At 39.8% G+C, this 71,056-nt stretch overlaps 5 protein-coding genes across 8 annotated transcripts; 2 read left to right on the top strand and 3 right to left on the bottom strand.

Annotated features, from left to right (window-relative positions):
- Positions 1-957: 957 nt before the first annotated feature.
- On the top strand, positions 958-7,883 carry LOC119739096 (monocarboxylate transporter 12-like). The gene is made up of 4 exons (XM_038213929.1): positions 958-1,464; positions 2,046-2,186; positions 3,148-4,179; positions 5,061-7,883. Exons 1-4 carry the CDS (start codon positions 1,188-1,190, stop codon positions 5,792-5,794), a joined length of 2,184 nt encoding a protein of 727 aa, XP_038069857.1. The 5' UTR covers positions 958-1,187; the 3' UTR covers positions 5,795-7,883.
- Positions 7,884-28,819: 20,936 nt separating this feature from the next.
- Positions 28,820-42,449, bottom strand: LOC119739395 (cell wall protein DAN4-like). 3 transcript variants are annotated; one of them, XM_038214335.1, is made up of 13 exons: positions 42,070-42,449; positions 40,495-40,725; positions 39,575-39,696; positions 38,470-38,708; positions 37,683-37,787; positions 34,684-36,788; positions 33,954-34,545; positions 33,337-33,465; positions 32,304-32,402; positions 31,435-31,533; positions 29,647-29,772; positions 29,176-29,268; positions 28,820-29,053 (listed from the first exon to the last, which is right to left on the bottom strand). In XM_038214335.1, the coding sequence occupies exons 1-13, from the start codon at positions 42,313-42,315 to the stop codon at positions 28,917-28,919; spliced, it is 4,323 nt and encodes a 1,440-aa protein (XP_038070263.1). In that variant the 5' UTR covers positions 42,316-42,449; the 3' UTR covers positions 28,820-28,916. The 3 variants fall into 3 exon arrangements, with proteins under 3 accessions (XP_038070263.1, XP_038070262.1, XP_038070261.1); XM_038214334.1 differs by having other exon boundaries at positions 28,821-29,053; positions 33,954-34,305; positions 34,408-36,788; XM_038214333.1 differs by having other exon boundaries at positions 28,821-29,053; positions 33,954-36,788.
- Positions 42,450-43,731: 1,282 nt separating this feature from the next.
- LOC119739095 lies at positions 43,732-53,568 on the bottom strand. Its single transcript, XM_038213928.1, has 7 exons — positions 53,157-53,568; positions 52,779-52,922; positions 51,231-52,244; positions 49,788-50,281; positions 47,641-47,884; positions 45,720-46,739; positions 43,732-45,041 (listed from the first exon to the last, which is right to left on the bottom strand). Exons 1-7 carry the CDS (start codon positions 53,371-53,373, stop codon positions 44,530-44,532), a joined length of 3,645 nt encoding a protein of 1,214 aa, XP_038069856.1. The 5' UTR covers positions 53,374-53,568; the 3' UTR covers positions 43,732-44,529.
- A 1,718-nt stretch (positions 53,569-55,286) lies between these two features.
- Positions 55,287-59,671, bottom strand: LOC119739094 (monocarboxylate transporter 5-like). The gene is made up of 4 exons (XM_038213927.1): positions 59,434-59,671; positions 58,232-58,375; positions 56,328-57,386; positions 55,287-55,795 (listed from the first exon to the last, which is right to left on the bottom strand). The coding sequence occupies exons 1-4, from the start codon at positions 59,669-59,671 to the stop codon at positions 55,287-55,289; spliced, it is 1,950 nt and encodes a 649-aa protein (XP_038069855.1).
- Positions 59,672-62,050: 2,379 nt separating this feature from the next.
- LOC119739468 (multiple epidermal growth factor-like domains protein 6) lies at positions 62,051-70,435 on the top strand. Of its 2 annotated transcripts, none has more exons than XM_038214436.1 (11): positions 62,051-62,467; positions 63,296-63,538; positions 64,300-64,421; positions 64,929-65,167; positions 65,650-65,754; positions 66,414-66,497; positions 67,044-67,142; positions 67,648-67,746; positions 68,135-68,260; positions 68,821-68,913; positions 69,767-70,435. In XM_038214436.1, the coding sequence occupies exons 1-11, from the start codon at positions 62,201-62,203 to the stop codon at positions 69,877-69,879; spliced, it is 1,590 nt and encodes a 529-aa protein (XP_038070364.1). In that variant the 5' UTR covers positions 62,051-62,200; the 3' UTR covers positions 69,880-70,435. The 2 variants fall into 2 exon arrangements, with proteins under 2 accessions (XP_038070364.1, XP_038070363.1); XM_038214435.1 differs by having other exon boundaries at positions 62,053-62,467; positions 69,764-70,435.
- Positions 70,436-71,056: the final 621 nt, after the last annotated feature.

Below are 71,056 nucleotides of genomic sequence, written 5' to 3'. Positions count from 1 at the left end.
AAAAGCTATGGAAAAATAATACAGAACTACACTTATACGCAAAGTACGGGCATACATCTACCAGTGCTATCTCAGAAGATGCGAGGGTGTTGCAGCTTATTTGAGGTCTGTAGTTGACCTTTACATCTAGTTGTAGGGAGCTACATGATGCAGTACATGATGCAGTATTAAGTCAACTACATCTTGCAAAAAATGTCTTTATTATTTTGTTTAGTGATATCAACTCATGATAAACTCATTGCAGTTACATGTGCCAAAACTAGAGGCAATACGCACTTTCGCAAACTTAATTTTAGCCATGAATGCTTTTGCAATTTTTTTCTTCAGATTTTTTCCCCGACCAACTGATCCTACTTCAGAGGCAAATAAATTTGAGAAACACAGGAATAAAAAGGGACGCCCTTATCTGAGAATGCCAACAAATTTCAATTTCACTATTAAGGGTGTCATCCCGTGTCGAGATTTGGATGTACCACGATTTCTGGTGCCATCACACAAAAACACTATCACTTTATTATTAGCATGGTTTTAGAATTGTCGAATGATTTTTGCAATCAGACATCATATTTTTATTATCAGTTTAAATTTTACATTAAGCTTTTGAAGCTTAACGTACATTTACGTACAGGCCAAGATGGCGTCGGTCGGTCACCCCCAACTGTACTTTCTTTGCCGGTGAGGGGATACTTGTGAACAGGGTGAGTCAAAAGAAAGTGACCCAAATTTATGATTTTTTCTTCTAAAAAAAGCAATCCATGGAATGCAGTTATTGAGCTGAGTGAGAATAACAGATTACACACAAGCAATAAAAATGAGATTATAAAAAAAGATAATAATACAGTAACCCCATATGGGCCCACTGTCGGCTGTGTATCACGTGGTTTGTATAGGGTCCAATGTTCAAGGAAACTATTACACAACTATGATCGTTACTCGGCTCCTTTTTACGGATAAAAATAAAAACAGTATTCCTGAACAGTGATAATGAATGGACAAAACAACTGTAGGCCTACTATATTGTGCATATTTTTGTGTTGGTTCATACGAAATAGGCCTATACGAAGTACTTTCATTGATGTCTTCGATATTCCCACCCGTATTCCAAATAAGCATGTGTCTTACTCTGATCTAGTAAGGCTACTGTTTGTTTAGATGAACATTACTGTTTAACCTGATCTGTATCCAAAATGGATGCTCAACCAGGCGATCAAACGCCCCAGCAACCCCAAGCAGAGGGACAACTTTCCGAGGAATCTAAGCAGACAACCCAGGCCGAAGGTCCACGGACTGACGCTGGCTGGGCTTGGGTGGTTCTATGCGGCGCCTTCGTGGTGTATTTCACCTCCATTGGTTTCGTGATGTCTCTTAGTGTGTATCTGCCGGTTTGGATGGATTATTGGGAGGCTGACGCGGCGACCACAAGCTTGGTTATATCCATCACTACACTATCGAGGGGAATTCTGAGTAAGTAGTGTCATCATCGAAAGGACTGAAGCTTCACAGTTGTTTATACCATTGTTTGCCTTTCATGCCTGTAGTTGGGTAGTCTAAGTATCACCCGTTCTTCACGGAGACTATCTCTGGTCGAACTTACTTACTTGGTACTTGGTGGGCTCTTCTCCTAAAGACTTCCACAAGGGAGTATAACTAGGAGGCCAGAACACTGGGGCAAACCCCTTCTCTTAGCGATAAGTGTTACTGGGTTCTTTTACGTGCGTTAGGCCTTATACAACACACGGGACCTCCGGTTTAACGTCCCATCCGAAGGACGAAGCAATAATGCTTAAGTGCCTTGCTTAGGCACAAGTGTCCGGGCCCGGGCTCGAACCCACGCCACTGTTGCTTCTGAAACGCCAGAGCATGAGTCCGGTGCTCTTAACCCGCTAGGCCATGACACTCCTTGTTGAACGTCTGACACAGGAATGCAAATTTATTCATAAATTTAATATACAGTAAATATTGATTGCTCTTTAGTTGAAAATTGAAAGTAACGTTAACGTTAAAAAAGTGCTTTTTTCCCCAATCCTCAACGAATTATCGCATAGGTCCCTTGTCAAGTGCACTTTGCACCAAGTTTGGACCCCGTGCAATGACACTAGTGGGCGGAGTTATCACAGCAGGAGGGATTGCCTTGATGTCAATGTCCCCATCCATCACTGTCCTGATTCTTTTCAGTTCAATACCTGGTAAGAGCTTTGTTTTGTATTTTCGTTTGTGCACATGATATACAATCGTCCATAGCCATGAACATTAATTAATTGCTGCATGTCAACTGTTGTAATGGGATATTTTGTTAGTCAATGGGGGCGCTGTAACGTCGCTTGGTACAAGAACGAGAGAAAAAAAATCCCGTTAATAAAGCAGCTTCGTACCTTTACTTAAATCTGCTAATTAACGATTTAAAACATATATTTTTTAAAAATTATTGTAGGAACATGTAACCTTACGTCAATAACCTTTGATACACGTCCGTTCCTATCCCAAGATGGCGTCTTTAAAGCGCCCTCTATTGTTCAAGAATGAGACGCATAGCCGTTCGCTCGTATCCCCCGCCCTGCGAACATAATGCGCGCAAATGCTATCCGAAAACTTTCTCATGGAAATGCATACATTCCATATAGGATGACACCTCCCTGGCACATAAGAAATACCAAAACTGCCTTGTCGAAAACTTCATTTGTTTTCATTGTAATAAAAACAAAATGTAGCATGTCTTATGCAGAGCAACCGATTCTCCGTTTTCCATAATGTTTGTCCATAATCAAGAAAAATGTCAAGAACACGAACACCAATGGCGTTTTCACAAAAGAAGATCATCGTGATTTCCTAAACAAAAACAAGAAAAGAAAGTAGCTTCTATTTCGTTCAAAGTACCTAGCGATAGCATGAATATCTGCCACAAAAACTAAATAGAAAGGGAACGTTGACAATTCTCAATTAGAAAGTTTTACATTTGTATCTTACGCTATCTGGTTACAACTCACTGAGTTCTTTTCATTGCAGACGGTTTTTAACCAATACATTGATGTGGAACAAGCCGGTCTGTTTGTCAAAGGCGTTAATAGGTATAACTGGATACACTGCCTGTACACATTCTTCTTTCTTGTTCTGGGAATAATCGTCTTCCTTTCGTTCTATACACTGTAGGCTTGGGAGTCAGCTTGGTGTATGTCTCCACAATGCAAGTGTTGGGTTTGTACTTCCACAAAAGGTACACTCTTGCTGTTGGAATAGCTATGGCGGGAATCAGCATAGGCCAACTGGCTTTTCCTCCATTGGTAACACTCTTTATTGATACGTATGGCTGGAAGGGATCCATCCTTATAACATCAGCAATCACTTTACACCTAGCCGCCGCGGGGGCACTCATGAGGCCAGTTACTCGCAAGAAGAGGCACAAGACAGGGACAGAGGAAGAGGCAGAAAAACCAAATGAGTCAGTCAGCAATGGTAACTCCTCAGGTGGAATCGATGAGGAGCAAAGTGATGACAAAGACGTTGCCGTCATTATAGCCGACACGGATGAACTCATCAACGACGACAATGCTTCCCCGACTGAAGACTTCACAGGGACTCTTGTAGCAGCGATTGAAGAGGATGGACTTGCTCAAGTAATGGATCCCGATTCAGTTATCTCTGAGAGTAAACCAACCACGTTCATTGGATATAAAAATGTGCGTTGGTCTCAGGTGAAGAACTACTTGCTTGAAGAATATGGTCTCAGACGTCTGATACACAACCGAAGGTTTATGCTGATGTTGGTTGCCTATTTCTTTCACGGTTTTGGAAATCTGAGTATCACTTATATCGTAGCTCGGGCGACCTCTGTAGGCATTGATCTTCAAAGATCAGCTCTTCTGCTGTCTCTGTTTGGTGTTGGAGGCTTGATAGGCCGCATCGGTCCCGGTTGGTTCATTGATAAGAAATACATCAGTGCCAATATGACCTACGTGTTGAGCTTAGCTGTGTACGGTGTTTCGACTGCTCTCATGCCAGCGTTTGTTGTCTTCGGGCCTCTGGCGGTCTTAGCCGTTGTGACGGGAGTAGCAGCGGGGTCATCAGGTTCTCTGTCAATGGTCGTCATTCGTTCCCTCGTAAAGCTTGGTGATGCTTCTGCAGCCCTAGGAATCATGCTGGTTTTCACTTCATGCGGGAAACTCACTGGAACCCTAGTTGGAGGTAAAATTCTGGTTCATACACTCTAAAAAGTCCTTGGTCAGATTGTCTCGGATTCCGGGTTCGATTTGGTCTAATACTTTTGTGGGTAAGAACTTACACATTTTGGGTCCTTTTTGAACTTTTTGGAAACCTTTGCAAAAGTGTCTTTGAACTAGGAACGTATCATTCGTTTTACCCTGAAAAGTAGAAGGCCAAATAGAACCCAGATTCGGGACAAAACTGATCAGGGTTTTTTCAGATAGTCCAGTGAGTACTTATACATCACAATTAATTGTGTCAGGAAAAAGCATTAACAGTTTTTAAAGCTCTGGTAGGTGCCTCTACATGTCACTTCATACGAAGACCCGATACTTTACGTGACTAACTTGAGATAAACATTCCTTAACGTAAGTTAGACGAGAGTTAAGCTCGAAAAGGTTGTCTTACTCTGACACAAATGAAGGTTTGTTTGCTTATAGTGACAAAGTGCAGTCTTAACAGGTCCATCACATGCACAAGACATCCGCTCTCAAGTCAAACGGCGGTCTATTTAAATCAATTTATGCCACGGTTCCTCCCCAAATGGGTTAGTAACTCGTTTTGATTGACATATGATTTTACTTGTAATTAACCTGTGATAGACTTCATTGTAACACTACTATATAGAGAGATCCTAAACTCATTTTAAAAATAAGTCGCAAATATCAGATTTGTAGGAAACAATTTTGATGAGCAATAGGCAAGCATAGTTTTAAGTTTGCCGAACAGGGAGTTGTAGCTGATCAATAACTGAAATTCCGATCGATGTTCAGTATGAAGGTTAATGTGGGAGGTATCTGTATCTATACCTGATTAACCCCTGTAGACTCTATAAGTATGCATTTCTATTGTTTTATTATTAGGTTTGATCTACGACAACACGAAAAGCTACAACGTTGCATTCTTCACAGGCGCGGCCATTTTACTGATGGCTTCCCTACTGGCAACCGTCGTGTACTTTCTCCAGAGGGTCCACACAAAACGACATCTACCTGTGGCCAGGTTTTGGGCGAAGCTACCGAGAAAAATGAAACTCAAGAATCTGTCTAATAAGTCGGCATCCTACGATGTCAGTTCGAAACAGGGCGGTTCACAAAATGGCGAATTAGGGGTGGTCAATCCTTTATACACTCTCACTGCGTCCGGGGTCCTGGAAAACAACGCTATTACAACAGACAGTGAAGGTGCGAAGGTACAAGCTGTGAACCCTTTATTTGAGTCTGTGGAAACTCCAAGTTCAGAGGAAACTACGACTGGGGTGTCGGCAACGGAGTGTGAACCATCTCCCGAGTCGTTACCGATGGGAGAATCATGCCCGGAGAGCCAGCCAAATGGGATGGATTGCCTCGCTGTCAACTCGGTAGCCATCTTCCCCAGCTCGACAACACCGATAGATGCCTCTGACTGTATCAATCAAGACATCAGGGACTCGGACACGTCGCCTGATGATTCCGAATCCGAACTGACTTGTTGCAGTGGGAGTAAGGACCCTGAAAGAGGATTCGAAAATCCCGCCTTTGGCGTCGAAACTACCGATGCGGTGTCACGTGACGACGACGAACTGACGACGGACACCAGTAAATATTGCAGACTTTGACACCGACCGCTAAATCGAAAATGCAGGTCCAGAAGGAGCCATATAAGAATCGTATTGTTCATGTGTAAGTGTTTTTTCCCATTAGCCGGGGCGTCACGACTATAACCATAGCTGATGACCCAATTGCACAGTATTACCATGCACAGTATTGTTTTAAACAGTTTATAGAAATCAAGTCGGGTTTGGAATATCCCACTGTGGTTCAGTTTCCTGCCTTTCTATGCATTATACCCTAATGCCCGTCGCACACGAGAGCTACATGCTGAGCAAAAAAGTCTTTGGAGGCCGTTTGCTCATCACGTAGCTCACAAAATATCACCGTACGTTGCGGTATTTTTTTGCCGAGTCTTCTGCCTCGCAAGGCCGTGAGGCAAGTATCTCCCCTGTTTGATTTTGTTCCCTTCTCGAGGCGAAAAACTCGCCGTGTGCGGTCAACCTGAGCTACGTGCTGAGCTAAACAAACAACTAGCCAATGAAAGCAAATAATCTGTTCACGTGATCTCAAGATGGGGACAAACGCCAGCAGGCTTTTAGAAGAAATTGCAAAACAATATCATGACATCACATGACTAGAGTATGTGCTTTCATTGGCTAATTAATCTTTTTAGCCCAGCACGTAGCTCAGGTTAAAAAATCAAACAGGATAGATATTTGCCTCACGGAAAACGCAGCAAAAATTGACCACACACGGTAATATTTTGTGAGCTACGTGCAGAGCAAACGGCTTCGAATGACTTTTTGCTCAGCACGTGGCTCTCAAGTGTAGCGGGCTCAATGGTACACATTTTTGCAGAGATACAGTAAAGTTTAACTAAAGCATTCTTAGCTGTTGAAAACAATGGTGCTTAGAGTCCGTGACGACAGGGATACGACTAAGGTATTCATGGCAAGCTGATGACCCATTTTTCATGATGCAACCGCAGTGAGAATGGTGAGTGCATATTATTTTAAACATACACGTACTACCTCACTACTTTCGGATTCCCTTTTTTCATACCCCCTGAACTTCGTAGTTCTCCCTTAAGGATTTCCATATCATCCCTTTAGCTTCAGCGTTATGTATTTTTATATGATTGAAAGCTCGAAAGGATGTATATATCAAAACGGAACTTAAGAATGAACATTTGAGACGCTATGGCTTCTAAATCCGTTAACAGTGACATGTCACCACAGTTTTGCCACAGTTTTAATTAGCACATAGGGCCTACAGCTAAAAACACAAACCGAGGTAAAATTCATAATTCAATTTATACCACATTCGTGCACAATTTTAATTCGAAACAAATAAATGAAATTGCTGATGTGTCATCTCGACTTTCTGTAGACCCCTTGTACAGTGCGCCCTCCCCGAGTGCATTTTTTGTTTTGTTATTTAAATTAAGTGACAAAGATAGTAAACAAAAGGCCTGCCCTCAGATGTGACGTCAGATGGAAGGGGTCTTTTCCTTTAAATGAAGGGTAGTCCGCTGCTGTTTTGACTAGCATTTGGCTAGAGGGCTCCCGCTAATTTCGAACCCTGATGGAAATATATTCCGGTGGATTGTTAATCTCATTTTGAAGGGTCAAATTTTTTTTAATCGCATGATTCGGCTGTACTGTTTGTGATGTTGAATATGATATCTGTTCACAAAGAACACATTTGAACATCGTCGGTAATGACCCGCAAATAGTAAAAAGAAAAAAAAACACATTGCACTATGAAGGGTGTCGTCCCGTATCGAGATCTTGGATGTACCAGATTCCTGGTGCAATCACACACACAAAACACCATACCTTCATTAGCATGGTTTGAAAATTGTCGAATAATTTTTTTCTAATCAGACATCATATTATAATTGTCGGTTTAACTTTAACATGTGTTAAGTGAAGGGCACAATTCCACTACTAAATTTAAATTTACTTTAAGCTTAAGCTACAGCCTTGTCTTTCTCACATGAAATAAGCACCACACATTATTATTATTATTACGGTGGATTGTTAATCTCACTTTGAAGGGTACCAAATGTCAGGGTTTTTTTAATCGCTCTATTCGGCTGTACTTTTTGTGATGTTGATGAAGATAGTTTTTTATAAAGACCATCAAAAATAACCAAGACATTTTCCCAATTTTTATTGGTCGAGAGCCCGTCACGTATACCTGGTCTTAAACGGTTGATAAAGACCGGCTGGCCGATCTTAAACACTTTTCCAGTGTCACATGAAATTTGGACTACCGTTTAATTGGTTGATCGCTCACAATGCACACGCATGCGCAACAATGCCAGTGAGTCAGCATTTCAACATAAGAAATTGTTTACGACATGGACACTACCATAATAAAGCTACAGGGGTGTTTCGAAAAACTTGAAGTAAAATTGTTGAAACAAATCGTTGGAAATTTGTAATTTTTGACTTGTTTTGACTTTTGGACTAATTTTTTTTTTGCCAAAAAGATATTTATAAATTGGAATGGATATATGCGTGGCCGGTATTAAACACTCTGTTTAATTACCCGAGCCGAAGTCTTACAGAGTGTTTAAAACCGGTCAAGCACACATCTATTCACACTTAGTACCTGCAAATTGTATAAAGAACACTTCTGATAATATTCGTTTATGACCCGCTGATAAAAAAATAAACAATTAGAATTGGTCACGGAACCCCAATATAGGCCCACCGTCGGTTATGTATCATGTGGCTTGTAATCGCAGGGTCCAATGTTTGAAGGTCGCGTATTTCACAACTATGAACGTTACTCAGCTAGTTTTTTACGGATAAAAATAAAAACAGTATTCTTGAACGGTGCTATTGAAGTAAAACACATACCCTGGACAAAACACCTGTAGGCCTACTATGTTGTGTTTATATTTTGTGTTGGTTTATACAATAATTATGAAGTCTTACACGGATGTCTCTGATATTCCTACCTGCAATCCAAACATTGATGTCTTACTCTGACTACTAAAACTGTTATTTGGATGAACGTTACTTTAAACATTGTTTAACCTGATCTGTACCCAAAATGGATGCTCAACAAGGCGATCAAACGCCCCAGCAACCCCAGGCAGAGGGACAAAGTACCGAGGAATCTAAGCAGACTGCCCAGGCCAAAGGTCCACGGACTGACGCTGGCTGGGCTTGGGTAGTTCTATTTGGTGCCTTCATGGTGTATTTCACCGCGATTGGTTTCACCGCGTCGCTTAGTGTGTATCTGCCCGTTTGGATGGATTATTGGGAGGCTGACGCGGCGACCACGAGCTTGGTCCTGTCCATCGGTGTACTATGGAGGGGACTTACGAGTAAGTGTTATTCCATACACCCCCCCCCCCCTTTCCCGCATGATAGTTCCATAGCAAAGGGAGGCCGTCGCCGAAAGGTTTATCACCACTCTCCACAAAAATCGAGATCTAGGCTATGCTACCAGATTCCTGGTGCAATCTACAAGTGTGAAACAGTTAATATGAAGCCTCAATTTGGGTAGAAATGGTGAGATGAAGCCAATGGATGTTAGACCAGGGCTAGTGTTGCCCGAACAGTGGGTTGAGCAAGGTTACACATGAGAATATAGCGGCATACCCTCCCCCCCCCCCCATCCCCTGTACGAGACTGTTGCCCCTTCCCCCACTCAGAATTTGGGGAATTTCCAAGGCAAAATCGAGCTTGTTTATTGTTAAAAATCCATTGAGTGTCCCGTCCTGCAAATTGGACCCATTGACGTCACAGTTTGCGGGTAACCCCCATGCACCCCCACCCTCGATCCACCACCTCTCCCCATCCCACCGAAAAAAAGTTTCCATCACACTTCATATTAACCAATCCGAAGACGCTATTGATGCTTTCACGTATGCCTCCTCAAACAGTGAAAGCAGTGCACAATTTCTCCATTGAAGGGGGCCTGGCGATCACATGCCCGGATTCGTGCATACTTGTCACTTCCTCAGAAGTCGTACTATGAAATTTTTGAAAAATGGGCTTTATACAATTTATTTTGGGTTAATTTAGTGTGTATGCGGTTTAATTTACGTTCATAATTACCTGAGACATGACAGTTCACCCCTTCCTATTGGTCAAGAGCCCGTCACGTGGGTGTTTTAAACTATACCGATATAAACACTGCTGCGTTCTGCGCCACATCGTGCCACATTGCTCCACATTGCTCCAAATGATGAGTTTTTAGGACGTATGCGCGAGAGGAACATACCATACCTGATGGGTGTTTCACAAGACCTGAAGTAAAATTGTTGTACAAAATCGTAACCATTACTAACACATTGTCGTAAAAGTTGGCATTTGAAAATTTCTATGCAAAACCCCCTACACCGGGGGTTTGTGTAGAAAAAATCAGACGGTTATTTATTACTCCCCGTCACGTTCAGTTAACTTCGGCAGCGACCGCAAGCCCCATTTGAAAGAAAAAGTTAAGACCGGATCAAGGTACCAACTTTTGCGACAACGTGCTGGTAATGTTTGCTAAAAAAAAAAAGGTAAACCCCACAATTTTAGATTTTTCATAAAAAGCTGATTTTGCCCGATTTTCCTAAAAAAAACAAGGTTAAGCCCTTACAATCTGAAATTTTCCAGAAACATATGATTATGCCCTATTTTGCAAAAAAGCAAGGTTAACCCCTTACATCTAATTTTTTTCAGAAAATTCTCATTTTGCCCGATTTTGCAAAAACAACAAGGTTAACCCCTTACATCTAATTTTTTTTCAGAAAATTCTCATTTTGCCCGATTTTGCAAAACAACAAGGTTAACCCCTTACTCATTAACATTTAATTTTGCCAAATTTTGCTAAAAAGCAAGGTTAACACCTTATATCTGAAATTTTTCAGAAACATCTGATTTTGCCCATTTTGCTAAAAAAGCAAGGTTAACCCCTTACAATTTTAGATTTTGGATACAAATCTGGTTTTGCCCAATTTCGCTATAAAAGCAAGGTTAACCCCTTACATCTGGAATTTTTCAGAAAAATCTGATTTTGCCCAATTTTGCTAAAAAAGCAAGGTAAACCCCTAATAATTTTAGATTTTTGATTAAAATCTGATTTTGCCCAATTTTGCTAAAAAAGCAAGGTTAACCCCTTACATCTGGAATTTTTCAGAAACATCTGATTTTGCCCAATTTTGCTAAAAAAGCAAGGTTAACCCCTTACATCTGGAATTTTTCAGAAACATCTGATTTTGCCCAATTTCGCTAAGAAAGCAATGTTAACCCCTTACAATTTTAGATTTTTGATAAAAATCTGATTTTGCCCAATTTTCTAAAAAAGCAAGGTTAACCCCTTACAATTTTAGATTGTTGATAAAAATCTGATTTTGCCCAATTTTGCTAAAAAAACAAGGTTAACCCCTTACATCTGGAATTTTTCAGAAAAATCTGATTTTGCCCAATTTTGCTTAGAAAGCAAGGTTAACCCCTTACCATTTAAGATTTTTGATAAAAATCGGATTTTGCCCAATTTTGTTAAAACAGCAAGGTTAACCCCTTACATCTGGAATTTTTGATAAAAATCTGATTTTGCCCAATTTTGTTAAAACAGCAAGGTTAACCCCTTACATTTGGAATTTTTCAGAAAAATCTGATTTTGCCCAATTTTGCTAAGAAAGCAAGGTTAACCCCTTACCATTTAAGTTTTTTGATAAGAATCTGATATTGACCAATTTTGTTCAAACAGCAAGTTAACCCCTTACATTCTGAAATTTTTCAGAAACATCTGATTTTGCCCATTTTGCTAAAAAAGCAAGGTTAACCCCTTACAATTTTAGATTTTGGATAAAAATCTGGTTTTGCCCAATTTCGCTAAAAAAGTAAGGTTAACCCCTTACACCTGGAATTTTTCAGAAAAATCTGATTTTGCCCAATTTTGCTAAAAAAGCAAGGTAAACCCCTAATAATTTTAGATTTTTGATTAAAATCTAATTTTGCCCAATTTTGCTAAAAAAGCAACGTTAACCCCTTACATCTGGAATTTTTCAGAAAAATCTGATTGTGCCCAATTTTGCTAAAAAGCAAGGTAAACCCCTTACATCTGGAATTTTTCAGAAAAATCTGATTTTGCCCAATTTTGCTAAAAAAGCAAGGTTAACCCCTTACATCTGGAATTTTTGATAAAAATCTGATTTTGCCCAGTTTTGCTAAGAAAACAAGATTAACCCCTTGCCATTTAAGATTTTTGATAAAAATCTGATTTTGCCCAATTTTGTTAAAACATCAAGGTTAACCCCTTACATGTGGAATTTTTCAGAAAAATCTGATTTTGCCCAATTTTCCTAAAAAAGCAAGAGTTAACCCCTTTCCATTTAAGATTTTTGATAAAAATCTGATTTTGCCCAATTTTGTTAAAACAGCAAGGTTAACCCCTTACATTTGGAATTTTTCAGAAAAATCTGATTTTGCCCAATTTTGCTAAGAAAGCAATGTTAACCCCTTACATCTGAAATTTTTGATAAAAATCTGATTTTGCCCAATTTTGCTAAGAAAGCAAGGTTAACCCCTTACCATTTAAGATTTTTGATAAAAATCTGATTTTGCCCAATTTTGTTAAAACAGCAAGGTTAACCCCTTACATTTGGAATTTTTCAGAAAAATCTGATTTTGCCCAATTTTGCTAAGAAAGCAAGGTTAACCCCTTACCATTTAAGATTTTTGATAAAAATCTGATTTTGCCCAATTTTGTTAAAACATCAAGGTTAACCCCTTACATTTGGAATTTTTCAGAAACATCTGATTTTGCCCAATTTTGCTAAGAAAGCAAGGTTAACCCCTTACCATTTCAGATTTTTGATAAAAATCTGATTTTGCCCTATTTTGCAAAAAAGCAAGGTTAACCCCTTACATCTAATTTTTTTCAGAAAATTCTCATTTTGCCCGATTTTGCAAAAACAACAAGGTTAACCCCTTACATCTAATTTTTTTTCAGAAAATTCTCATTTTGCCCGATTTTGCAAAACAACAAGGTTAACCCCTTACTCATTAACATTTAATTTTGCCAAATTTTGTGTAAAAAGCAAGGTTAACACCTTATATCTGAAATTTTTCAGAAACATCTGATTTTGCCCATTTTGCTAAAAAAGCAAGGTTAACCCCTTTCAATTTTAGATTTTGGATACAAATCTGGTTTTGCCCAATTTCGCTAAAAAAGCAAGGTTAACCCCTTACATCTGGAATTTTTCAGAAAAATCTGATTTTGCCCAATTTTGCTAAAAAAGCAAGGTAAACACCTAATAATTTTAGATTTTTGATTAAAATCTGATTTTGCCCAATTTTGCTAAAAAAACAAGGTTAACCCCTTACATCTGGAATTTTTCAGAAACATCTGATTTTGCCCAATTTTGCTAAAAAAGCAATGTTAACCCCTTACCATTTAAGATTTTTGATAAAAATCTGATTTTGCCCAATTTTGTTAAAAACAGCAGGGTTAACCCCTTACATCTGGAATTTTTCAGAAAAATCTGATTTTGGCCAATTTTGCTAAAAAAGCAAGGTAAACCCCTAATAATTTTAGATTTTTGATTAAAATCTAATTTTGCCCAATTTTGCTAAAAAAGCAACGTTAACCCCTTACATCTGGAATTTTTCAGAAAAATCTGATTGTGCCCAATTTTGCTAAAAAGCAAGGTTAACCCCTTACAATTTTAGATTTTTGATAAAAATCTGATTTTGCCCAATTTTGCTAAAAAAGCAAGGTTAACCCCTAACAATTTAAGATTTTTGATAAAAATCTGATTTTGCCCAATTTTGCTAAAACAGCAAGGTTACCCCCTAACAATTTTAGATTTTTGATAAAAATCTGATTTTGCCCAATTTTGTTAAATAGCAAGGTTTACCCCTTACATCTGAAATTTTTCAGAAAAATCTGATTTTGCCCAATTATGCTAAAAAAGAGAGGGTTAACCCCTTACAAGTTTAGATTTTGGATAAAAATCTGATTTTGCCCAATTTTGTTAAAACAGCAAGGTTAACCCCTTACATCTGGAATTTTTCAGAAAAATCTGATTTTGCCCAATTTTGTAAAAATAGCAAGGTTAACCCCTTACAATTTTCGATTTTTGATAAAAATCTGATTTTGCCCAATTTTGTTAAAACAGCAAGGTTAACCCCTTACATCTGGAATTTTTCAGAAAAATCTGATTTTGCCCAATTTTGCAAAAATAGCAAGGTTAACCCCTTACAATTTTCGATTTTTGATAAAAATCTGATTTTGCCCAATTTTGTTAAAACAGCAAGGTTAACCCCTTACATCTGGAATTTTCAGAAAAATCTGATTTTGCAAAATTTTGCTAAAAAAGCAAGGTTAACCCCTTACAATTTTAGAGTTTTGATAAAAATCTGATTTTGCCCAATTTTGTTAAAACAGCAAGGTTAACCCCTTACATCTGGTATTTTTCAGCAACATCTGATTTTGCCCAATTTCGCTAAGAAAGCAAGGTTAACCCCTTACAATTTTAGATTTTTGATAAAAATCTGATTTTGCCCAATTTTCCTAAAAAAGCAAGAGTTAACCCCTTACAATTTTAGATTGTTGATAAAAATCTGATTTTGCCCAATTTTGCTAAAAAAGCAAGGTAAACCCCTAATAATTTTAGATTTTTGATTAAAATCTAATTTTGCCCAATTTTGCTAAAAAAGCAACGTTAACCCCTTACATCTGGAATTTTTCAGAAAAATCTGATTTTGCCCAATTTTGCTAAAAAGCAAGGTAAACCCCTTACATCTGGAATTTTTCAGAAAAATCTGATTTTGCCCAATTTTGCTAAAAAAGCAAGGTTAACCCCTTACATCTGGAATTTTTGATAAAAATCTGATTTTGCCCAGTTTTGCTAAGAAAACAAGATTAACCCCTTGCCATTTAAGATTTTTGATAAAAATCTGATTTTGCCCAATTTTGTTAAAACATCAAGGTTAACCCCTTACATTTGGAATTTTTCAGAAAAATCTGATTTTGCCCAATTTTCCTAAAAAAGCAAGAGTTAACCCCTTTCCATTTAAGATTTTTGATAAAAATCTGATTTTGCCCAATTTTGTTAAAACAGCAAGGTTAACCCCTTACATCTGAAATTTTTGATAAAAATCTGATTTTGCCCAATTTTGCTAAGAAAGCAAGGTTAACCCCTTACCATTTAAGATTTTTGATAAAAATCTGATTTTGCCCAATTTTGTTAAAACAGCAAGGTTAACCCCTTACCATTTAAGATTTTTGATAAAAATCTGATTTTGCCCAATTTTGTTAAAACATCAAGGTTAACCCCTTACATTTGGAATTTTTCAGAAAAATCTGATTTTGCCCAATTTTGCTAAGAAAGCAAGGTTAACCCCTTACCATTTCAGATTTTTGATAAAAATCTGATTTTGCCCTATTTTGCAAAAAAGCAAGGTTAACCCCTTACATCTAATTTTTTTCAGAAAATTCTCATTTTGCCCGATTTTGCAAAAACAACAAGGTTAACCCCTTACATCTAATTTTTTTTCAGAAAATTCTCATTTTGCCCGATTTTGCAAAACAACAAGGTTAACCCCTTACTCATTAACATTTAATTTTGCCAAATTTTGTGTAAAAAGCAAGGTTAACACCTTATATCTGAAATTTTTCAGAAACATCTGATTTTGCCCATTTTGCTAAAAAAGCAAGGTTAACCCCTTACAATTTTAGATTTTGGATACAAATCTGGTTTTGCCCAATTTCGCTAAAAAAGCAAGGTTAACCCCTTACATCTGGAATTTTTCAGAAAAATCTGATTTTGCCCAATTTTGCTAAAAAAGCAAGGTAAACACCTAATAATTTTAGATTTTTGATTAAAATCTGATTTTGCCCAATTTTGCTAAAAAAACAAGGTTAACCCCTTACATCTGGAATTTTTCAGAAACATCTGATTTTGCCCAATTTTGCTAAAAAAGCAATGTTAACCCCTTACCATTTAAGATTTTTGATAAAAATCTGATTTTGCCCAATTTTGTTAAAAACAGCAGGGTTAACCCCTTACATCTGGAATTTTTCAGAAAAATCTGATTTTGGCCAATTTTGCTAAGAAAGCAAGGTTAACCCCTTACCATTTAAGATTTTTGATAAAAATCTGATTTTGCCCAATTTTGCTAAAAAAAACAACATTAACCCCTTACATCTGGAATTTTTCAGAAAAATCTGATTTTGCCCAATTTTCTAAAAAAGCAAGGTTAACCCCTTACAATTTTAGATTTTTGATAAAAATCTGATTTTGCCCAATTTTGCTAAAAAAGCAAGGTTAACCCCTAACAATTTAAGATTTTTGATAAAAATCTGATTTTGCCCAATTTTGCTAAAACAGCAAGGTTACCCCCTAACAATTTTAGATTTTTGATAAAGATCTGATTTTGCCCAATTTTGTTAAAAAAGCAAGGTTTACCCCTTACATCTGAAATTTTTCAGAAAAATCTGATTTTGCCCAATTATGCTAAAAAAGAGAGGGTTAACCCCTTACAATTTTAGATTTTGGATAAAAATCTGATTTTGCCCAATTTTGTTAAAACAGCAAGGTTAACCCCTTACATCTGGAATTTTTCAGAAAAATCTGATTTTGCCCAATTTTGTAAAAATAGCAAGGTTAACCCCTTACAATTTTCGATTTTTGATAAAAATCTGATTTTGTCCAATTTTGTTAAAACAGCAAGGTTAACCCCTTACATCTGGAATTTTTCAGAAAAATCTGATTTTGCCCAATTTTGCAAAAATAGCAAGGTTAACCCCTTACAATTTTCGATTTTTGATAAAAATCTGATTTTGCCCAATTTTGTTAAAACAGCAAGGTTAACCCCTTACATCTGGAATTTTCAGAAAAATCTGATTTTGCAAAATTTTGCTAAAAAAGCAAGGTTAACCCCTTACAATTTTAGAGTTTTGATAAAAATCTGATTTTGCCCAATTTTGTTAAAACAGCAAGGTTAACCCCTTACATCTGGTATTTTTCAGCAACATCTGATTTTGCCCAATTTCGCTAAGAAAGCAAGGTTAACCCCTTACAATTTTAGATTTTTGATAAAAATCTGATTTTGCCCAATTTTCCTAAAAAAGCAAGAGTTAACCCCTTACAATTTTAGATTGTTGATAAAAATCTGATTTTGCCCAATTTTGCTAAAAAAGCAAGGTAAACCCCTAATAATTTTAGATTTTTGATTAAAATCTAATTTTGCCCAATTTTGCTAAAAAAGCAACGTTAACCCCTTACATCTGGAATTTTTCAGAAAAATCTGATTTTGCCCAATTTTGCTAAAAAGCAAGGTAAACCCCTTACATCTGGAATTTTTCAGAAAAATCTGATTTTGCCCAATTTTGCTAAAAAAGCAAGGTTAACCCCTTACATCTGGAATTTTTGATAAAAATCTGATTTTGCCCAGTTTTGCTAAGAAAACAAGATTAACCCCTTGCCATTTAAGATTTTTGATAAAAATCTGATTTTGCCCAATTTTGTTAAAACATCAAGGTTAACCCCTTACATTTGGAATTTTTCAGAAAAATCTGATTTTGCCCAATTTTCCTAAAAAAGCAAGAGTTAACCCCTTTCCATTTAAGATTTTTGATAAAAATCTGATTTTGCCCAATTTTGTTAAAACAGCAAGGTTAACCCCTTACATCTGAATTTTTTGATAAAAATCTGATTTTGCCCAATTTTGCTAAGAAAGCAAGGTTAACCCCTTACCATTTAAGATTTTTGATAAAAATCTGATTTTGCCGAATTTTGTTAAAACAGCAAGGTTAACCCCTTACATTTGGAATTTTTCAGAAAAATCTGATTTTGCCCAATTTTGCTAAGAAAGCAAGGTTAACCCCTTACCATTTTAGATTTTTGATAAAAATCTGATTTTGCCCAATTTTGTTAAAACATCAAGGTTAACCCCTTACATTTGGAATTTTTCAGAAAAATCTGATTTTGCCCAATTTTGCTAAGAAAGCAAGGTTAACCCCTTACCATTTAAGATTTTTGATAAAAATCTGATTTTGCCCTATTTTGCAAAAAAGCAAGGTTAACCCCTTACATCTAATTTTTTTCAGAAAATTCTCATTTTGCCCGATTTTGCAAAAACAACAAGGTTAACCCCTTACATCTAATTTTTTTTCAGAAAATTCTCATTTTGCCCGATTTTGCAAAACAACAAGGTTAACCCCTTACTCATTAACATTTAATTTTGCCAAATTTTGTGTAAAAAGCAAGGTTAACACCTTATATCTGAAATTTTTCAGAAACATCTGATTTTGCCCGTTTTGCTAAAAAAGCAAGGTTAACCCCTTACAATTTTAGATTTTGGATACAAATCTGGTTTTGCCCAATTTCGCTAAAAAAGCAAGGTTAACCCCTTACATCTGGAATTTTTCAGAAAAATCTGATTTTGCCCAATTTTGCTAAAAAAGCAAGGTAAACACCTAATAATTTTAGATTTTTGATTAAAATCTGATTTTGCCCAATTTTGCTAAAAAAACAAGGTTAACCCCTTACATCTGGAATTTTTCAGAAACATCTGATTTTGCCCAATTTTGCTAAAAAAGCAATGTTAACCCCTTACCATTTAAGATTTTTGATAAAAATCTGATTTTGCCCAATTTTGTTAAAAACAGCAGGGTTAACCCCTTACATCTGGAATTTTTCAGAAAAATCTGATTTTGGCCAATTTTGCTAAGAAAGCAAGGTTAACCCCTTACCATTTAAGATTTTTGATAAAAATCTGATTTTGCCCAATTTTGCTAAAAAAAACAACATTAACCCCTTACATCTGGAATTTTTCAGAAAAATCTGATTTTGCCCAATTTTCTAAAAAAGCAAGGTTAACCCCTTACAATTTTAGATTTTTGATAAAAATCTGATTTTGCCCAATTTTGCTAAAAAAGCAAGGTTAACCCCTAACAATTTAAGATTGTTGATAAAAATCTGATTTTGCCCAATTTTGCTAAAACAGCAAGGTTACCCCCTAACAATTTTAGATTTTTGATAAAGATCTGATTTTGCCCAATTTTGTTAAAAAAGCAAGGTTTACCCCTTACATCTGAAATTTTTCAGAAAAATCTGATTTTGCCCAATTATGCTAAAAAAGAGAGGGTTAACCCCTTACAATTTTAAATTTTGGATAAAAATCTGATTTTGCCCAATTTTGTTAAAACAGCAAGGTTAACCCCTTACATCTGGAATTTTTCAGAAAAATCTGATTTTGCCCAATTTTGTAAAAATAGCAAGGTTAACCCCTTACAATTTTCGATTTTTGATAAAAATCTGATTTTGTCCAATTTTGTTAAAACAGCAAGGTTAACCCCTTACATCTGGAATTTTTCAGAAAAATCTGATTTTGCCCAATTTTGCAAAAATAGCAAGGTTAACCCCTTACAATTTTCGATTTTTGATAAAAATCTGATTTTGCCCAATTTTGTTAAAACAGCAAGGTTAACCCCTTACATCTGGAATTTTCAGAAAAATCTGATTTTGCCAAATTTTGCTAAAAAAGCAAGGTTAACCCCTTACAATTTTAGAGTTTTGATAAAAATTTGATTTTGCCCAATTTTGTTAAAACAGCAAGGTTAACCCCTTACATCTGGTATTTTTCAGCAACATCTGATTTTGCCCAATTTCGCTAAGAAAGCAAGGTTAACCCCTTACAATTTTAGATTTTTGATAAAAATCTGATTTTGCCCAATTTTCCTAAAAAAGCAAGAGTTAACCCCTTACAATTTTAGATTGTTGATAAAAATCTGATTTTGCCCAATTTTGCTAAAACAGCAAGGTTAACCCCTTACAATTTAAGATTGTTGATAAAAATCTGATTTTGCCCAATTTTGCAACAAAAGCAAGGTTAACCCCTTACAATTTTAGATTGTTGATAAAAATCTGATTTTGCCAAATCTTGCTAAAAAAGCAAGGTTAACCCCTTACAATTTTAGATTTTTGATAAAAATCTGATTTTGCCCAATTTTCTAAAAAAGCAAGATTCACCTCTTACAATTTTATATTTTTGATAAAAATCTGATTTTGCCTAATTTTGCTAAAAAAGCAAGGGTTAACCCCTTACAATTTTAGATTTTGGATAAAAATCTGATTTTGCCCAATTTTGCTAAAAAAACAAGGTTAACCCCTTACATCTGGAATTTTTCAGAAAAATCTGATTTTGCCCAATTTTGCTAAAAAAGCAAGGTTAACCCCTTACAATTTAAGATTGTTGATAAAAATCTGATTTTGCCCAATTTTGCAACAAAAGCAAGGTTAACCCCTTACAATTTTAGATTGTTGATAAAAATCTGATTTTGCCCAATTTTGTTAAAACAGCAAGGTTAACCCTTACATCTGGAATTTTTCAGAAACATTTGATTTTGCCCAATTTCGCTAAAAAAAAGCAAGGTTAACCCCTTACAATTTTAGATTTTTGATAAAAATCTGATTTTGCCCAATTTTAAAAAAAAACAAGGTTAACCCTTTACAATTTTAGATTTTTGATAAAAATCAGATTTTGCCCAATTTTAGTTAAAGGGGCAAGGTTAACCCCTTACAATTTTAGATTTTTTATCTGATTTTGCCCAATTTTGCTTAAAATGCAAGGTAAACCCCTTACAATTTGAGGTTTTTCATAAAAATCTGATATTGCCCAGTTTTGCTAAAAATGCAAGGTAAACCCCTTACAATCTGCAATTTTCCAGAAACATCTCATTTTGCCCAATTTTACTAAAAAAGCAAGGTTAATCCCTTACATCTGAATTTTTTTGAGAAACATCTGATTTTGCCCAATTTTGCTGAAATATGCAAGATTCACCCCTTTCATCTGAAATTTTTCAGATACATCTGATTTTGCCAAATTTTGCTAAAAATGCAAGGTTAAACCCTTACAATTTGAAATTTTTCATTAACGTCTAATTTTGCCCAATTTTACTAAAAAAGCAAGGTTAATCCCTCATATCTGAAATTTTTCATAAACATCAGGTTTTTTTTCAAATTTTGCTAAAATATGCACGGTTCACCCCTTACAATTTGAAATTTTTTATTAACATCTAATTTTGCCGCATTTTACTAAAAAGCAAGGTCAATCCCTCACATCTGAAATTTTTCAGACACATCTGATTTTGCCAAATTTTGCTAAAATATGCAAGGTTTACCCCTTACAATTTGAAATTTTTCAGAAACATCTCATTTATGAAAGGTATTTATGAATGGAAATACATACCGTATGTTCTTGTCCGACGTTAAACTGGCTAGGGGCCTGGACGCCTAGCCGGTTTTAGCGAACTTGTTTAAAACTGGCCAAGCAAGTATTCATTCCATTATTTTAAAGTAATCAAAAGTCATAATGTTAACGTGGAAAGGTGTTTTTGTCTGTCTTCCTAACGCTACACTTCCTATAGGCCCCGTAGCAAGTGCACTTTGCACCAAGTTTGGACCCCGCACAATGACACTAGTGGGCGGAGTTATCACAGCAGGAGGGGCAGCCTTAATGTCACTGTCCCCATCCATCACAATCCTGATTCTGGTCAATTTCATACCTGGTAAGAGCTTTGTTTTGTTTTGTCTTGTATGAACATTCTAGAAAAACGTCCATGAACATGAAGAGTTTACAGTGTAGTATATACAGTGTACATACAGTATTAATACTGATATACAGTGTTTACGCGTCGGTGAAGGGCAAAACCTAATATTGATTGAACACAAAGGGAACTTCTAACATTTAAGATTAGAAATTTTAACGTCTGAACTATTTGCATTGCAGACCATCTTTGTTTTAGCTTTCAGGTATACGTATACAAACATTGAAACAAGTTGATCTATTTGTCAATGACATTAATCGGCATAACTAGATACACTAGTAGTAGGTGAGGGGCAAATCATGCCCCGTTTTGGATCAAGTTGTGGATCTGTGAGGGAGTTTGTGGTTCAAGTTGTGGATCTGTGAGGGAGTTTGTGGATAAAGTTGAGGATCTGTGTGGGAGTTTGTAGATCAAATTGAGGGTCTGGAGTGAGGATCACAGGCCGTGATATGAAGTGACTGAAATCGGAAGGATTTTCGCATGCGCAGGAGATTATATTTATAACTTGAGAAACCAATTTTCGGGCATATTGCGCGTGCGCAAGGAGATAGGATTGGTCGGGGATAATAATTTGGGGTATTAAAGGTTGAAAGATTTATTCTAAGCGTTAAAAGAGGTGAACAACCCTAATAAAATCAATCAGGACAGTTCATATGTCCTTCAACTGGAACAACGCAATACTCATAATTATTTTTTTCAACCAGACAATGTAAACAAGGTTAACACATACATATTGAATCACTCCAGATCCTACTTCTTACACTGCCGATACACACTCTTCCTTTTGTTCTGAGAATGTCATCTCCTAAACTTCAGTATAACCGACCGGCATTACAGAATATTTATTAGTTTTGGGGATTTTCCTTTTGTTTTATCTAGGCTTGGGTGTCAGCTTGGTGTTTATCTCCGCAATGCAAATGCTGAGTTTGTACTTCAACAAAAGGTACACTCTTGCTGTTGGAATAGCTTTGGCCGGAATCAGCTCAGGCCAACTGGCTTTCCCCCCATTGATCACACTCTTTATTGATACGTATGGCTGGAAGGGATCCATCCTTATAACAGCGGCAATCACTTTACACATATCTGCCGCGGGGGCACTCATGAGGCCAGTTACTCGCAAGAAGAGGCAAAAGACAGGGACAGAGGAGAAGGCAGAAAAACCAAAGGAGTCTGTCACGAAGGAAAACGATTTGCAACCGGGTGACCAGGTAGACATCGGAGATAATGCAGTCACTGTTGCTAACAGCAATGGTAACTCCTCTGGTGGAATGGATGAGGAGCAAAGTGATGACAAAGACGTTGCCGTCATTATAGCCGACACGGATGAACTCATCAACGATGGCAATGCTCCCCCGATCGAAGATTACACAGGCACTCTAGTTGCAGCAATCGAAGAGGATGGACTTGCTCAAGTAATGGATCCCGATTCAGTTATCTCTGAGAATAAAACAATCACGTTCATTGGATACATAAATCTGCGTTGGTCTCAGGTGAAGCACTTCTTGCTTGAAGAATATGGTCTCAGACGTCTGATACACAACCGAAGGTTTATGCTGATGTTGGTTGCGTATTTCTTTCACGGTTTTGGAAAGCTGAGCATCATTTATATCGTAGCTCGAGCGACCTCTGTCGGTATTGATCTTCACAGGTCCGCTCTTCTGCTGTCTCTGTTTGGTGTTGGAGGCTTGATAGGCCGCGTCGGTCCCGGCTGGTTCATTGATAAGAAATACATCAGTGCCAATATGGCCTATGTATTGGGCTTAGCCGTGTTCTGTGTAACTGTTGCTCTCATGCCCGCGTTTGTCGTCTTCGGGCCTCTGGCAGTCTTAGCCGTTGTGATGGGAGTAGCAGCGGGGACATCAGGTTCTCTGTCACTGGTCGTCATTCGTTCCCTAGTGCAACCTTCTGATGCTTCTGCGGCCCTAGGAGTCATGCTGGTTTTCACTGCAAGTGGGAACCTCACTGGAACCCTAGTTGCAGGTAAAATTCTGGTTCATACACTCTAAAAAGACCTTGGTCAGATTGTCTCGGATTACGGGGTTTTATTTGGCCTAATATCTTTCAGGAACAAAACTGATACTTTTTTGGGTCATTTTGACCTAAAAACCTTGTCAAAAGTTTACACTAAAAAGAAGAAGGCCTAATAGAGCCCAGATTCGGGACAAAACTGATCAGGGTATTTTATTTTTTAGAGTGTACACATAATGAGAGTCATGTGAGTATCACATAAACATTTTCTGTCGCGAACGTTTAAGTATTTTAGGTTTCTGATTTTTAACAATCATTTCTATGTCGTTTCTCAATTTAAAACTTAAAAGGATACAATTTAAAACCTCCTTGCTTTAACGTGTTTTCTTCTCATAAACTTTAGACCCAAGAACAATCAGTAACAATGTTCCGGTCACTCAGTAAAATTGAAAACATGGGTCCTTGAAGAAAATATATCTTCATACGAAGTCCAGATAGTACCCTAACTGGGATAAGAAAAAAGCCGAAAAAATTAAGACGAGAGATAAATTCGAGTAAGTTGTCTTCCACTGCACAGTGACAGAAAACATAAGCTGTCTTTAACTTTAAGTGCCAAAGTGCAGTCATTACAAGTAAATCACAAGTCATTCCCTCCCAAGTCAAAATGACAAACTATTCAAGTAAAATGATGTGTCATGGTTCATCCCCTTTCGTTTGTGAATGATGTTTGCCTTGTGTTTTTACACATATTTGACCAAGGATGGATTTTATTACAACTTTTATTATTATTTGTAAGTTGTAAGTTGCAAATCAGACTTGTGGCATAACATTTTGAGCAGCAATGGGCGACACAATTTCAAATTAAGAGTTTTACGTTGGCTGTTAGTTAGCAGACCGTCTACTGAATTTCTGATGGATTAGACTGAGCAGGATCATGTAGAAGATATCTGTATCTTTCAAAATTAACCAGTATATATATGGACATGTTATGTATTTCTTTCGTTTTATTATTAGGTTTGATCTACGACAACACGAAAAGCTACAACGTTGCATTCTTCACAGGCGCGGCCGTTTTACTGATGGCTACACTACTGGCAACCGTTGTGTACTTTCTGCAGAGGGCCCACACCAAACGACATCTACCTTTGGCCAGGTTTTGGGCAAAGCTCCCGAGAAAAATGAACCTCAAGAATATGTCTAAGTCGGCATCCTACGAGGTCAATGCGAAACTGGGCGATTCACTAAATTGCGAAGTAGGGGTGGTCAATCCCTTATACACTCTTACTGCGTCCGGGGTCCTGGAAAACAACGCTATTACAACAGACAGTGAAGGTGTGAAGGTACACGCTGTGAACCCTTTATTTCAGTCTGTGGAAACTCCAAGTTCAGAGGAAAATACGACTGAGGTGTCGGCAACGGAGTGTGAACCATCTCCCGAGTCGTTACCGAGGGGAGAGTCATGCCCGGAGACCCCGCCAAAAGGGATGGACTGCCTCGCTGTCGATTCGGCAGCAATCGTCTCCATCTCGACAACACCGATAGATGCCACTGTCTGCATTAATCAAGACAAAACGAACTCGGACATACCCCCTGCTGGTTCCGAATCCGGACTGACTTGTTTCAGCGCAAGCATGGACCCTGGAAGTGGATTCGAAAATCCCACCTTTGGTGTAGAAACTACAGATGAGGTGTCACGTGACGACGACGAACAGACAGATAAATACATAAATAAAATTGCAGTATTTGACACCGACCCTAAAATAGAAAAGTGAGGATTCAGAGGGAGGCATATCAGAATCAAATTGATAGATTTCAGTTTTTATCTATTAACCTCAGGGACATGCTGACTACATTTACGACCCCATTATTCAAACCAAACATCTGTCTGCCAAACCAAACATCTGTCTTTATCAACCGTTTAAGACCAGCCACGTGATGGGATCTCGACCAGTAGAAATTGATAACCTGTCTTGGGTATTTATGAATAACACATACAACTGAAACACAAACCGAGTAGAGATTCACAATAAGGTGATACCACGTTCGAACACATTTAATATGAAAAAAAATAAATGCAATCCCTGATATGTCATCTCGACTGTCTACACACCTTGCAAGGTGCGCCCTCATTGCGGGTAGATTTTGTGTGTTCATTACAAAGAACAAACTGTCTACTGCGTATATCACAGAGGAACAAATACCTGTCCTCAGATGCGATGTCAGAAAAAGGGGATATTTAACCATTTTTGTTGACTGGTGTGATGTGGGACATTTTGAACTCCCGAGGGATGCATAGCACCCGAGGCGAAGCCGGGGGTGCTATGCGTCTAAAACGTCATATCCCACATCACAGCAGTCAACAATTGTTTTGTTATACCTCTGTCTTGGATTCTTTTGATTTTGATGTAGAATTCATGAAGACAAATAGCGGTAAACACAGCAATCATGACAATCGAACGTGAACTCACATGCATGTAGCATGCTCGAAACAGCTGATCGTCTGCTAGTTCGCTGCTCCCACTCATTTGTAAAAACATGGTGAAAGTAGCGTGGGTACCGACGATACAAGCATTTCACGCAGTACGTACCGTACGTACAAAGGCATAGCACACTCCCTATGGGATATCATTGACGTGATATCCCATATAGGGGTGTGTTAAATGATTTTTTTTTTAGAAACTTAACACGTGATCGTTCTAGGCCAATGAAAATACAGTATTTAAGACAGAGGTATAACAAATGCCCTTATATAGTTCAGCTTACTGGAAGTCTGTTATCAAAAAAAGACAAGGTGGTATATTACAATAATTAAGCGATGACACTTAAACTATAACCAATGTTTGTTTTATGTCTTGCTTCATAACTCATGGCTAAGTATTGTCAGATTTGAGTGCCCGTTGAACCATTTCTTTTAAGGAGGGGCTGGCCATAATTCACGTATTTACTTGTTTCCGGTTGTAATGGCGCCACTCCGAGCTCTCACGAAATTTGCTCCCATTTCGCAGAGTTTTTAGACAAAAAATACAGAAGAATAAGGTAAAAAAAACATATGAAATGAACAGTTAATTATCAGAATTCATCTGAATTCGCAAGCATTCCTTTTCTTTTCATAATCTTCATCTAAAGGAAAGTAAAGAAAATATATAAATTAGATAAAAAAATTATGGTACGATAATCGTACTGATAAATAGATGTTTTCTTATACACTGTTTATAAAAATAAAGAAAAGAAAATTTCTGATAGGCTACAAGGCTAATTCTGTTAATTAGATTAATTGACTTGTAAGCAAAAATAAAAAAGTATGCAAAGTGCAATAATCTGAATAGTTACTTCACCAAAAACTGTGTTTGTCCACAATGTTTCTCACTAACTCTTTAGCCCTCTTACCGCCCCATAACAGCCTGTCTTTCACCCCTCATTCTGCCCCAAAACGTCCGAGCACACTATAGCTTAATGGTTTCATGGATGACTTAATACAATGTAATACAATCAGGGGCGGATCCAGGATTTTCGCAGGGGGGGGGGGTTCATCAGAAACATTTTGTGAAATGTAGACAGATTTTTTTCTCCGGACACTTGGCCTCCGACAAGGTGGGGGTGAGGGTGGGAATTTTTTTTTTGGGGGGGGGGGGGGCTCGTACCATACTTTCAATGGGGGCGATGTTCAAATTTGACGGTTTTATTAACACTATATTACAAAATAGTTGACAAATACCCCCCTAACCAAACTGGCTCTTTCCGCATTTTGTGCACAGGCGGACATTATAACCAGTATAATTTTTTTGGGTGTCAGATTGGGGGGGGGGTGTTCTGATTATTTTTAAGGAATTTCTATAAAAATATAATTTTGACTGAGCTGGGGGGGGGGTGGCCCCCCTTGGATCCGCGCCTGACAATGTATTACAATTAAATACATATGTTAAATCGCTTATTTATTTGGTTTAAGCCCCATTAATATTGAGTTTTGCCCTTTGTCTTCGTATTTTATAAACACTGTATACTCGGTGCCCTAACTAGGGCTCGCGCGAAGACATTTACAAGTTTTTATACATCTCCTCTGCCGCAAATTCTTTCTTATATCTGAAGGATATTTATAAACAGGTTCACAGTTTAAACATAATTTCCATTCCCTTTTCATTGACACTCATCTCCTGGAAAAACAATAAAGGAAAACAGCTTTTTGCATAAAGAGAGGCTTATTTGAAATATATAGCACCGGGGCCGAGAAAAGTTGTGATGTTGTTCATGGCAAGCGATGTCTAATGTCTGTCTATGCAGAAAATTCCTCAAGTCGGTCTTATTAACCCTAACTCCATAGGGGGTGTGCAAAATCATATTGAACTTGGAGGATTCGGGACTGTTAGGGTTTTAATAGACTGATCCATTAAGCCCCGCCCACTACCGCAGTGGGCAATAACCACTAATCTCTATCATTCTGACTGGATAACACCCTCTTTTACATGCGCGTGCATAAGACATTCTGGTAGACTGAAACTGGAGCACGGGGCACGGTTCCATCGCTGGTAATGCACACCGTGCACATACATACACATATACAGCACAGCGGGGAGCCAGGAAAGATAAGTTTTGTAGTCACGTATTGGTCGACTGATACGTAAAATACGTAACATTAAATGTTACGTAATTTATGTATCAGTCGACTAATGGTCCTCGCCCGAGATAACAGGCTTTTGTTAATTACTTTACAATGTATTTCTGTGCATGTATATACAAGATTGGATTTTTGTTTTTGTTTTGTTAATGTATTACTTTAAGTGTATTTCAGAAATTGTTTACGGGGAAATTGCATTAGAATATATTTTTTCATAGAATTTGCGCTATGCAACTTAAAAAAATATTATATTTACTAGTGACCATTAGCTCACTTTGACTAGACGTTTGTTCAATGTTAATAAGTGCACAAGCGTACGTTGCGTCACAAATCTTCCACTCGTCGACTATTGGTCCCTTATCGAATTGTTCACTGCTGTGATTGGTCAAATCATCAAGGGGCGGGGCATAACGGGTCGGTCTATTCATAACAGTGGGTGTTTGACAAAGAGCTATATTTCGACGGTATTTGACAATAATTCTGGTCGTTCTTGATATGTAATCCAAATTCCTGATATTTACGATGCCAACTGTATCACATGTTTAACCCTAAAAGGGCCGGGAGCGGAATCCGCCCCCTCGGCTTTTTCCGCGATAGCCTTAAAAAAATTGTTTTCGCGACTGAGCTGTTATGACTTTTTAGCCTCGAGCCTTGCGCATTTTTTGACTCCAAAATATAAAAATCGGACCAGGGGTTGTCGCGCAGCGAAAAAATTTCCGGCGCTAAGCGCCGTCAAAACTGAATTTTCCCATGTACGTCGTGTACACAGACCAGAATTACCATTCATACATATGAATAATTAATTAGCCATAATTCCAAAACCCTTTGACCTATAGTCATGAAATTTCTTGGGTATATTAATGAAGAGTAGTTCTATGCATGTACCGAGTTTCAAAATTTTTCGTCACTCAATGGCCAAGATCCTACGGGGAGGGGGGGGGGGCTGAATCCGCCCCCCGGCTGAGAGATGGTCAAAATAACCCGGCCCTTTTAGAGTTAAAATGGATACGTAAATAATTATGTACACATTGACGGCATTACAGAGGCACCTGCAACGGAGCTGACTGTGTACAACTTCCACACATCACTGGGCAGTTTTTGCGGATGACGGATACGCGATCACACAGATTGGCCACTTTGTTGCTACACCAACGAGAGACGTCAATGCAAGGTGCTGTCCAAGAAATATACAAAAAAAATTTTTTAATAGTGTAACAAATCCCTGCCTAACTGGTTAAGAGCAACTTATGTACAGCTGATTCTTTTAAAGTGCTATGTCCGGAAGGTTTAGTTTACCTGAGCAATCTGGTGGTCTGTACCCAACTGGGCATGTGCAGCTACACGTCACAGGATCCAGAGTTCCTCCGTTTAAACAAGACAGGTTACACTCTACAAATTAAAACGTAAAACACGAAGCTGTAAGAAATGACCCAAAAAGGAAATGAATTACATATGACAAACAGCATTCAGCCCAATAGTAGTTCGCTCACTCATTACACCCTTTCGTAGCAGGTGCTATATGAAGCTGCTGATCCAGCAATTTACCCTTGTTAACTGCTCCAAAAAGCACTCGAAAAATAAGTTGTTTTAATACAGTTGATATCAGTGGTTCTCAATAGAGAAAGCATAAAAATAATTCAAATATCTTTCACCTTACTCAAACTTCCAAGGGAAAGCAACAAAACTATGCAAAATGTCGGGACTTAGATACATGCCTTCATTATAACGTATTAGTTAATTCCATGATTCCATGGTAACAGATCATACCTTCACATGTAAGTCCACTCCAAGGGAAGGGGCAGTAGCATCGACACATACCGTACTGCAACTCATAACCAGGAACCTTGGAGTACGTGCCATTGTTTTCACAATTGCCTTCAAACGGATCACAAGCTGTATTCACCAAGTACAAAGGGAATCAATACATTGACATTTCTAGATGCTTTGAAACATGATCTACGAAGAATGGTTCAAGAATTTGAATGAAACAAGACTAGGCAAGCTGAGTAAAGCTGGTCCCAGTGAGCACATTTATATTCAAAATAGCTTAATATTCGTACAATAAGCTGTAGTGTTAAGGTGATGGAAATGGAAGTCGACTTTTGTCGTTCGCACGAAGACTTGACTTATTTCCTACATATGTATCATTAAAGTACATAAACATGCAGCGCCAGTCTAATAAGCCACTTGCGTGTTAAATTTGAATAAAATCTGGATCGCTGACTTAATACAATGCTTTGCACGTTTTAACCTAGCATTCTCCCGACCAAAGAGACTGTTACTATATCACGTGATTCGGGGCAAGCTTTATGCTAGCAACCCCCAGCTCCGGCATGGTCTGGTGTCTTTGTGCCATTCTCACCCATTGTGAATGATGTATTGGTGCTGAGCGTCTCTTACGTAACTATGCAAGAGCTTGCCCCGAATCATGTGATTAGCAACAGTGTCTTTGGTCTGGAGAATTCACAGTTAAAATGTGCCAAGCATTCTGAGCAAGTCATTGTACCAGACGTTTTTCAAATGTAAATCCCAAAGGGTATAGGTTACACGCAAATGGCTTATTTAACTGTGACAGATAGGCCTAGTTAGTGAGCTAGGTAACTAGGCTAATTCACAAGGTAATAATAATAATAGTGATAATAATAATGCTGGAGTCTTATAAAGCGCATGTATCTTCCAACAATTGGGTACTCAAAGCGCTGGACAGTATGTCTATTATTAAAGAAAGGTAAATAAAGTTTTTGAGAAAGTGAGACCCGTTGTATAGCACCTTATAATGGTTTACAAGGTGCTGCGGCGCATATTGTGGCCACTGCCAGAAACACAGGGACAAAACCCTTCTCTTAGCGATAAGTGTTACTGTGTTCTTTTACGTGCATTACACAACACACGGGACCTACGGCTTTACGTCCCATCCGGACGATTCAATTACGGTAAAGTGCCTTGCTCAAGAGCACAAGCACCATGTTCCCACAGTAGGTTACTGGTCTAATAAATAAATGAAAGACAGTCAGTGACATAGGTAACTTTATAGCCTAATTCACATTTGACAGTCTCATATATAGTCTCATTCCCAAATGAGTCAGTCGTTGAGCTAGGTGACACAAGTGACAGTCAGTCAGTCAGTGAGATAGGTAACCAGTCTAATTCACAAGTGACAGTCAGCCATGGTCCAGTGGTCACTGTGTTTGACTCGTGTACGAAGTTGCGTGGTTACGAACCGTACCGGGAACATGGTGTTTGTGTCCTTAATAACCAATTGAGCGCTGATATCGGCCGCCACGTGGTCCCATGGCCTGATGAACGGGGTAATAATTGTAAAGCGCTTTGAAATCGACGATGGAAAGTGCTATATATGCACAATTATTTTATTATTAGTCTGTCAGTGAAAAAAGGAACCAATCTAACTTACAATCGACAGAAAAAATAGCGACAATCCTAAGCAAGTGTAATTCACAAGTGAAAGTCAATTCCCAGTCTTTACTCCAAAAATGCAGGCCTTTGTCCAACATTTTTGTCCTGTTCCCATGAAAGATGTACCAAGTAAATACATACCACATTCAAAGCAGTATCTTGGGCAGAAATCTGCATCAATAACTCGTGGAGGGGCCTCGTATTCCGTCCAGCATCTTGTATCATTCGCGAAACATTGCTCTGCCAAAATTAAAACTAATTATTAGATATTCATAAATACCTTTAACAATTGTCCCATTCCTATTGGTCTAGAGCTCGTCACGTGGCCGGTCTTGAACGGATGATAAAGACCGGCTGTCTGGTCTCAAACCCTTTTTCCAGTGTCACTAACATTTGGACTCCTTTTACCGTCTTATTGTTGAATGTTCACAATCCTCACGTAGGCATGCGCAATACTAACAATGAGGTAGAATTTCATAGTCCTAAATTCACAATACACTGGCACAGCTGCGTTGTGCGCCACACCGCGCAGTACGTTGAACGTAATTCAGGTAATTATCAGCATCCAGACTCCAACCTGTCTTAAAACAGAGTGTTTAAAACCTCTGAAGCACACATTTATTCCATTAATATTGCATTTCTGTTCCAGTTTGCAGCCGGATGATAATACTCAAATTCGATGTAGAATCTTATAAATCTCGGGTCAGATTCAACTCGGAATCCAGTTCGGATTTGACCCGAAATTTTTCTGGGTGAAAATGAGAATTTGTTGTAAAACTGACTCAGAAAAGGGTCATTTGACTCAGGAAAGTGTTAGGTCAAAATTATCTGGATTTTGGTCGAATCTGAGCTGGGACCTTTAAGAGTGTTCAGTCCATTTACACCATTCGAGATTATCAAATTAATTAAAACATAGATGAACTCAACTATTATCAATTATCACATAGAGGCTAAAATGATATTGTCATTCTGGATTTTATATTTTGTTTGTTTTAAATAAACAGTGTTACCGTCACAAGTGTCGCCTCTATAGCCAGATGCACAGTAGCAGTCGCAAGTGTCTTGGTCAAGGAGTCCGCCGGAATTGCAGATGGACCCCATGTTACACGCTGAGAGCATGGAATAATAACGAAACAAATGGAACGTGACTGAGAGTTGTATTCATGTACTTCAACAAGCATTCAATATTTCTTCACGGCCCTTGTCCTGGTCGATCAAGCCATTCTAAAGAGGTATGATGTATCTAAGCGCAGAAACACCAGTCCAAATCCAGCGGATAAGTGCATATTCAGTGTCGTTTCTGAGTGAACGTACACTGCAAAACTGCAGTGTTAAATTTACACTGTTGGTATCTATATAGGACCATCTGGTGTTAAATTTTACTGGTGTTGTCCTATATCGACACCGAATGGTGTTAAATTAACACCACAGTTTTTGCAGGGTATACACCGCAATGCTTTATTTGAGATAGCGTACCATCTCTGAATGTGCCTGTGGTGGCCTCGGTGGATAGTGTTCAAAATGGCAGCCAATTTTGAAAGATTAACCTACAGAACTCGGAAACAATGAGGCAGAATCTTTCTTCCGGTGTCTTCGGGTTATCAGACTCTGACAGCACTTGAAAGCAATTTATTACAGTAAGATAAAATGGCCTCCCTGGATTGAAAAATGGCCTCAATATCAACCCACCATTGGCCACGGGATCGACATCTCAATTTTCAAGCTTTGGTATGTAGGACATCCGTGGCAAAACTAAAGTTTTTACAACAAAGTGCACCAAATGATGAAACAAATTTCAGCTAGAATAGTGTCAGCTGTTTGCACTGTCCGATCGATTCCATACAGTCATGCATAATGGTGGGCGCCTTTTGCAGTCTCTCGCCTTAATTATCCTGTCTTTAATTTGGAACTTCCAGCTCACTGGCATAAATTAAGACATTGTCTTATATCAAACACGCAAATTAATTGAATTATTTCTCAACGATTGCCTCTTATGAAGTAGAGACATATGCAGTGCAAATTGACAAAATCGCTAAATCTTACCGTCATATAAACAGTTTCTACCGTCATTCATAAGGAGGTAGTTGCTCATGCAGGAACAGTTGTATGCGCCCACTGTATTGGTACAATTATGCTCACACAAATCAGTTCCATTCAGGCATTCGTTTATATCTGAAGGAATAAAGTAGAATCAACAGTGAAAGGGAAACGGCTGTAAACAGTGTAAGTACAATACCTTCTGGTTTTCTCAAAAACGTTTGATAAATTATAGGATATTTTTTACACAACTAAACAGGGTATCTGAAACATTTTTCCCAGTACCAACGATTCACACAAGGATTTTGATATTATCATAATGCAGTTGGCGATAGTTTGGAGCGAATGATTTTTGAGAACATGGGGCGCTGTTACGACGCCATTTTGGCAGAAGAAATAGACATGAATACCTGGTTATAGACGTAAGTTTACATTGTTACAATGTTAAATTTTAAGATTGAAGCTGCAAAATTGTTGCGTAGTTGCTGCGCCCTGATTCGCTAAAAACAAATATGGTCTATTCTGAATTGGAGACCATCAATTCTCCAATAAAAGATTCGTTGACATTATTTGTGCTCATACGTTCTGTCATTCAGGCAAGACGCATACATTTCATCACTAACCTTCACAGCTGCTGCTGCTGTAATTATAATAGAATCCGTTCGTATCACATTCACAAGTGCAACTCGGTAAGTCTAGTACAGCTCCTCCGCCACACGTTCTATCACACATTGTCGAGGGTGATGTCATTGGCTCAGATGTGGTCGCTTGCCTCGTGGTCGACTGATTAGTGGTTAATAGTGTTGCTAAAGGTATAACAGTGGTCGGTTGCGTCGTGGTTGATTGAATTGTGGTTAGAAGAGTTGTCAGTGCAGTGGTAAATTGTGTTGTTAAAGGCTCAGCTGTGGTTAATTGCTTCGTGGTAGACTGATTAGTGGTAACTTGAGTTGTCAGTGCCTCAGCTGTAGTTGGTTGCTCAGAGGTCAACTCCGCAGTGGTAAATTGTGTTGTTAAGGGCTCAGCTGTGGTTGATTGCTTCGTGGTAGACTGATTAGCGGTAATTTGAGTTGTCAATGCCTCAGCTGTAGTTGGTTGCTCTGAAGTCGACTCAGCAGTGGTAAATTGTGTTGTTAAAGGCTCCACTGTGGTTGATTGCTCCGTGGTAGACTGATTAGTGGTAACTTGAGTTGTCAGTGCCTCAGCTGTAGTTGGTTGCTCAGCTGTAGTTGGTTGCTCAGCTGTAGTTGGTTGCTCAGAAGTCGACTCTGCAGTAGTAAACTGTGTTGTTAAAGGTTCAACTGTGGTTGATTGCTTCGTAGTAGACTGATTAGTGGTAATTTGAGTTGTCAATGCCTCAGCTGTAGTTGGTTGCTCTGAAGTCGACTCAGCAGTGGTAAACTGTGTTGTTAAAGGCTCCACTGTGGTTGATTGCTCCGTGGTAGACTGATTAGTGGTAACTTGAGTTGTCAGTGCCTCAGCTGTACTTGGTTGCTCAGCTGTAGTTGGTTGCTCAGAAGTCGACTCGGCAGTAGTAAACTGTGTTGTTAAAGGTTCAACTGTGGTTGATTGCTTCGTAGTAGACTGATTAGCGGTAATTTGAGTTGTCAATGCCTCAGCTGTTGTTGGTTGCTCTGAAGTCGACTCAGCAGTGGTAAATTGTGTTGTTAAAGGCTCCACTGTGGTTGATTGCTCCGTGGTAGACTGATTAGTGGTTACTTGAGTTGTCAGTGCCTCAACTGTAGTTGGTTGCTCAGCTGTAGTTGGTTGCTCTGAAGTCGACTCAGCAGTGGTAAATTGTGTTGTTAAAGGCTCAGCTGTGGTTGGTTGCTCCGTGGTAGACTGATTAGTGGTTACTTGAGTTGTCAGTGCCTCAGCTGTAGTTGGTTGTTCAACTGTAGTTGGCTGCTCAGAGGACGACTCGGCAGTGGTAAGTTGTGTTGTTAAAGTCTCAGCTGTGGTTGATTGCTTCATTGTAGACTGATTAGCGGTAACTTGAGTTGTCAGTGCCTGAGCTGTAGTTGGTTGTTCAGAGGTCGACTCGGCAGTAGTAAATTGTGTTGTTAAAGGTTCAACTGTGCTTGATTGCTTTGTAGTAGACTGATTAGTGGTAACTTGAGTTGTCAGTGCCTCAGCTGTAGTTGGTTGCTCAGAGGTCGACTCGGCAGTAGTAAACTGTGTTGTTAAAGGTTCAACTGTGCTTGATTGCTTCGTAGTAGACTGATTAGTTGTTACTTGAGTTGTCAATGCCTCAGCTGTAGTTGGTTGCTCAGCTGTAGTTGGTTGCTCAGAGGTCGACTCGGCAGTGGTAAGCTGTGTTGTTAAAGGCTCAGCTGTGGTTGATTGCTTCGTTGTAGACTGATTAGCGGTAATTTGAGTTGTCAATGCCTCAGCTGTAGTTGGTTGCTCTGAGGTCGACTCTGCAGTTGTAAACTGTGTTGTTAAAGGCTCAGCTGTGGTTGATTGCTCCGTGGTAGACTGATTAGTGGTAACTTGAGTTGTCAGTGCCTCAACTGTAGTTGGTTGCTCAGCTGTAGTTGGTTGCTCAGAAGTCGACTCTGCAGTAGTAAACTGTGTTGTTAAAGGCTCAGCTGTGGTTGATTGCTCCGTGGTAGACTGATTAGTGGTAACTTGAGTTGTCAGTGCCCCAGCTGTAGTTGGTTGCTCAGCTGTAGTTGGTTGCTCAGAGGTCGACTCGGCAGTGGTAAGTTGTGTTGTTAAAGGTTCAACTGTGGTTGATTGCTTCGTAGTAGACTGATTAGTGGTAACTTGAGTGGTCAATGCCTCAGCTGTAGTTGGTTGCTCTGAGGTTGACTCAGCAGTGGTGAATTGTGTTGTTAAAGGCTCAGCTGTGGTTTTGGTTGATTGCTTCGTGGTTGACTGAGTAGTGGTATCTTGAGCTTTCAATGCCTCAGCTGTAGTTGGTTGCTCAGCTGTAATTGGTTGCTCAGAGGTCGACTTGGCAGAGGTAAACTGTGTTGTTAAAGGCTCAGCTGTGGTTAATTGCTCCGGGGTAGACTGATTAGTGGTTACTTGATTTGTCAGTGCCTCAGCTGTGGTTGGTTCCTCAGCTGTAGTTGGTTCCTCAGCCGTACTTTTTTGCTCTGTTAGGACTGAATATGTTGGTGTCGGTTCCCCTCTATTTAATTGAGTAGTAGTTGGTTCAATTGTTGTGGACGCTTTTCTACTCTTAGTTGCCGAGGCTTGCGTTGAAATGATTTCAGAGGGGCTAAAGAGAGTGGTAAAATCTGTTGTAGTTCTTAGAGTTTCATCTTTATTTGCCGTACCTGTTGCTGGTGTAGTGGGCACATCATCAAGTATCCTAAAGATGTCCTCAAACGACTCGCACGTATAACCGTCATCATTGAGAAAGTATCCAGAGACGCAAATGCAATTGTAGGAACCCAATGTGTTGGTACAGTTGTGTTCACATCCCGGGGAAGACTGGCATTCATCAACATCTGTACAAGGATAAAGATATTTAAAGTAACTTCGATGTAGATTTACTGTAAAGTCCTTGACAAATACATGGATATTCTCCCCTTGATTACATCTATAGTCGGAATCTGTATTTTTTTAACTCCCGATTCCTTCCACACTAAAGCACGTCAAAAGATTTTGAAATCAATCAACGTTCTTTTAAATCATCAATGGTTTCCGTGACACTTTGTAACGGCTACGTTTACATCTATCAAAGTCGCAGAGAACTGTTGTATAAAATAGGACATCCCCATAAAAATGTTTTCATGACTTCGTTATGTTTAGAATATTGTAACCAACTAATCTCGTTTATTCGTTCATTTTCTTTTTAAATATTCTGTCAGATTTATTATCTCCGCAGATTCCAGAGCTGGTGATCACAATTTATTGTATTATGATGGACTTTATCACTTTCCAATGTTCCCTTGACATGTAATGATAATCCTTTAATAGTGGTAATGCCATTTGAATAGACCAAACAGGAGTTGTGTTGCATAAATTAATCCACAGATGACGTTTTTGAAAAAAGGCAAATGTATTTTGGGGTCACCCTGTACGTAAGAGTCTGGAGAATATTTGCCAAAAGAAAGACAGGACGATATTTTGTGGCAAAAACGAATTGGGTGGGGCTGTGACACCCCTACATCCTCTCTAGCGACGCCTCTGTTTTGTCTCTTTGCCATAACAGATTGATCACATACAATCCTGCGCTGAATATAACTGCTCCTCAGTCTTTTTGCTAAATTAAACGTAAGTAACCGCCAGTGTTTCCCTATTACCAAAATCTGTAACAGCTGCTCTGGTTATCATTTTAAGACTCATGGTTTATACGCGGAAGATCAGCATGTTTCATATGAAATACTTTGCCAACTTGCCTTCACATTCGCCAGATGTGTCGTTTGTTTGGTAACCAGACGGGCAGAAGCACTGACACAAGTCCACATCTAGATAGTGATTTCCTCCACAAGTTGTAATACATTCTGCAGTCAATAAATAAGATATACGTTTCAGTAAAATATAGCCATTATTTTAGCAAACTGAAGCGAAGTTGCCCTCAATCTCAGTCTAGTCAATAAGAAAATAGAACCATCCTTTTATGTTATCTTGGGGAGTGTGGCCTAGTGGTTAGGGTTCGTGACCCATGATCAGAGGGTCAGTGGTTTGAATGCAGCTGCTGGTCAAATGATGTGTTCTTGGCTATAAAGCCTCTTCACTCTCACTTGCCTCTCTCCACCCAGGAGAATAAATGGGTACCTGTATTAGCTGGGGAGTAACCTGCAATGGACTAGCATCCCATCCAGGGGAGCAGACTCAGTCGTTTCATGCTCCTGAAACAGGACATAAACGACGGCCTGATATGGGCCACATTGGCTCGTGACGGACTTTTCGGGTTTTTTAAATTTATATTATCTCAAACTTTTATGAGATCATCGCTGCGAACAAGCGCAATTCGTTCTGTACACCTCTTGACTTTGTCAACGACTGGAACACCGTTCCTCAACCTCCAGACATATATCAAGATGAAGCTTTAACGTGAACAGTTAAACCCTAACCCTTATACGTAATTCTTAACCCTTAATATGAACAGTCGTATCATTTTTTTTCTCTGAAACTTAAGAAACTTAAAATCGAGTTTTGTTGCATTTGGTCTTATTCACTCACCTTCACAACTATTCCCAACCCAGTTGTCAGTGCAGTTGCATTTACATGTTGTTTCGTTCATAGCTCCATTCCCGTTGCAAAGCGGATGCAACGCGCATCTGCAGTTCGGATTCTGTAGGTCACACTCACTGCTGCAGAGTCCGTCCTCACACCAGCCGGAACCAGACTCACATTGCGTGCAGGTGTCGTTACCCGTACCATTCGTGTATGGACTCAGAGATTCATCGGTGAAGTACCCACTTGAATACAGAAAGAAGAAGTAATCAAAGAATATTATTTTGTGAAAGCTGCGAATTTTATCGTGCGATAACGTGCTTGACCTTCAGCGTGACCTTTACAAAGGTTGGACTATATATAGCTACCGGGCTAATATTGTATGTCCGTCTGACTGATGGTCATTTTTGAAAATGTTTGGTTTTGCAGATACTCCTAAGCCTTGGCCTGATCCCCTACGAGTTTCATTTAATTCCAGTCACTCATCACTACACAATTATCAATTGATCACAACAACATTTTGTTGGCACTGTGACCAAATTCCTTGCCTCATTCAATTTCAGTACTGCGTTGAGTAAACTGTGTAAAATCCTCCATGTTGTGAAAAGGGCTGCAGTTGGGATTGGAACCATTAGCCTGGCTATCAGTTATCATGGAAATGCTCAAGGGCAAATAATTCCAATCCCAAACCACATCAGCCTTTTTCACAACATGCAGGATTTTACACAGCTTACATAACCCAGCACTGGAATTGATTAAGGTATGGAACTTGGTCAGTGTCCAATAATGTTGTTGTGATCAATTAAAAATTGTGCAGTGATGTGTGACTGAAATTAAATGAAACTCATAGGGGTTGAGGCCAAGGCTTAGGAGTATCTGCACAACCAACAATTTTTAAAATTGACCTCATGGTTTTGTAGACATATTAAGAACAGTCGGACCGACACTTTTTTTGGGACATACTTTATTAAGTGGGGAAAATGACAAAATGGCAGTAGCTACGATTGAAATAAGAAACATACAATTTAATATTTGTACTATTATATTAATACTCAAATATTTAAAAAAAAATGAGGTATTTCTTAACTGTTTCTTTCTTATATATACTTACATGTTCTCAAAGTTACACTTCCAGTACAGCTTGTCATACTCCATAACTCCAGTAAACGAATTCCACAGGAATTCACAAAAGTGCGGTGCACATCCAACTGACCTCATTGAAGACCAAGCGAGCTAAAAAAAAAAAGGGAAACCGCAGAGTCATTTTAACAGCTCATCTCAACACAGAATCAACCTATTTGACAAAAGGTTTTTTTGGTTTACTTTTAAAATTTTGTTTTGTCCAATCATCGATGAACTCAGAATCGTGTGAATCGAAAGATGAGAAACCTTGGTCTTAACCATCACGAAGAAATGATGGTAATTCCTCTTTTCTTGAAAATGAGAGCATACTAGGGGCAGTGATTTCACTGGATGCTTGATCCCATTATTTACGTACAACCAAGTAAGATATTTCATGATATTTTGACAGTTTCATTTTTGAATGTTTGCAAATGGTGTCCCTTATTTTTAACGTTATCGGGTGAATTACCTGAAAGTGTTATGTTATACCTATGTCTTGAATACTAAATTTGGCTTAGCACAGTCACGTGTTCAGTGGGATGTCACGTATGTGATATACCACAGGGAGTGTGCTTTGACTTTGTGAGTACGCTACGTACGGTGTGACACGCTTGTATGGTTGGTACCGACGCTATTTTCACCACATTTTAACACATGAGTGGAAGCAGCGAACTAGCAGACTATCAGCTGTTTCGAGCACGCGACATGTAAGTGAGTTGACGTTCGATTATCATGATTATTGTGCTTACTGCTATTTGTGGTCGTGATTTTTACATCAAAATCCTAAGAATCCAAGACATAGGTATAACTAGGGGCGCATAGATTGCCTTGGGTGCTATGTGCCCCTCTGTTGTTCAAAACGTCATATCCAACATCACACCAGTTAACAATTGTTAAATATAGACCTACCAGTTTGTACATCTGACAAATGATGGGGAGATCTGGTCTCTGGCAGGACTTGTCGTGGTAGTCGTAGTACTCGCCAAAAGTGTACCATTCCTCTAAGGTCTCGTTCAGCTGCGCATCTGCCTCCGAGTAGCTCGTTAGTTGGATCCAACTCTCGCTGTTAGGCAGTGAGATCTCGTAGATGCAGGATTCCAGGACAGTGGAAGCTTGGTCGGATAGCTCAGAACTCCACAACTGATGGTACACCATAACAATAATAATTTATGTGACTAAAAGGTCATCGATTCGTGGAGTTAAAGATCGTAGGATCATTTGATTTTTTGTAACTTTTTGACTCCCCCCAAAAAAATTAAGGTGTGAGACGTGATGGGTATTTTTTCTATATTCCTGCTCTACTACAGTAGTTGTACCCATGTATCCCAATTCAGCTTCCAAATCAATTTCAATCTCAAGATATGGGTCCTTAAAGTCAGCGATTTATTCTATGGGCCAGTCAGTTTCTCCTTTTTTTGGCCAATTTCATTGAACTTTGTGCTACCGTAACACCTCAACGGAAAGCAATGTGAATTTTGCTTTTGACCTTATCTATAGAACAACTAACAGAATCTTTCCACCAAGTTTGAACAAAATCTGTGACATATGGTGCCCTGGCCCGTTGAATTGGCACGGAATGATCCGTTTTGGTTTGTTTTGAAAGATCACAAGGGCTTTAAAACATTACTCGGATACCATTGGAACATGAACAGTACATCAATTAAGTAAAGGGTACGGATGTGTTCATATCGAAAAAAACCACTTTGTCGCTTCAAAGGTTGTTTTTACAAATAAAAACATTTTTGTTTCAAAAGTCGTCTACTACTTCCCATCTCCATTTCTTAGGGATATTGGGTTGCCCCATAGCTTACTTTCCCCATTAAATACAGTTAAATCGGCAATAGAAAGGGTTCAGCAACTCAGGCCAAAGTAAAACCTTTTTTAAGCCGAAAATGGAATAATTATTATGAAACCGATAATGGAGTAAACTGTTAAGAAATAAATTTTGCAATAGACCTTATGCGTAGCGGCCATATTGGAGGGCATCTTTAGTTATTGTAATAAAGTAACAATGAATGCAGAAAAGGGTCATCCCACGCATATCGCAGCAAAACAAAGGAAGACCTTTTACGCATGTAATTAAAAAGGATCACTGTCGGCCATTTTCTGTTTGATTCAATAACAACTGTACAAAAAGTCATGTACATGTATCATTTTAAACGACCTGAAACCACTAGTTTCATTTTTTAGTTTGTTGGTATTTCACCTTTTTGAAACAATATACATGTGTGGTATCCAGACGCCACTTCTTTGATTGTGCACCAAGTCTGTGCACCAAGTCTGTACAGAATCGAGTGCCTTTTCAGTATTTAAAGTATTTCCTAACAAAATTGGAAATGTTGCATGTCTTTTCAACATTTTGCAATGACTAATCTTCATTGAGATATTTTATGTGATGAAAATAAGTTGCGTCATGATGCAACATTCTTTCCCAATTTTTACACAATCCACAAGACTGGACTGAAACTTTCGTTGGCAACTCACCACTTTGTTCATGTCCGTATTGGGCGGATCCACCTGCCTCCTTCCCGTGTTTAACACATCCAGTAGCGTGGTCTGATCAGACTCATCCAGCGTTACGGGTCCATACGGTATCTCGGGCGATTCAGTGGGCTGTTCGTCATCCAGAGTGGAGAAACGAACATTGGATACATTTATTGCCAGAAGCACGGTACTACCAATGACTACGAGCAGAATTAATGCAAAAGTCTTGAGAAGTGAGACAGACATTTTGCCCTTTTTGTCATCTAACTTGCCTCGGCATCCAAAGTCACGTTACGTGCATTTTCGAACGATTGCAATACATGGAAGACCGAATGCGTGAGACTGATGTACGCTTGAGCAATACATTGTGCTAACTACAAGGGCAGGAATGTGGGTCTGGATAATCCAGAGTGTCTTGAAGGTTTGCCAGGATCTGACACAAATATTTCCCATTACTTCTTTTGTTTGCCTTGCCTTGCAAGGCACTGTACCCAGTCTCCAACACTATGGCCGTTTTATTGTCTTGTTCCAACATTAGGAAAGATGTTCAATGACCACGACTCTGTTATTTATTTGTTTATTTATTTATTACATTTCTTTATCACGGGTATGCTAAAAAACACAAATTAAAACTGGTTTTCATTAAGGCCCTGCATACATTTAAAATGATTACATACAAATACAAATACACTCAAATACAAATACAATACAATCAAAGTACCACAATACAACAAAATATATTTAAGATAGTATAACAATTATTCAACATCGCTAAACAGGCGTAAAGCCTGAGGTAAAGTGAACACAGAGAATGTGTATACATTTGTGCAATCTATTAATAAGGCAAGGCTGCCGGAAAACAAATGATACATATACTATCGGCGAATAAAATGGTATAGAATTAGTATAATTTAATATATGACTTTCTTATGAGTGAATCTGATGTTGATTATGAAATAACTGCAAGTCTTTGTTTCATGTCATGCATTACAAAGTTCTATTAGCTGTATATACAAGGTAGGCCTATCATTCAAATAATAGTTTGCACTTGGTTTGAAGATGAGACATGATCAATTTTTCCCCACAATCTTAACCCCGAAATCTTGTTTTGAGGGAAATTTAAACTGATCCGATTCACTTCGGGTAAAGGAATCAACGGTATTTTTTTCATTATCCTGATAGTTCTTCAACAAATCATGAATGTTTTTTGCAGCAGGGCCGTTTCCAACCGTTTAAAGCCGATGACATTCATTTTACTTGGGAGGCAACAATCAAATAATATTGTGCCATCAAAGCTGATCACGTACTGTCAATCCAGTCCATCCCTAATTACCGGGAGTTCAACCCCACCCTACGGTCTACGGAGGTCCAGGCCCCGCCCCCAGCCAGCGTACAAGCGCTGCCGCTACTTTTACAATGAATGCACTTAGAGGTCTACTCATGCGTATTCCTGTTGAACAAAAGCACACACCTCAAAGATGGCTGAAATGCAAACGGTCTATTCTGAATGAACAGGACCAGAACTCCAAACGTACGTATTAACAGAACAAATTAACAGTGTCCGAAGTCTCTTTATGATGGATTACTAATACGATTTTGGCTTTCAGTTTCACCTGAAAGGGTTAGGCCTTTATGTTGCAACATTTTGTAAACTTGTCATAGTTTTCTTTCTTTTGTTTGCGGTTTTTATTTCTTTGGGTACGTAAGGTTTTTATTATCATTTTAGTTGACCAATTACGGAAACTATACCCTTTAAAATAGAACAAATATTAACTTGAAGATAACTGCAAAAACCCAGGACGCATTTAAGAATCTGTGACCCCAATTTTTGCTAATGAATTGAAGGGAATAAAGGGAATTCAGGGAATAAATATGTGCATCGTGCTTGGCCAGTTTTAAACAAGTCGGTTTATAGGACCGGCTTGGAGAATGGATGCTGATAATGGCCCGAGCCAAATTCCATTCATAAATTCCTTTTCGGTAAAAAAAGTCAAATCCAGTAAAAAATAACTAATTTGCAACGATTTTGTTCGATACTTCATGTTTTTCGAAACACCACATTAGCCATGTTATGGTATGTGCCTGTCGCAAGTAGTCGTAAACAACTCTTTCTTTGGCTTGCGCGTGGCGGTGCCGGTGTAGTGTGAATTTTGGACTCTCGAAATACGGGCTCTTTAGAAGTATTGGGCATGCCTAAAGTGAAGATTCTAAACGTTCAACTTCTACAAAGCTAAACATTTTAGAGACCGTACAGTCTTCATTTGGAGTCAAAATTTCATGTGATACCGGAAAAGCCTTTAAGACCAACCAGCCAGTGTTTTACCATCAGGTGACAGGCTTTCGACCAATATGAATGGGTAAACTGTCTTACGTATTTTTGAATTGAAGATAAAAACCACATTCATATGTCTTTTTATTGGTGTTGAATGAAAATTGTTTATATGCTATTTTCATTGCGACTTAAAAATATGTGTTTTCGTTTTCGTCTGTGACGGTAGCACCAACAAGCTCATCCAACTGGTAGAATGCCGATGGATTTTCTATGCCTCCTATTTCATCATCCTCTTCTCTACAAACTAATCTGTGCCTTATCGAGTTATTTTCTTCCATCAGCTCAAGAGGTTGCTCATGGTCCTCGTTGCTAGTTCTTGCATCATCCTCGTCTGATGTTGAGACTGCACTCAGCCCCAACATGAACAGGGGATTAGTTATTCCTGCGTCATCATTGTACAAACCATCCAAATTGGAAGCATGCTCAATCGTGACTGAAGCTTCAGCCTGTTCCTTGTTATCTGCGGTGGTCTTTCTGGGCAACTTAACGTAGAAGGCCGTGGGAAGATACACGCGGCTTTTTGAGCGCTTTGCTTTCTGAAGGAAATAAACTACCACACAGAGGAGTGACGCAATCAGAAGAATGCCCCCAGCTACGAAGAAAGCAATGTCGTACTGCTCGGTGTTGTCGTATGCTACGCCTACAACGGAGAAATGGTAGGAAATTAAAAAATCCAGGCTGTGAAAGGAAAACCAACTCAAGTTTCCCTTGCATGCCTTTTGGGCGCTAATCATAACATACAGTATTGCTGTACCTCATAAAGGGTGACCCCAAAAATGCAACACTGAAACATCCTTTTTTTCAAAAACGTGATCTGTGAATTTTTATGTTTTGGATATAAGATTAAAGCTGAGAGTTTTTTTCTTTCAAATACTGAAAAAGAATGCGTGCGAACATCAGCCTGGCGGCATGATAAAATGGCAGTGAACGCATAGCAACGTTTTGTTGAGATAACTGATGCGTAACTCGGACATAAGTCGGACTTAAGATCCGTGCTTCCAACAAAAACGTAATGAAAGGATGTACCTTTTTTATTTGAGAATGACATTGTTATTTGGATCTCCGATTTGACGAATAAATTTAGTTAATGTCAGTTTGCTAGATGCACTCGGACCCGGAATCCGAGTTCCATTTCACCTGACACTCCGATCCAATTGGGCAAAAAAAGCATTTTTCGTTTAAACAAATTGCCCTGGTCATAATGGCCTGGGACGGTGACTCAGAGAGGTGTTTTGACCCAGATAAGACAGTGTCAGGTCAAATTTGACCCGAATGTGGGGTGGAATCTGACCTGGGACTTGTAAGAGTGTAACATTACCTGACACGAGGATGCCCAAGACATTTCCAACACAATTGAAGAGCAGCATAATTCCCAAGGCTTCTGCAGCATCCGATTGATGTACCTGAGCACGTACGATGACCATCACCAGAGACGAGGACATTCCCGCCACGGCTCCCAAGAGCAAGGCCAGGATCACCAGCGGAATGAAGTCAACAAAAGCGGGCATCAAGGAGACCGTTACACAGAAGCCAAACAGACCCAAGGCGTAGGCCATTTCGCCGGTGATGTACCTCTTATCGATGAACCAACCGTGGCCAATGCGGCCCACGAGGCTTCCAATTCCAAACATTGACAGCAAGAAGGCGGAGATGTCGAGATCGATCCCCACCGATTCAGCTTGAGGAACGATGTAGACGATGCCGAGCCTGCCAAAGCCGTGCAGGAAAGCTACAACCATCGTTAAGACGAAGGACGTGTTGCGCACCAATCGACCAAGTCCGTACGTGTGGAGCAGGAAGTGTTTGAGGCGAGAGACACAACTCAGGAAGTGTACTGTTGATGACTCTGGCGGGTCAAAGAAGGCTGATGCCACATGCCCTGGACAGTTTTTAACTAGGATCATGGTGACATCGTTAACTTCAATCTCTTCGATTTCGTCTTCATCCGGAACAGAGATGTCTCTGTGCCTCTCAGCACTATCACTGTCTCTGATACCACGGCCGTTCTCTGTGTCATTTTCCAATGTAGAGACAATTTCATTCAATTGGGCCGGTCCGTTCTGCACTACGGCATTGCGTCGTTTTTTCTTTCTTGACTTCCTGACCGTGGGTCGCATGACCGCCCCTGCTGCAAGAAGATGCAGATTTATTGCTGCTGTAACCAAGACTGAACCCTCCCAGCCGTAAATGTCGATCAGGTAAGAGACCAACGGCGGGAAGACAAGTTGACCTGCACTGAAACCCGCTGAGGCTAGACCAACAGCAAAGGCAAACCGATTCTTGAAGTACATCCCCAATGCGTGGACTGGTGCTACAAACGACATACTGCTACCCATGGCTAAAACGGGAAGCGAAAATACATGATCACAGGTCAAAGGGATGATTATTTTATTTGATATGTACTTTCTTTCCCATTTGTGGTATGTTGACCACAAATCTCATCTGCCTTATCTTTCCTCCATAGTCTGTCATTGTGCTTGAAATGGTATTTTTTGAACCGATTTTTTGAACCGCTAACTGTACTGCGAAGACAACACTTGGTTCCACACCAGGGATACTGATTGATAATCCAAACAGGTGTGCATTTTACAATGCAGCATTTTCGCTTCCAACAAGATCATTCTGTGGATCTTGGCAAACACCCTTTTTGTTTTATTATGTTACCTCAGTGTTGTAAAAAATAAACATTCAGTTAGCCAATATCATAAATCATAGGTAGGGCTGCACATGATGCCCATCCCTGGGCGTTATACGTTTAATAAGTACATTTCTGGATAATACTTGTAAGTCTGAGATCCGTATACAGGACACAGACACATACCGTCGCCAGTCGGTCAACTGAAGAAAAACAAACATCTTACCTAATACGAATCCATTGCTGAATATAAGGAATACTATTGATGTCGCTTGAGATGACATCACCGCGCCAGCCACGAATAAAACTCCGCCCGCCATCGTAACAACACGTGGACCAAACTTAGTGCAGAGCGCACCTGAAAAGGGACCTAGAAGAACGAAATGTTTCTTTAAAATAATAAGTAATTCTGTCGTATGTAGGTTATTATTGGTTGTTTGCTGATGAATTACCCACTGTCCATGATTGGAAACTTTTATCCACTGAAATCGGTGAGCATGGATACGAACAACTTTTCTGTATGCTATAAATTGAAATATTATTTTGCAGGCTCACATTGGGTCCATTGGGAACCACTGAGCAATCCGCAACAAATCGTTCTCACCCATAATTCCTGCCATCAGAGTCGTCATGGATATAACCAAGCCTGCAGTGACAGCACTGGCGTCGAAATAGTCCATCCAGATGGTCAAGTAAACACTCAGCGACGAAGTGTATCCGATGGACGTGAAGTATGCCAGAAACGCGCCGAAGTCGACGACCCATGCCCAGCCGGAATCCGTGCGGGGTGTCCGAGTCCCGGTCCCAGTCGCCTTGCCCATTTTCCTGCCGTTCCTTTCGCTACTTAACTGATGGTTCAGCCCAAGTCATTTTCAGCTCAAGAATCGTTTCTAACTTCGTGAGTTATTCATCATATTGCGGGATTTTATTTCTATACAGAGTATTTATTGGTTTTATGTACAGAGTGAATATGCACTTTTATATCTCTATTTATAAAACAGAGCGCATGCGCAGTGTAGCGCCCAAATACAAATACGCATTAAAGCAGCTGTCACAGTATAGAGTAGTGTCACAACTTTACTTGAAATTGTAAAATGTATTGCAAGCAGCTTATCTTGAACGTTTTGAATATTCAAATGCCCTAATCGGCCGACTGAAAGAACTATCATACCAATGTAGGACAGAGCAATATTTTGTTTTCGCATAAAAAGATATTGAAGAGTTGAGTATTCCTTACAAAGCAATTAATAATCTGAAACTTTTTTAGTCAAGTAAAACGCATTTTATTCTTCAAAAGTTTTCTTCAAGTATTAGGCTATAATGTTCCTGTAAACTGTACTAGCAGCACGCTGCACAGGATCGTTTACAGGCTCAGCGTCGTCTGGCATGTTAATAAACTAAATTTTGATAACGCCATACCAATCTTTGGACTTGTGCATAGAAACACAATTCCTGTGTATAACTGTTTGATTGGTTCGTCTGGCTATGCCGCGATGACCTTCAAATATTGGACCCTACAATTGTATTGTAACCAAATCATGCGATTTGATGAAGTTTCACGAAGTCTATCTAGAGCATTGCATAACTGATACAAAAAACCTGTGCGCTTCAATAACTCTTGATTTGATTGCATCAAGTGGAAAAGAAAATGGTAGACAGTCAACATAGGATGTCCGATATGTACAATCCTTAATGCCTACACGGGGTGTTTCCTAAAACGGTAACCAAAACACAAAGGGATGATGTGAACAAACTATAAACACAATGACCAATATTTTGGTTTTATTATAATCTAAGACCGTAAGCTTTCCACTGATATCTTGAATGCATTCCTCCGGTCAAGCATCAATGGGTTCCACTGTTTTAATGGAACGCAAAAACCTTCTTTGGAAAACCTTCTTGGGACATTTTGGGATAAAACAACCAACCAGTCATGTGACACAACCAGTCGTGTGATAAAGCTTTAAGAGGTATTCGAGAAAACACTAACAAAACAGGATCTTCCTATATTGGTGATGTTGCACGGCAGTGCGAGTTGTATTTCAAACATCAAGGAAATGGCACATGCATCTTCCAACATCATTGGCGGCACAAGACGGTGCCCCAGCCCACAGACTTATTGCTGTAGGTAATGGTCTTCAGGAACTTTAGGAGAGAGAGAGTATCACACTGAATCGTGCTGTGACCTCCCAGGTCCCAGGGATTTGGCTCCTTGAGACTTTTTTTGTGGGGGGGGGGGGATATGTAAAGAACAAGCTTTCCAGAACTTCTCCTCCCAACTTTCAGAATTTGCAAACAAAACAAAAATAATTAAAAATAGTGAGTGACACTATTGATTATAACTGCAGTAAGCAATATTTTGGTCCGTTGCTAAACTTTTGGTCTCACATTTAAAAATACAAACCATATATCTTTTATTTATATTATGTGATAAACTGCACATTCTGTAAATGAAATTTTGACATAAAATCGCCGTCTCCTCGACTGTGATTTCAACATCACCAGGCTATGTTGCTAGACATGGGAGTCCATAAGAGTCTAAATGTCATGTGACACCGAAAAAGTGCTTAAAACCCGCCAGCCGGTGTTTTGTCAACACGTGACAGGCTCTCGACCGATAGGAATATGCAGGCAACTGTCTTAGGTAGTTGTGAATGAAAGATAAAAAAAAACACACATTAACATGTCATTTTATTGGTTTTGAATGAAAATTGTTCATAATAATGCTATTTACATCGCGACTTAAAAATATGTGTTCTCGTCTGTTTCTGTGGCACCAACAAGCTCATCCAACTGGTCGACTGCCAATGGATTTTCTATACCTCCCATTTCATCATCAACTTTCTGACCTAATCTGTGCCTTATCGAGTTATTCTCTTCCATTGGCTCAAGAGGTTGCTCATGGTCCTCGTTGCTAGTTCTTGCAACATCCTCGTCTGATGTTGAGACTCCACTCAGCCCCAACATGAACAGAGGATTACTTATTCCTGCGTCATCATTGTACAAACCATCCAAATTGGAAGCATGCTCAATCGTGACTGAAGCTTCAGCCTGTTCCTCGTTATCTGCGGTGGTCTTCATGGGCAACTTAACGTAGAATGCCGTGGGAAGATACACGCGGCTTTTTGAGCGCTTTGCTTTCTGCAGGAAATGAACGACCACACAGAGGAGTGACGCAATCAGAAGAATGCCCCCAGCTACGAAGAAAGCAATGTCGTACTGCTCGGTGTTGTCGTATGCTACGCCTACAACAGAGAAATGATAGGAAATAAAAAAAAAAAAGGCTGTGAAAAGAAAACCATTTTATTTTTAACGGAATTTTTGGAGAACGACGTCGCCTGTACGGGCACTAAATATGTACATGTACATGTACAATAGTATTGCTTTACCACATATGAATAAGAGGCGTTAGATGTTAATTTAGCAAGCACGCAGTGGTTTTACGAGGATTTACTCCCAGGGTAAATACGCATGCACAGTTGAATAGCGCATGAGCGCGCTGGTAGTGTGCACGCGCAAACAACAACCTGGCGGCACTATGGCGGCACACGCATAGCAACGTTGGGCTGAGATAACTGATGCGTAACTCGACGAAATGTTGGTGTTACTGTTACACATATATAGAAAAGTATATGTCAGAGCTAATAAAGAGAATCTGTGTAGCACTGGTGAAGTAATTTAATGGTGTATACAGACAGTCTCAAAGCAGTGCTTTCCAAAAAAATTAGTTTCCAAATTTACCAAATTGATTGTGTAAATAGTGTTAGTAAGCACTACATGTACTTTGGAATTGTCTATGTTTTTTCCAGGTGGATAGTAGCTTTCACTTAAATCAGACTTCAGATCCGCGCTTCCAACATCAATTTAATTAAAGGATATCCTTTTTTTTATGTGAGGATGACATTGTAATTTGGATATTCGATTTGACGTATTGAGTTCATGTCGATTTGCTAGATGCACTGATAATAAGCACCAATGGTCAGCTTCCACCCAGAATCCGAGTCACATTTCACCTGACACTCAGATCATTCGGACCAAATAGCACTTTTGCGTTAAAAAAAACCCATATGCACTGGTCATAACACCCTGGAACAGTGACCCAGAGAGGTGTTTTGACCCAGATAAGTGTCAGGTCAAACCTGACCCGAATGTGGGGTAGAATCTGATCCGGGACTCATAAGAATGTGTCATTACCTGACACGAGGATACCCAGGACATTTCCAACGGAACTGAAGAGCAGCATAATTCCCAAGGCTTCTGCGGCATCTGATAGATGTACCTGGGCACGTACGATGACCATCACCAGAGACGACGCTGTTCCCGCCACGGCTCCCAACAGCAAGGCCAGGATCGCCAGCGGAATGAAGTCAACAAAAGCGGGCATCAAGGAGACCGTTACACAGAAGACAAACAGACCCAAGGCGTAGGCCATTTCGCCGGTGATGTACCTCTTATCGATGAACCAACCGTGGCCAATGCGGCCAACGAAACTTCCAATGCCAAAAATTGACAGCAAGAAGGCGGAGATGTCGAGATCGATCCCCACCGATTCAGCTCGAGGAACGATGTAGACGATGCCGAGCCTGCCAAAGCCGTGAAGGAAAGCTACAACCATCGTTAAGACGAAGGATGTGTTGCGGACCAATCGACCAAGTCCGTACGTGTGGAGCAGGAAGTGTTTGATCCGAGAGATACAACTCAGTACTGTTGATGACTCGGGCGGGTCAGAGAAGGCTGATGCCACATGACCTGGACAGTTTTTAACTAGGATCATGGTAACATCGTTAACTTCAATCTCTTCGATTTCGTCTTCATCCGGGACAGAGATGTCTCTGTGCCGCTCAGCAATATCACTGTCTCTGATACCACGGCCGTTCTCTGTCTCATTTTCCAATGTGGAGACACTTCCATTCAATTGGGCCGGTCCGTTCTGCACTTCGACATGGCGTCGTTTTTTCTTTCTTGACTTCCTGACCGTGGGTCGCATGACCGCCCCTGCTGCAAGAATATGCAGATTTATTGCTGCTGTAACCAAGAGTGAACCCTCCCAGCCGTAAATGTCGATCAGGTAGGAGACCAACGGCGGGAAGACAAGTTGACCTGCACTGAAACCCGCTGAGGCTAGACCAACAGCAAAGGCAAACCGCTTCTCGAAGTACAATCCCAATGCGTGGACTGGTGCTACAAACGACATACTGCTACCCATGGCTAAAACGGGAAGAGAAAATGCAATGATCACAGGTCAAAGGGATGATAAAGTTCGCCAAATACTTTATTTGCTATGTACTTTCTTGCCCATTTGTGGTATGTTGACCACAGATCTCATCTGCCTTATTTTTCCTCCATAGTCTGTCATTGTGCTTTAAATGGTATTTTTTGAACCGATTTTTTTGAACCGCTAACTGTACTGCAAAGACAACACTTGGTTCCACACCAGGGATACTGAATCATAATCCAAACAGGTGTGCATTTTACAATGCAGCATTTTCGCTTCCAACAAGATCATTCTGTAGACTCTTGGCAAATACCCTTTTTTTATTATGTTACCTCAGTGTTGTGAAAAACATTCAGTTGGCCAATGTCATAAATCATATACTGTATAAGGCTGTACATGATGCCCATCCCTGGGCCTTATACGTTAAATAAGTACGTTTCTGGATACTTGTAAGTCTGAGATCCGTATACGGGACACAGACACATACCGTCGACAGTCGGTCAACTGAAGAAAAATAAACATCTTACCTAATACGAATCCATTGCTGAAGATAAGGAATACTATTGATGTCGCTTGAGATGACATCACCGCGCCAGCCACGAATAAAACTCCGCCCACCATCGTAACAACACGTGGACCAAACTTAGTGCAGAGTGCACCTGAAAAGGGACCTAGAAGAATGAAATGTTTCTTTAAAATTATAATTAATTCTGTCGTATAAAGGTTACTACTGGTTGCTTGCTGATGAATTACCCACTGTCCATGATTGGACACTTTTATCCACTGAAATCGGCGAGCATGGATACGAACAACTTTTCTTTATGCTATAAATTGAAATATTATTTTGCAGGCTCACATTGGGTCCATTGGGAACCACTGAGCAATCCGCAACAAATCGTTCTCACCCATAATTCCTGTCATCAGAGTCGTCATGGATATAACCAAGCCTGCAGTGACAGCACTGGCGTCGAAATAGTCCATCCAGATGGTCAAGTAAACACTCAGCGACGAAGTGTATCCGGTGGTCGTGAAGTATGCCAGAAACGCGCCGAAGTCGACGACCCAGGCCCAGCCGGAATCCGTGCGGGGAGTCCGAGTCCCGGTCCCGGTCGCCTTGCCCATTTCCTGCCGTTCCTTTCGCTACTTAACTGATAGTTCAGTCCACGTCATTTCCAGCTCAAGAATAGTTTCTAACTTTGTGAGTTATTCATCATATTGCGGCTTTTATTTCAATACAGAGTATTTATCGGTTTTATGCACAGAGTGAATATGCACTTTTATATCTCTATTTATAAAACAGAACGCATGCGCAGTGTGGCGCCCAAATACAAATACGCATTAAGGCAGCTGTCACAGTATAGAGTAGTGTCACAACTTAACTTGAAATTTTATTGCAAGCAGCTAACCTCGAACGTTTTGCGTAATCAAATGCCCTTATTGACCAACTGAAAGATAATCATACAATGAAGGACAGAGAAATATATTTTCGTTTGCACATAAGATATTGAAGAGTTGAGTATTCCTATTAAAGCAATTAATAATCTGAAACGTTTGTAGCCAAGTAAAACGCATTTTATTCTCCAAAAGTTTTCTTTAATTATAAGGCTATTTGTTCTTGTAAACTATACTAGCAGCACGCTGCACATGATCGTTCACAGGCTCAACGTCATTGACACTTCAGTGTACATCTGCCATGTTAATAACTAATTTGTGATAACACCATATCAATCTTTGGAGTTGCGCAATAAAACACAATACCTGTGTATAACTGTTTGTTTGGTTCGTGTGGCTATGCCGCGATGACCTTCACACATTGGACTTTACAATTGTATCGTAACCAAATCATGCGACTTGAAGTTGCACGGTCTATCTAGAGCATTTCATAACTGATACCAAAAAAACCTGTGTGCTTCAATAACTCTTGATTTGATTGCATTAAGTGGAAAAGAAAATGGTGCACAGTCAACATAAGGATGTCGGTTATGCAAAATCCTTAATGCCTACACAGGGTGTTTCCTTAAACGGTAACCAAAACATAAAGGGATGATATGAACAGACTATAAACACAATGACCAATATTTTGGTTTTATTATAATCTAAGACCGTAAGCTTTCCACTGATATCTTGGATGCATTCCTCCGGCCATGCATCAATGGGTTCCACTGTTTTAATAATGGATGCAAAAACCTTCTTGGGACATTTTGGGATAAAACAGTGTGAATACAACCAGGCATGTGACACGTAGAGCTTCAAGGGATATTCGAGAAAACATTAACAAAACAGGGTCTTCCTATATTGGTGATCTTGCGTTGCAATGCGTGTAATGACATGTAGAGCTTCAAGGGATATTCGAGAAAACATTAACAAAACAGGGTCTTCCTATATTGGTGATCTTGCGTTGCAATGCGAGTTGTATTTTGAACATCAAGGAAATGGCACATGCATCTTCCAACATCATTTGCGGCACAAGACGGTGCCCCAGCTGCTGTGACCTTCCAGGTCATTGGCTTGACCTTCCAGGGATTTGGCTTCTTCAGACTTTTTTGTGGGGGGGGGGTATGTAAAGAACAAGCTTTTCAGAACTCCATCTCCAAACTCTCAGAATTTGCAAACAAAACAATTAAAAATAGTGAGTAAAACTATTGATTATAACTGAAGTAAGCAATATTTTGGTCCGTAGCTGAACTTTTTAACTCAAATTTAAAGTTACAACCATGAATCTTTTATTGAAATAATGTGAAAAGTTTCATATTCTATCAATGAAATTTCGACATAAAATCACCGTCTCCTCGACTGTGATTTCGACACCGCCAGGCTTTGTTGCTGGACATGGGAGTCCATAGGAGTCCAAATGTCATGTGACACCGAAAAAGTGCTTTTAAAACCCGCCAGTCGGTGTTTTGTCAACACGTGACGGGCTCTCGACCGATAGGAATATGCAGAAAAACTGTCTGAGGTAGTTGTGGATGGATTAACATGTCATTTTATTGGTATTGAATGAAAATTGTTCATAATAATGCTATTTAAATTGCGACTTAAAAATGTGTGTTCTCGTCTGTTTCTGTGGCAGTGGCACCAACAAGCTCATCCAACTGGTCGACTGCCAATGGATTTTCTATACCTCCCATTTCATCATCAACTTTCTGACCTAATCTGTGCCTTATCGAGTTATTCTCTTCCATTGGCTGAACAGGTTGCTGATGGTCCTCGTTACTAGTTCTTGCAACATCCTCGTCTGATGTTGAGACTCCACTCAGCCCCAACATGAACAGTGGATTAGTTATTCCTGCGTCATCAATGTTTAAACCATCCCAATTGGAATCATGCTCAATCGTGACTGAAGCTTCTGCCTGTTCCTGGTTATCTGCGGTGGTCTTCCTGGGCCACTTAACGTAGAAGGCCGTGGGAAGATACACGCGGCTTCTTGAGCGCTTTTCTTTCTGCAGGAAATGAACGACCACACAGAGGAGTGACCCAATCAAAAGAATGCCCCCAGCTACGAAGAAAGCAATGTCGTAACTCTCGGTGCTGTCGTATGCTACGCCTACAACGGGGGTAATGGTAGGAAATGTAAAAGAAAGAAAAACAGGTCAATAAATGGAACACCACCTTACGTTTTAACACAATTTTCGGAACGATGGTCTTTATAACAGCAAACTAGGAACAAGGCTTCGCTTGCTAGTATGTCACGGTGTATGCATTAATTGGTTTTCATGCATCGCTCACTATGACCACTCATTTCGGCGGTACAACCAAGCAGCAGCGCTTTTGACGTCATAAAAATACCGTATGTGATGCACGAGAAAGACTGCAGGTGTTTAATTACATTAACTACATCTGAAAGTAAAAGGAATCGATTGAAATTCGTTATTTACTGCGGTCCTAAATCTGGTCCTTTCTCTTTAATGTGCAATGGATTATTAATCAGTGTTTTCAGCCCAACGTATCTAAGACAAACAAGAGTTTCTGTGTAGATCCGTGTTTCTGACATAAATTTCCAGGTATTAAGAGGATGACACTTATGATTTGGATATCACACTTGATTAGGTTAATATCATTATGCTGGATGACATTACCTGCCACGAAGATCCCCAAGACATTTCCAATAGCCGCAAAGAGAAGCATAATTCCCAATGCTCCTGAGGCATCTGATTGGTGTACCTGGGCCCGTACGATGACCATCACCAGAGACGACGACGTTCCTGCTGCGGATCCCATCAGTAGGGCCAGGATCGCCAGCGGAATAAAGACAACAAAGGCGGGCATCAAGGAGACCGTCACACAGAAGATAAACAGACCCAAGGCGTAGGCCATTTCGCCCGTGATGTACCTCTTATCGATGAACCAACCGTGGCCAATGCGGCCCACAAAACTTCCGATACCAAATATCGACAGCAAGAAAGCTGAGCTGTCGAGATCGATCCCCACCGATTTGGCTCGAGGGACGATGTAGACGACCCCCAGCCTGGAAAAGCCGTGCAGGAAAGCTGCAACTAGCGTTATGAGGTAGGATGTGTTGCGGACCAATCGACGAAGTCCGTACGTGTGGAGCAGAAAGTATTTGATCCGAGAGATATAACCTAGGAAGGGTACTGTTGATGACTTGGGCGGGTCAGTGAAGGCTATTGGGTTAGCTCCATCTTCCGAGGTCGAAACCACAACATGTCCCGTCCCTGTTGCCACAGTGCCTGGACGGTTTTTAACTAGGATCATGGTGTCATAGTTTTCTTCAATATCCTCGATTTCATCTTCATCCGAGAGAGTGATGTCTCTGTACCCGGTATCGGCACCATCACTGCCTCTAACATCACGGCTGTTTTCTTTTTCATGTTCCATTCCGGAGACACTTCCATTCAAGTGAGCCGGTCCATTGCGTTGTTTTCTCTTTCTTCTCTTTCTTACCGTGGGTCGGAAGAGCGCCCCTGCTGCCAAAGTGTGCAGGGTTATCGCTGCGGTAATCAAGAACGAACCCTGCCAGCCGTAAATGTCGATGAAGACAGTGACCAAAGGTGGCATAGCAAGCTGACCTAAACTGATACCTGCCGAGGCTAAACCAACAGCAAAGGCAAACCGCTTCTTGAAGTACATTCCCAACGCGTTGATTGCTGCTACATACACCATACTCTGACCCGTGGCTAAAAAGGGAAGAGAGAAACCAATGTTCATGCGTCAGAGGAAAGACTCAAGTTCGCCAAATATTTCATATTTCTTGACCACTTGCTGTATGTTGACATTAGAGTATCTTTTCTGCATTTGGTTTGTACATGTACTGGTTTCTGAATTTCCTCATACTTAACAATGTCAGATCCATGAAGATTTGACGTGATGTGTCATTTTTAGAGCTTCATATATAACACTTGCGTTAACTGCCTTATAATGAAAAAAAAAGGATCGGTTCAAGACTGAATCGTTTTAAACGCAACAAGTGTGCATACGCAGTCTTTAATAAATAATCCGGAAGTAGAAACAATTTTAAATCTCAGCAACCACCGTATCTAAATCTCTGTTAAAGGTAATTACACACAAATGAGAAAAACCTAGCTCAGACTGATGGGATGGGGTACAGTACAACCTGTATAGAAAGCAGCCACTGCGCGCAGTACACTGACTTCCTGAATGTGCCAAAGCTGTTCGTATGTAATTTGTGATGGCCTCCCAAACTTATCCCCGCCCCTAATAAATTTGGATCATTCGAAATAGAGTAATTTTGTTGCTTCAGACGAGAAACTACTGTTCCCACGTACGTTTCAGTGTTGTGAGAGAAAAACACGCTGCACAACATTGCATAATACATGTATTCCCATCCGTATCAGGACTAATGATTTTTCATTACTGGTTTAATTGGATGGAGCATGTAGATATGGACATTTCGATGGTTTTCTGAAAAGTTCAGGAAATAAACATTATGGAGGAAATTTGCTTGACGGATGCGAGACACAGTCACACACTGCTTCCGGAAGCTGACCTATAAATATCTTACCTCCCACGAACCCCACGGCGACAATAAGGAATTCTATTGATGGAGCTTGAGATGCCATCACAAACCCCGCCACGTATATAACACCGCCCACCATCGTAACAAGACGGGGGCCAAACCTGGTACAAAGTGCACCTGCAAGGGGACCTAAAAAAGAGAAAATTTGTAAATATAAAAAAAAAATCAATTGAGTAATCCGTCGAATGGCACACGAACGGGTTGTTAATACGAAACAAGAAATGTTATCATTTGCATTGAAAATTTAAGTGCCCGAAGTGTATAAAAGGACTGGAATTGAATATTGTTACGAATATTTTGCTTTAATGAAAAGACTGCTTGCAGGCTTTTGCTGAATTAACATGAGTTTATGTTGTTAATTGCATCCTTTTCGAGTATCAGCCTACGCTACTGACATTACCTAAACTGTATGGGGTTCTTTAGTGTTGTTGTTGTTGTTGTTGTTGTTGTTGTTGTTGTTGTTGTTGTTGTTGTTGTTGTTGTTGTTGTTGTTGTTGTTGTTGTTGTTGTTGTTGTTGTTGTTGTTGTTGTTGTTGTTGTTGTTGTTGTTGTTGTTGTTGTTGTTGTTGTTGTTGTTGTTGTTGTTGTTGTTGTTGTTGTTGTTGTTGTTGTTGTTGTTGTTGTTGTTGTTGTTGTTGTTGTTGTTGTTGTTGTTGTTGTTGTTGTTGTTGTTGTTGTTGTTGGCGGGGTGGTTGGCGGGGTGGTTGGCGGGGTGGTTGGCGGGGTTGTTGGCGGGGTTGTTGGCGGGGTTGGGGTTGGGGTTGGGGTTGGGGTTGGGGTTGGGGTTGGGGTTGGGGGGTGGGGGAGGGTTGTTTCTGTTTTTGTTTGTGAGTTTGTGTTTGACTTTTGCTGATGAGCTCACAGTTCATTTTAAGCAATATTTCTGAGAGATTGAAGGCGCTGTTCCGATTGCCTCAAACCATTGCCTGCTATCAACACTGTCTCAACTCCCGACATATTTTAGTCTTATGTCCCCTTTCTGGTAATTTCAGCTCAGCATCCATTTCTGCCACCCTGAAGGTGCTTGGTTCAGGTTCAGTTCAGTGATCTACAATAGTACTGTGACTGCCTTTGGTCGCTGCTCACGAAAATAACCTGACTGGTTCCGGGACAGCGCCGAAATACTGCGTTAATACCGTTAGGAGCAAATGAACGATTGCAAAAAACAAAAACAAAATCATTCTTACTCATGATTCCTCTTATTAACGTCGTCATGGATATGACCAAGCCTGCAGTGACAGCACTGGCGTCGAAATAGTCCATCCAGATGGTCAAGTAAACACTCAGCGACGAAGAGTAACCGAGGGATGCGAAGCAGACCAGAAACGAACCGCACTCGACCACCCAGGCCCAGCCGGAATCCGTGCGGGGAGTCTGAGTCCGGGCCCCTGTCGCCTTGCCCATTTTCTTGCCGGTCCTTTCCATACTTGAACTGATTGTTTAACTGAAATTATTTCCAGTTCCACGAGTTATTCCTTGCAATGCGTATTTTCTCTTTACACAGAGTTTTTTTACGCATAGGCCTACAAGTACAGAGTAAATAGGCAATTTTGTATTTATAAAACAAAGCGCATGCGCATTGTAGCACTGAAATACAAGTACGCATTAAAGCGCCTGTCGCAGTTTACAATGAGTATAAAGTAGTGTCACAACTTTACTTGAAATTAAAGCCTGGGAATTGTAGGTTATCGCATCCCCTTAGTCGATGCAGAGAAGTTCAAAGCCTACCATACCAATGTAGAAGTAAATGTAGAAGTTCAACGCACATATTTTTATCAATGTTTTCTTTTGGTATTCATTGATCCTGCTAACTAGGAGAATGTTGCACATGATTGTTCTAAGAATGAAAGTCAGAAGCACGAAACAAATGCATGTCTGCCATTTAAAAAAAAACATGGATATTAACTGTTCCAATCTTTAGACCTTTGCATCGGAACAGTTACTGATAACTCTATGTGGTTGGTGTGTGTGGCTACCACGCGATGTCAGTGTGTGGCATGGTACGAACCAGCTGAACCTGACCTTCAGACATTGGACCGCTCAGCAGTATTGTTACAAAATCGTACGATGTGGATGGAGCAGAGCTAAATGGAACAGAGAACAGTACCAACCCCATGACATGATTTCAAAATACCAAATGACGGAACGCTTGTGTAAACACACAGTGGCGTATACCTTGGGGCATTTGCCATTTGTTTTAAAAAGAATTTTAAGAAGAATTGATGCAAGCACCTATACTACGGCCGTTTGAAAAAGGGGCATTGGCGGATTCAGGGGAGGGGACCTCCCCCCCCCCCCCCCCCATCATACCTTTATATGTTGAAAACCTGACCGGGGAAACTCCTGGGTCAAATTGACCCCGATATGAGTCTGCACAGACCGTTTCAGGGTCAAAAAAATTACGCTTTTCTAGGGCAAAATGATCCAGAAAAACAAAAATTGACCCGGAAAAAGTTTCTTTTGACCAGAAAAGGGTAGATTTTGACCCGGAAAAGGGTTGTGCAGATACAGACGCAGATTCTGGGTCAAGTTTGACCAGGGAGTTTTGACAGTACAGCACCATAACACAATTACTAATGACCAAAACACCTCTTTTTGACCAATTCTCAGTGAAAGTGTTGTTTTTCAGTCATCACTACCCTCTAAACTTTCAGGAAACAATATTGTAAAGGCATTATAACATCATTCGCTTTTCATGCACATTTGCTTTGTCTCCGATAGCGACGCCACTCAAAATTCAAAGAAGAACGTTCCAAACCTAACCTGCTCAGTGGATATTACACTTTTTGAGAAAACAGTGAAACCCATGCACAACCGTCTGATCACGAAACACAATTTCTTCAATAGCACTCTTTTTTTTCTCAAAAAAACAACAAAAAAACCCAACAACGACAGTCAATGGACTGATCGATGTAAATCGCCTTTATATTTTTGGATTTCTTCTAAATTACAGCAAGCCAGACGGAATACTTTCAAGGGGTGTGAAGTACCAATACGTTATTTAATACAAATAAGCTTTTTGATAATAACTAAAGGTAAATTACTTTTGGGATAAATAAAAATGATCATATATGCCTTTAAAGGAAGAGTACATCATTTGCAATTTGAGCATTATGTTCGTTTGAAGCAACAAAAGTGCTCAAATTGTCTCAAAAGGGTGCTTAACAACTATGACGATAAAGTTTTAGCTTACTGAATGCTGTATATTCAGAGAAAACAATACCGTATAGGATCTTGATTTCAAACCAAAAGTTACCGCATCATGTTTTGAATTGCGCCCGAATTCAGCGCATCTGCATGCGCGCACCCATTCATGGCTTCGCCGAATAAAAAAAAAATCAAACTACTAACGGAAAGTCCAAAGAATGCCTCTTTAGAAACATCGTTGGAAATGGCCTTATTTCGTCGTTTTCTTCAAAATGACAGCTTGCTAGAAAGAATAATTTCACAGGGAGTTTAGTCCCATTACTATCTTTAAGCCAAGCATGCTTTTCAACAATAATTTCGTCAATTACTTTTTAGATAACTGCAAATGATGGACTGTTGCTTTAAAAGAACTACAGGTCTTTTCAAAATAAAAACAGTACCGACAACAGCTTCTAAAATTTATTGATTACCGCATGTACCCACTCACTTTCTAGAGTAATATAATGTAGTCGGAAATCTATATAAAAGGATTCCCTTTTGCCGGTTGTTTACGAAGGTGCACCTGTTTCCATTCACTGCAATATTCTTGAAATCAGAGCTGTTGTTATATTGTTTTCCCCACCGCTATTCAAGGAATTCTACTTTTGTTTAACGACGCTATGAAGGATTGGACTGTGCGTGCAGCAAAAAGGACTCAAAATTCCATCACATTCTTGCTTCCGTGTACATGCAAGCACAATAGGCCTACGCCCAGTATATGAAGACTCCAAACGACAACTTCTGTGGTGCTTGCGATGACAGTACAAAATGTCACTCTTCGTCATCAGAACCATCTTATGGATTCTACTCAGCAGGGATGTTGTACTGATGGTCGGAGGTATCAACATCCCACCCTTCTCGCAAATAAATCTACAACAGGCTACCACGGAGTCAGCTGAGATGGCAGCCACTACGCCGGCCTCCACGCCTTACGGGCCAATGCCTTTCGATCTGGCCGGTCAAGAAAGGCTCACACAGCTGCACAACACTGAGAGATCCGCGGTAGACCCACCAGCTGCTGATATGAACAAAGTGGTATGTGTAGGCCTATAGTCATATTCTTACCGAACTTTTGTTTTTACAAGAAGGCATAGGGGAAATAATGTTGCACTCTGACGCCTCTTTTATCATAACATATTATCTCAATGAAGGGCTGTCACATGTCGTTGAAAACATGTTGAAAAGACGTGAATCTAGGACTGAGAACCATTTCCAATTTTGTTTTTAAAAAAACGGGAAAAATGTTGCAACCTGACGCTACTTTCGAAACAGAAAAAAAGACTTTATGGTTGCTTACTTTGTACCTCATGTGGCCGGTCTTAAACGGTTGATAAAACGCCAGCTTTTCCAGTATCACATGAAATTTGGACTCCTATGAAATTTGGTCTGTTTACCCTTTTACCGGTTAAACGTTCACAATACTTACTCTGGCATGCTTAATGCTTACAATGAATCAGTATTTCATATAGTCCTACACTCACACTACACCGGCACAGCTGCGCTCTGCGCCACTCGACTACTAGCGAGAGGTGCACACCGTACAGAGTTAAAGGGGTGTTTAAAACATCATGACGCAGAATAATACTGTTGAACAAACTCGTTTGGAATTTATATTTATTCAAATATGTATTCGGGTCAAATATTAGGATTGCTACCAAGTGCTGATTTCCTTGAGCACAACGCGCAGATAGTGATTTTATTTAGTCTCATGGTGGTATGGAAGATTAGAAACATGCAAACTAATTTAATGATAAAAAATAAGTGATTAATTTACCAATGGGCTGTCTCATCCCACACCCCTTAATTGATGTACCCAACGACTCACATTTTCAAAGGCAAATCATTTTATTGTTTGATGTCTAGGTGTGGAGCACTGATCTTGCCGACGCAGTTGCCTCTAATCTAGACTCCTGCATTTACCGACTTGCTGACGCTCAAGCCGTTTCCAGAAATCGCTGGTTGGTTGAAATGGGGTTCTACGATGACATCAATGACACCCTCGTTAGCGATACACTGACTCAGTGGTATGCCTATGGAGAATTATACGAGTACCACCAGAAGTCCTGCACTGGAACTTCAGAATCAGAATGCAGCATCTACAAACTGGTACCAATCCCAACAGTTTTTTTATTAACATTTTCCGAAGCCACAAGGGAGTAAAGACTGCTCACATTTCTATGTTTTATATTGTCCCAGCCATGGTAGGCATGCCCGAGGTCATCTTTCACTAGATTCTAGTTTGGAGTGTGGTACACCCACGAGGGGGGGGGGGTGGTCACTTGTCAGGCACTGTTGGCTTGCTCAAAATTGGCGGGAAACCTTCTGGGCTTTTGCACAATTTTACATAGGCTTGTATGCAATTGCTTGTATGCAATTGCTTGTATGCAATATGTAGATTACAGGGGCGGCTCCGCGTAAGGTTAACATCAAAAACGATCTCATTACTCAATAGATCAATTACGCTGCTCCGCGTACAGTTAACATCAAAAACGATTGATTGTCACATTGTCTATTATTCATTCAGATACTATAGGCCTACTTTGTAAACAAACAAGCCAAATTTCATACCAATTGTCCATAAAATGTGCCTTAACGTTACTATTGCAAGTTAATTTCAACACCTGCTAATATTATTAGCCTGATATTCTTAAATTGATGTCAGTACTTTCCCTACACTTCGTACATCTTTGTTGGTATGTTTCATCGAAATGGTTTCGGTTTCCAAACAAAATGGAAGAAATATCGTAGAATTATTGCCAGTGAAACTCTATATGAGACCTACAATCTTGCAATACGGGTAGATGGCGATTTGGCGTTTATGTCTTCACCTTGTGAAGATATTGACCTTTTTTTGGTATTTTGTCTAGCTTACCTGGTCTTCGATGTCAGCACTGGGCTGCTCCCAGCATTATTGCGAAACTCTTACTGACTACTACACCCAAGAGACGATGAACGACACGCTTTACTGGAAATGCCTTTACGACAACATGTAATTATGTTCATAGGACTCTTTGTACATGCATGATATTCTCTAAAACATTTAATGAATTGATCGTTGTATAAACTTAAAATCTGACAGGATTGTGTGTGCCATCAACGATCCACCAATCAGATGACGGGGATTTATTTAGGTGTGTAAAAAAATGTCTCATTACTGAACAGTGATTGCGCTTTGAAACCTTAGGTTAGGTATAAAGCGCTATACTATAACCGCCACTATTATAACGGCCAATGTGCTTATCCAGGAGAGCACTTGTGTTCACGTCATAGAGTATGTTAAACCAGGAACACGAGGAAGAAGAAACGTTAGCACAAGCATGTCAATTAATGTGAGCAATGAGCACAACTGTTGAGGAAACCATTTGTTTCTGATTGTGATGACAGCCACGCCGTCATTATGTAGCTTTGTAAAACATTTAGATACGCAATTATTTTGGGAATTCTGTTAGCGCACGAACAAACGTAACTGTTGTGTCTTTTTCCCCAAAACTACTAGTGGGCACTTCACTAATCCAGCTGTGAGACCATACACCAACGGCACAGTCAACGACACCTGCACGCAATGTGAGTCTGGTTCCAGCTGGTGCGAGAACGGACTCTGCAATAGTGGATGTGACATACAGAATGCCAACTGCTCATGCGCACTGGATCCACTTTGTAGCGGGAACGGAGCATTCAACGAAACAGCATGTGACTGCAATTGCACTGGCTACTGGGTGGGGAACAGCTGTGGCCGTAAGTAATACAAACGCAGAACAGTAAACGAATCACAGATTAGCATGAAACCGAGGCTCACAGTGCTAAGCCATGTATGTACCTTTATCATGCTGTCACCGTTGCATTCAAGTTCCTTGTATCCAATAACAATACTAAATGATAATGTTTTTGTGCAAAAAAGGAACCAGACTATTTTTTTCCCTTCCAGCCTCGCTTTGGTTACGTTGATTTGAATGGGGAAAAAATCATGATAAAGAAATAGGCCTGACAACAGAATTGTGAGGACTTGACTTTACCTGGAAAGGGTTAGCGTTCGTAAAGTTATTATCAAAAGAAAAAACCTTTTATGCATATGGGTACACCTTTACCAAAAGAGGAGACAATTGAGGCTTGATACATTTATTCGCGTTCTGTTAATAATTTTGACGGTGCCTTGGGCCTTCTGTTAAGAATTTCACATGCACATTACTAGTTCCTTTTATGCCGATTGTTCCCTCCAGAATGTGGCTTAACATGTCAGGCAAATTCAAATCTGAATCGGGATCTGTGCCAGTGCGACTGTCTAGAGGGCTTCCTCTTAAACTCGACGACTACGAATTGTGAAGGCAAGTTGAATAATGATTCCCGGGCAAACATACCTTGATATAACCAACTTCTACTCTTGTTTCTCGTCTACCAACATAATGCGGATACGACTGGATTCAGCCACAACGAGGTGGAAGCCTTGAATTGTTGTTGGCCTGTTTCACCATGGATGAATAAAAAAGATTCGAATTAGTTTTGCTTTAAAATGTTTCTGGAGTACATGGCAAGATGATATATCAATAATGCCGGGAGGTAATTGTACATACCAAGTTGTGTATCTTAGGTTTTTATTGAGATCTCAAGCACGCTGAATCTGTCTTTCCTCTGCAACGTGGCATTGTTTCGCAAAACAAACAAATAGGAGTTAAACTGTTTGCCAAAGTGTTAAGTTGTGTTCAGAAATACGAATTAATTTTAAGGAACTGCTATTGTACACAGAAATTAATTATCGGAAATTTTAAATCATGCATACACAAACATTATCTGGGTATCATTATCTGGCCGAGGCAGCATCTGCTGTGCTAGCAATTATGCCCCGGAGCGTTTTCAACTCGTTTTCAACTCATAAGCCTAACATTTTAGGGCTCCGATTTAGCAGTATCTGCTGGACCTCACTGACGCTAGGGGCGCTCTTTTCTCCCCATTTTCTTATCCCTCCTTGTTTTTCATGTCTCATCAGATTCGAGGTATTCTTCGTTTCCGAGTGGTAGCACAACGGAACCATCGGCAACGATCGGCACGATCACAACAGACTCCGCTCCAGGCAAGTCCATACCACATTCGAATCACAAGGTTCTGTTATTAACACCTGCAACAAGAGAAGAAGCCAGTAGCGCTGCTACAATGAACTGGGAAATGAAGTTGCTTTGGTCTGGTTCCAGAGGGCCAGCCTATACGTACAGTCCTCTTCCACGCATCCCAATGACTCACTGATGAACTCACTTGTCACAGTAAATTGTTTAAAGGGCCATATGCAATGTAATTTTTTTTAAATTCAATCCTTATCAATGCAATCCTTGAAAATGCACCTTTGTGTCCCATTTGAGCTTATTTTTTAGTTTCATCTTGCAATTTCAAGGGTAGTTTAGTGCCTTTTGGGTTTTTGTGCATGCCAATTTCCATATTTATGAGCAGAAGTTTGATGTCATTTCATCTTAATGATGAAACGGCAGTGGTGCAGCAACCAGAGCAGAATTTAGTTGATACATTCATGATATACATCTTTATGAAGAACCTTCTCACTGGACTCCAAGTCCCTTTCTTAGTTTGATTTACATGTATGCTGTCGCGATTTTATTCCCCTCATTAGTGTGTGGTATGGATATCATTTGCAATGGTAGCGGCGTTCTGGACCCTCAGACATGCGAATGCTATTGTGCTTCTGGTTACAAAGGCAGTGACTGCAATGGTAACACAATCCTTGTTTAAGTTTTGCTTAAGAAAATTGGGGCATAGCGAAGTAGGGTGGGGTGGGGTAGTGGTGGTTGGAAGGGAGGGGCGTGGGTGTGACACTCCCCAATATTTTTTGTTGTTGATAGTTTGCTGTTTTTCTTGGTAAGCAAAACAAAATATTACCATAATTGTGCTTCTGTCAACTGTGGTAAAAAGTTCACATGTTATATCCCTGTTTACTTGTTGCCCGAACAAGTCAGTGGCGAATCAAGCATTTTTTTCAAGGGAGGATGGTTTGGGGCGTTAAAGCCCATGCTATTTTAAGGAGGAGGGGGGGGGGGAGAAAGATGGATGATACAGTGCAGTCAACGTGTATATAGACTAAAGGCCTCAAATAAAGAATCCTTATTTGCAATATTGAGTGATGACGCGTGTGGTGGGGAAATGACTGATCGACGTTCTTATTATTTTACCATTTCAATTTTTGTTATCATCTATCGTTATGTTGTTTGTTTCGATAGAGCAGTGTTCGTTAACAGATACAGAATGCTGGTCAGGATATAGGAAGCCGCCGGTTCTTATCGATGCCGACTTCTGTCCAGTATACTGCTTGCAGTGTGGTAAGTATCCTGTGCTATCCTGGAACTTGTATCTCTTGAAACGAAACCAATTCTGACGTCGCCGACAGAACTCGGACCAATTCATTGATGGCAAGTTCTATACGGTAGAAAGTATCTCTATTCCAATTCCACACGAACATGCACAGCCAAGTGGTGTAACTGGGGGTCTCATTTGCAGCTTGGACGACAGCCAGGGGCCTCATTATCTGGAGGGGGCACTCAATCAGTGTTTAATAACAAAAAGCTCCAATTGCCTCCGTGACCCTTTTCGCCAATTTTAAGATCTAACTTCAGGCTTCCCGATTATCTTTGTTGACCGTATTTTCAGTCATTAAGAAACGTGTTAATATAAGAATGATGCCTTTTGTATAATTTGTCTAACTTGCAGCGTGTGATCCGTCCGAAGGTAATTGTGAAAACAATGGCACTTACTCCAAGGTTCCTGGCTATGAGCTGCAGTACGGTATGTGTCGATGCTACTGCCCCTTCCCTTGGAGTGGACTGACATGTCAAGGTACATACATGTCTATACATTGTGTATTTATTTATTTCTTTTGGCTGGTCCAAAAGGGCCAGCCTACATTCATCTTTGCACCTAATACTGACGAGACCTGAAATCAATTCGGTGAATAACTGGGCAGCCTGGTTTTGTTCGCCAACCGCGCACAGTGCTGGAATATATCGTACACAGTTCCCCCTGCACGGTATCACTTAATTGCAACACACACGTAGCGTGCGGTATATGACACTTATGCAAGGACGGTTTGTGCATCCTCGACCCCAGTATGGTGTACGTCCGCTCGACTCCAATGTCAAACATAACCATGGCGCCATGTTAGTAGATATTGACAAAGACAGAAAAAAACACAAGTCTCTATATTGTCCTTAAGAATACTTAATGACTCACTCATTGACTAACTCACTGTCGCTTGCAAATAAGACTTGCATGAGTTTCATCCTCAGCCTAACGGCTTTGACTCGTAATATATACCCCTTAGTCAGAATTAGTCTGGGACTAGCCTGAATTACCAGGCTTACAACTTTCTTTTGCTTTATTTCTGTATTTCACCGCAGAGTGTAACGCTTCTTGTTACAATGGAGGAACTTTGGACAACAGTACCTGTACATGCACATGCCCAGCTGGATTCAGGCCACCCAATTGTTTGGGTACGTTTTGCACGAATCAATTTATACCTATTTTTCTAACGGTAAAATGGTCAATTATTGGTTTCCAGAAATAATACAAGTGAAACTGGTATTTAGGGGAGACGCCATCTTTATTCCAGGTAGAGGCAAAATGCCTTGAATAAAACAAAACTGGAATAAAGACATTCACGTTCTTTGTCAGAAGTTAGTATTATTTTTTATTTTTTTGATACTGTAGTAAGTACATGTAGTTCATGTTCGTGGGTTGTATTGCAATGTTTCATTTAATAAGGTAGTAATCAGTGTAATTAGTTTGAAGTTGTACCATCGTTCATTTAGTAATTCGTCATTGAGGTGGCCAACACCTAGCTATCGATGACTTGGACCGATTGTAGCCTCTCTTTTTTCCTTCTAAAATGGCTACTCTAAGGCTTATTACCACTGATGTCAATGGAAAAAGTCTGGATAGCCCGTAGACCATTACCCGTTTTACAAACAAATGAAGCAGTGTGCTGGTTCCCAACCCTTCCATTGGAATGATGTACGGAAACCAGTTTATATATCACACCAATCATGCAATAAAGAAACATACTGTTGTCTTAAATCATTTCCATTTCAAAAATAAATTTGGTATGAACTATTTTTGTGATATTGAAATGAAAACATATAGTCACAAAAGTAAATATGGCAACTAACTCGCTAATATTTGTTAATTAATTCCATCGATAGCCTGAAATGGAGGATGGTATCATAAGGCTTCACTTTGGTCGGTCAATAGGTTTTCCATTTTTTTGCATAGAGATCAGTGAATTATTACCTGAAATTGTTCAATTATTAAAGCAGATTGGGTTGTTTTTTTCTCCGTTTACAGCAGAATGCAAGCCTGATGTATCTCGATGGTGTACCAGCAGAATGGCGCCTTACTGTGACCGGGTACCAGTCATCCGTGAAAACTGTCTCGTTATGTGTGGAATATGTGCTTTGTAAATGTCTAGTCTTAGGCGTTTCTTTTTTCTTAGGTTCTCCTTTTCGACCGATCATATTTTGGATTCCCGACCCAAGGCAAAGCAAGAACCGTTTTTTATCACCGCCTTCACTGTCTGGGAAACTCCCCCCCCCCCCCCCAACCCAAAAATAAATAAAATTATTCGATCAAGACAAAGTAATGCCAAGTTCAGGCAATTGATTTATTCGAAGCACGGCGTATAGCAACAAATAAAAACCACGAGACTTTGTACTTACCCGAGAACTGCTGCCCCGTATTTTCTTGAGCGTGTTTGATAAGTCAAGTTAGTCTATTATATTCGTTTGAATTTAAATCATAAACATTTTATAGAGGGCCTGTCCTTTGGGTTTTAAAAGACTTTATTCAGAGGCGAATTAATTCATTTACATGTTTAAATTTAAATAGTAATGAATTTTAGCAGTGGTAATAATTCAATTATTAGTTTCATATAGACGCATCACTGCATTTTGGTGTAAAAAGGCTGTGTAATCAACATAAAGGGTCTAAAAATTAAATTGTTTGGTTACAATTTTCAAATTTTGTTTACTGTTGTTTATTTTCGTTTATTTATTAAAAAAAAGTTTTTGGATTTGTTTTGGTTGCCGTTTTTCAAATCTAATTTTGTGAAGGAAACACAGACGTCGCTAAGCACCCAGATGTGTTAAATATGGGTCACCGAGTATAAACAAAATCTGTCCAATGCACTGACGTAGCTGCTGCCTGCTGATTGGCAGATGCCGCCTTGAAGCAACTTATCCGCCATCTTGGATCTCCAAAACCATCACGGTGGGAAGTAATTAAAGTACAATGCATGTAAGTCGCTTTACGGCTAAATAACCCCTCCTCTCCCCCCCCCCCCCCCCAACCTTAGTTATTTTTTTGGTTGGCCAGTCCTACTTCGAGAATCCCGGGCAGTGAAAGGGATGGGGTATTTTGACTCTAGGAGGCGCTATTTATAATTGGGCTCACTTTCACGCACAAGTAAACACTTGACATGTATAGGCCTTTCTTTTGTTTGGGCTGCCGTAAGCGCATGTATTGAGGCCGAGGTTGGCAACATATTTTCCAAAAAGTCCTCCTAACGCCATCAACACATAGTAAAAAGGCATACGTAGGAAATATTTTGTAGCTTTGTTGAAAATGTTGTATTTTCAAGTA

This window comes from Patiria miniata, unplaced genomic scaffold, assembly GCF_015706575.1.
Source record: "Patiria miniata isolate m_02_andy unplaced genomic scaffold, ASM1570657v1 HiC_scaffold_30, whole genome shotgun sequence".
Taxonomy (NCBI): domain Eukaryota; kingdom Metazoa; phylum Echinodermata; class Asteroidea; order Valvatida; family Asterinidae; genus Patiria; species Patiria miniata.
Note: the sequence above shows the minus strand (reverse complement) of the source record. Positions and strands in the feature narration are given on the sequence as shown.

Coding starts and splice junctions, on each gene's coding strand:
- LOC119739096 (XM_038213929.1), top strand. CDS start 1,188: ATGGATGCTCAACCAGGCGATCAAACGCCCCAGCAACCCCAAGCAGAG. Junction 1,465..2,045: donor ACTATCGAGGGGAATTCTGA/GTAAGTAGTGTC, acceptor ATTATCGCATAG/GTCCCTTGTCAAGTGCACTT. Junction 2,187..3,147: donor TCTTTTCAGTTCAATACCTG/GTAAGAGCTTTG, acceptor TATACACTGTAG/GCTTGGGAGTCAGCTTGGTG.
- LOC119739395 (XM_038214333.1), bottom strand. CDS start 42,315: ATGTCTGTCTCACTTCTCAAGACTTTTGCATTAATTCTGCTCGTAGTC. Junction 32,403..33,336: donor TAGAAACTGTTTATATGACG/GTAAGATTTAGC, acceptor CCATGCTCTCAG/CGTGTAACATGGGGTCCATC. Junction 31,534..32,303: donor TAGAGGCGACACTTGTGACG/GTAACACTGTTT, acceptor TAATTTTGGCAG/AGCAATGTTTCGCGAATGAT.
- LOC119739095 (XM_038213928.1), bottom strand. CDS start 53,373: ATGGGCAAGGCGACCGGGACCGGGACTCGGACTCCCCGCACGGATTCC. Junction 52,923..53,156: donor TCTGATGACAGGAATTATGG/GTGAGAACGATT, acceptor TCATTCTTCTAG/GTCCCTTTTCAGGTGCACTC. Junction 46,740..47,640: donor TCTGATGGCAGGAATTATGG/GTGAGAACGATT, acceptor TTCCCGTTTTAG/CCATGGGTAGCAGTATGTCG.
- LOC119739094 (XM_038213927.1), bottom strand. CDS start 59,671: ATGGAAAGGACCGGCAAGAAAATGGGCAAGGCGACAGGGGCCCGGACT. Junction 58,376..59,433: donor GTTAATAAGAGGAATCATGA/GTAAGAATGATT, acceptor TCTCTTTTTTAG/GTCCCCTTGCAGGTGCACTT. Junction 57,387..58,231: donor CGCCGTGGGGTTCGTGGGAG/GTAAGATATTTA, acceptor TTCCCTTTTTAG/CCACGGGTCAGAGTATGGTG.
- LOC119739468 (XM_038214435.1), top strand. CDS start 62,201: ATGTCACTCTTCGTCATCAGAACCATCTTATGGATTCTACTCAGCAGG. Junction 63,539..64,299: donor AATGCAGCATCTACAAACTG/GTACCAATCCCA, acceptor TATTTTGTCTAG/CTTACCTGGTCTTCGATGTC. Junction 67,143..67,647: donor CAAAGGCAGTGACTGCAATG/GTAACACAATCC, acceptor TTGTTTCGATAG/AGCAGTGTTCGTTAACAGAT.